General features: G+C 37.0%; 4 protein-coding genes and 1 long non-coding RNA gene across 7 annotated transcripts; 2 read left to right on the top strand and 3 right to left on the bottom strand.

Moving 5' to 3' along the window:
• Window positions 1–17,557: 17,557 nt before the first annotated feature.
• LOC125679626 (uncharacterized) lies at window positions 17,558–20,730 on the bottom strand. The gene is made up of 3 exons (XM_048918999.2): window positions 20,581–20,730; window positions 18,542–18,890; window positions 17,558–18,100 (listed from the first exon to the last, which is right to left on the bottom strand). Exons 1-3 carry the CDS (start codon window positions 20,648–20,650, stop codon window positions 17,671–17,673), a joined length of 849 nt encoding a protein of 282 aa, XP_048774956.2. The 5' UTR covers window positions 20,651–20,730; the 3' UTR covers window positions 17,558–17,670.
• Window positions 20,731–27,986: 7,256 nt separating this feature from the next.
• Window positions 27,987–29,311, top strand: LOC125660857 (uncharacterized). Its single transcript, XR_008800729.1, has 3 exons — window positions 27,987–28,358; window positions 28,468–28,572; window positions 29,230–29,311. It is a non-coding gene; the product is annotated as an uncharacterized LOC125660857 (long non-coding RNA).
• A 450-nt stretch (window positions 29,312–29,761) lies between these two features.
• Window positions 29,762–31,198, bottom strand: LOC125679625 (uncharacterized). The gene is made up of 3 exons (XM_048918998.2): window positions 31,063–31,198; window positions 30,510–30,858; window positions 29,762–30,353 (listed from the first exon to the last, which is right to left on the bottom strand). Exons 1-3 carry the CDS (start codon window positions 31,130–31,132, stop codon window positions 29,924–29,926), a joined length of 849 nt encoding a protein of 282 aa, XP_048774955.1. The 5' UTR covers window positions 31,133–31,198; the 3' UTR covers window positions 29,762–29,923.
• A 7,292-nt stretch (window positions 31,199–38,490) lies between these two features.
• Window positions 38,491–61,134, top strand: LOC125679631 (uncharacterized). Its single transcript, XM_048919011.2, has 10 exons — window positions 38,491–38,596; window positions 39,133–39,170; window positions 39,266–39,384; window positions 41,702–41,869; window positions 43,221–43,367; window positions 59,270–59,354; window positions 59,648–59,704; window positions 60,101–60,249; window positions 60,543–60,710; window positions 61,044–61,134. The coding sequence occupies exons 2-10, from the start codon at window positions 39,133–39,135 to the stop codon at window positions 61,100–61,102; spliced, it is 990 nt and encodes a 329-aa protein (XP_048774968.2). The 5' UTR covers window positions 38,491–38,596; the 3' UTR covers window positions 61,103–61,134.
• On the bottom strand, window positions 45,905–71,889 carry LOC125679630 (uncharacterized). 3 transcript variants are annotated; one of them, XM_056157210.1, is made up of 7 exons: window positions 71,741–71,889; window positions 55,660–55,692; window positions 55,375–55,451; window positions 48,784–48,904; window positions 48,659–48,701; window positions 46,973–47,050; window positions 45,905–46,152 (listed from the first exon to the last, which is right to left on the bottom strand). In XM_056157210.1, exons 4-7 carry the CDS (start codon window positions 48,896–48,898, stop codon window positions 45,933–45,935), a joined length of 456 nt encoding a protein of 151 aa, XP_056013185.1. In that variant the 5' UTR covers window positions 48,899–48,904; window positions 55,375–55,451; window positions 55,660–55,692; window positions 71,741–71,889; the 3' UTR covers window positions 45,905–45,932. The 3 variants fall into 3 exon arrangements, with proteins under 3 accessions (XP_056013185.1, XP_048774963.1, XP_056013183.1); XM_048919006.2 differs by lacking the exon at window positions 71,741–71,889 and adding an exon at window positions 57,464–57,655; XM_056157208.1 differs by lacking the exons at window positions 55,375–55,451; window positions 55,660–55,692; window positions 71,741–71,889 and adding an exon at window positions 50,230–50,248.
• Window positions 71,890–72,089: the final 200 nt, after the last annotated feature.

The raw sequence follows: 72,089 nt of genomic DNA, 5'->3' as shown, positions 1-72,089 counted from the left end.
TATGTTTCGAATTTCCTTGGGATGAGTTTTGTAAATGTAAAATGAATGAAAACAGAGATTTCATGACCATTTTGTACAGACAAGATCCCGTGTTGTTAATTCATACTAGGGTCACATTCATAATATTTCTAAACTCTGAACAGTGTATCCGAAAACGGAAGTGTATTGTGGAAAAATTCGAACTACAAGTCATCGTCTCTCTGAAGAGACTGGGAGATGGTCCGTTATCAATGATGCTGAGTAGAGACTGGGAGATGGTGTGTTATCATGATACTGAGTAGAGACTGGGAGATGGTCCGTTATCATGATACTGAGTAGAGACTGGGAGATGGTCCGTTATCATGATACTGAGTAGACACTGGGAGATGGTGTGTTATCAATGATACTGAGTAGAGACTGGGAGATGATGTGTTATCAATGATACTGAGTAGTGACTGGGAGATGGTGTGTTATCAATGATACTGAGTAGAGACTGGGAGATGGTGTGTTATCAATGATACTGAGTAGAGACTGGGAGATTATCCGTTATCAATGATACTGAGTAGTGACTGGGAGATGGTGTGTTATCATGATACTGAGTAGAGACTGGGAGATGGTGTGTTATCATGATACTGAGTAGAGACTGGGAGATGGTGTGTTATCATGATACTGAGTAGAGACTGGGAGATGGTGTGTTATCATGATACTGAGTAGTGACTGGGAGATGGTGTGTTATCATGATACTGAGTAGAGACTGGGAGATGGTGTGTTATCATGATACTGAGTAGAGACTGGGAGATGGTGTGTTATCATGATACTGAGTAGAGACTGGGAGATGGTGTGTTATCAATGATACTGAGTAGAGACTGGGAGATGGTGTGTTATCAATGATACTGAGTAGAGACTGGGAGATTATCCGTTATCAATGATACTGAGTAGTGACTGGGAGATGGTGTGTTATCATGATACTGAGTAGAGACTGGGAGATGGTCCGTTATCATGATACTGAGTAGTGACTGGGAGATGGTCCGTTATCAATGATACTGAGTAGAGACTGGGAGATGGTCCGTTATCAATGATACTGAGTAGAGACTGGGAGATGGTGTGTTATCATGATACTGAGTAGTGACTGGGAGATGGTCCGTTATCATGATACTGAGTAGTGACTGGGAGATGGTCCGTTATCAATGATACTGAGTAGAGACTGGGAGATGGTCCGTTATCAATGATACTGAGTAGAGACTGGGAGATGGTGTGTTATCATGATACTGAGTAGAGACTGGGAGATGGTGTGTTATCATGATACTGAGTAGACACTGGGAGATGGTGTGTTATCATGATACTGAGTAGAGACTGGGAGATTGTGTGTTCTCATGATACTGAGTAGACAATGGGAGATGGTGTGTTATCATGATACTGAGTAGAGACTGGGAGATGGTGTGTTATCATGATACTGAGTAGAGACTGGGAGATGGTGTGTTATCATGATACTGAGTAGAGACTGGGAGATGGTGTGTTATCATGATACTGAGTAGAGACTGAGAGATGGTGTGTTATCAATGATACTGAGTAGTGACTGGGAGATGTTCCGTTATCAATGATACTGAGTAGAGACTGGGAGATGGTGTGTTATCATGATACTGAGTAGACACTGGGAGATGGTGTGTTATCATGATACTGAGTAGAGACTGGGAGATGGTGTGTTATCATGATACTGAGTAGAGACTGGGAGATGGTCCGTTATCAATGATACTGAGTAGAGACTGGGAGATGTTCCGTTATCAATGATACTGAGTAGAGACTGGGAGATGGTGTGTTATCATGATACTGAGTAGAGACTGGGAGATGGTGTGTTATCATGATACTGAGTAGAGACTGGGAGATGGTGTGTTATCATGATACTGAGTAGACACTGGGAGATGGTGTGTTATCATGATACTGAGTAGAGACTGGGAGATGGTTCGTTATCAATGATACTGAGTAGAGACTGGGAGATGGTGTGTTATCATGATACTGAGTAGAGACTGGGAGATGGTCCGTTATCATGATACTGAGTAGAGACTGGGAGATGGTGTGTTATCATGATACTGAGTAGAGACTGGGAGATGGTGTGTTATCATGATACTGAGTAGAGACTGGGAGATGGTGTGTTATCAATGATACTGAGTAGAGACTGGGAGATGGTGTGTTATCATGATACTGAGTAGAGACTGGGAGATGGTGTGTTATCATGATACTGAGTAGAGACTGGGAGATGGTGTGTTATCAATGATATTGAGTGCAGACTGGGAGATGGTGTGTTATCATGATACTGAGTAGAGACTGGGAGATGGTGTGTTATCAATGATACTGAGTAGAGACTGGGAGATGGTGTGTTATCAATGATACTGAGTGCAGACTGGGAGATGGTGTGTTATCAATGATACTGAGTAGAGACTGGGAGATGGTGTGTTATCATGATACTGAGTAGAGACTGGGAGATGGTGTGTTATCAATGATACTGAGTAGAGACTGGGAGATGGTGTGTTATCAATGATACTGAGTGCAGACTGGGAGATGGTGTGTTATCATGATACTGAGTACAGACTGGGAGATGGTTTGTTATCATGATACTGAGTAGTGACTGGGAGATGATGTGTTATCAATGATACTGAGTAGAGACTGGGAGATGGTGTGTTATCATGATACTGAGTAGAGACTGGGAGATGGTATGTTATCATGATACTGAGTAGAGACTGGGAGATGGTGTGTTATCATGATACTGAGTAGAGACTGGGAGATGGTGTGTTATCATGATACTGAGTAGAGACTGGGAGATGGTGTGTTATCATGATACTGAGTAGTGACTGGGAGATGATGTGTTATCAATGATACTGAGTAGAGACTGGGAGATGGTGTGTTATCATGATACTGAGTAGAGACTGGGAGATGGTATGTTATCATGATACTGAGTAGAGACTGGGAGATGGTGTGTTATCATGATACTGAGTAGAGACTGGGAGATGGTGTGTTATCAATGATACTGAGTAGAGACTGGGAGATGGTCCGTTATCAATGATACTGAGTGCAGACTGGGAGATGGTGTGTTATCAATGATACTGAGTAGAGACTGGGAGATGGTGTGTTATCATGATACTGATTAGAGACTGGGAGATGGTGTGTTATCAATGATACTGAGTAGAGACTGGGAGATGGTGTGTTATCAATGATACTGAGTGCAGACTGGGAGATGGTGTGTTATCATGATACTGAGTACAGACTGGGAGATGGTTTGTTATCAATGATACTGAGTACAGACTGGGAGATGGTGTGTTATCATGATACTGAGTAGAGACTGGGAGATGGTGTGTTATCAATGATACTGAGTAGAGACTGGGAGATGCTGTGTTATCATGATACTGAGTAGAGACTGGGAGATGGTGTGTTATCATGATACTGAGTAGAGACTGGGAGATGGTCCGTTATCAATGATACTGAGTAGAGACTGGGAGATGGTGTGTTATCATGATACTGAGTAGAGACTGGGAGATGGTGTGTTATCATGATACTGAGTAGAGACTGGGAGATGGTGTGTTATCAATGATACTGAGTGCAGACTGGGAGATGGTGTGTTATCATGATACTGAGTACAGACTGGGAGATGGTTTGTTATCATGATACTGAGTAGTGACTGGGAGATGATGTGTTATCAATGATACTGAGTAGAGACTGGGAGATGGTGTGTTATCATGATACTGAGTAGAGACTGGGAGATGGTATGTTATCATGATACTGAGTAGAGACTGGGAGATGGTGTGTTATCATGATACTGAGTAGAGACTGGGAGATGGTGTGTTATCATGATACTGAGTAGAGACTGGGAGATGGTGTGTTATCATGATACTGAGTAGTGACTGGGAGATGATGTGTTATCAATGATACTGAGTAGAGACTGGGAGATGGTGTGTTATCATGATACTGAGTAGAGACTGGGAGATGGTATGTTATCATGATACTGAGTAGAGACTGGGAGATGGTGTGTTATCATGATACTGAGTAGAGACTGGGAGATGGTGTGTTATCAATGATACTGAGTAGAGACTGGGAGATGGTCCGTTATTAATGATACTGAGTGCAGACTGGGAGATGGTGTGTTATCATGATACTGAGTAGAGACTGGGAGATGGTGTGTTATCATGATACTGATTAGAGACTGGGAGATGGTGTGTTATCAATGATACTGAGTAGAGACTGGGAGATGGTGTGTTATCAATGATACTGAGTGCAGACTGGGAGATGGTGTGTTATCAATGATACTGAGTAGAGACTGGGAGATGGTGTGTTATCATGATACTGATTAGAGACTGGGAGATGGTGTGTTATCAATGATACTGAGTAGAGACTGGGAGATGGTGTGTTATCAATGATACTGAGTGCAGACTGGGAGATGGTGTGTTATCATGATACTGAGTACAGACTGGGAGATGGTTTGTTATCAATGATACTGAGTACAGACTGGGAGATGGTGTGTTATCATGATACTGAGTAGAGACTGGGAGATGGTGTGTTATCAATGATACTGAGTAGAGACTGGGAGATGCTGTGTTATCATGATACTGAGTAGAGACTGGGAGATGGTGTGTTATCATGATACTGAGTAGAGACTGGGAGATGGTGTGTTATCAATGATACTGAGTAGAGACTGGGAGATGGTCAGTTGTCAATGATACTGAGTAGTGACTCGGAGATGGTCCGTTATCATGATACTGAGTAGAGACTGGGAGATGGTGTGTTATCAATGATACTGAGTAGAGACTGGGAGATGGTCCGTTATCAATGATACTGAGTAGAGACTGGGAGATGGTGTGTTATCATGATACTGAGTAGAGACTGGGAGATGGTGTGTTATCATGATACTGAGTAGAGACTGGGAGATGGTCCGTTATCATGATACTGAGTAGATACTGGGAGATGGTGTGTTATCATGATACTGAGTAGAGACTGGGAGATGGTATGTTATCATGATACTGAGTAGAGACTGGGAGATGGTGTGTTATCATGATACTGAGTAGAGACTGGGAGATGGTGTGTTATCAATGATACTGAGTAGAGACTGGGAGATGGTATGTTATCATGATACTGAGTAGTGACTGGGAGATGGTATGTTATCATGATACTGAGTAGAGACTGGGAGATGGTGTGTTATGAATGATACTGAGTAGACACTGGGAGATGGTGTGTTATCATGATACTGAGTAGAGACTGGGAGATGGTGTGTTATCAATGATACTGAGTAGAGACTGGGAGATGGTGTGTTATCAATGATATTGAGTAGAGACTGGGAGATGGTGTGTTATCAATGATACTGAGTAGAGACTGGGAGATGGTCCGTTATCAATGATACTGAGTAGAGACTGGGAGATGGTGTGTTATCAATGATATTGAGTAGAGACTGGGAGATGGTCCGTTATCATGATACTGAGTAGAGACTGGGAGATGGTCCGTTATCAATGATACTGAGTGAAAGAATATGTAGTGTCTGTAATAGCAGACAAATTGTAGATGATTTTCCTTATATCAAGCATGTAGCATCGCGTTTTCTTCAAAGTGGAGGAAGCAGCCGGGGAAAATAGGGGGTGGGGGTGGGGGTGGGGGGGTCTACTTGCCTGTATATGAAAGGAAGCAAAATCGACACACTACCGGGTAGGTATCATATCAACTTTAGTACACCTTTAATTGTGTCTTTATTCTGAAAGTATGAATTAATAACAATAACCTTGAATGTGTATATTGCTGAACTTTTTGCGATTGAACTCTCGTGCATGTCACGCAATTAAATACATCTTATGGACATTTTTGAAAGGTGCCTACAAATACACAAACTCTGCTTTTAGATATCGCATTCATAACGAAGTGACAAAGATTACAATTAATGGTGTATATTTTGCTTCTACATACATGTACGCTTTAGAAGTCCATGTTTACAAATTGACATCGAATCTACATGGGGGTCTAACTATCTTTTACAAATATATGCTTTTGTGAGAATTCAAATAAAATCCTATGTTTAGATAGTATATGAGATGTCATGCAGAATTCTCATTACATATTAATCATGGTGATCAAATGATAAAATAAAGTAATCTGTTCGCAAATCTAATGATTAAATAAAACAAATTAGCAAGTTAATTTTTAAATTCAATGACAACATTTCCGACATTCAGAGACATATCTGTCTCTGGGACAATGTTTTCGTTCAAGATCTTGTATCAGGCGGTATTAATAAATACAGAGAGCCCCGAAGGAAATCCCGTTGTCAGCTATTCTATTTTTGGTAGTGACGTCTACTAGAGTATATAAACAAGCGCTCGTCGTCACAACATCGGGACCGATTCGAGAAGAGAACCTGCAACCGTCCACGTCCAACATGGGGGTGGATTGGAAGTGGGTTCTTTCACACAGGAAGAAATAATAATCACCATGATCAACGCTTACTTCGTAACCTCCCTGGATTTTCGCATCTAGGGTCAGTTCCCGGTTCTTGGGCCCTCGCCACAGCGACCCCGCTGTCACTTTTTTAGTGCTAGGGGTTGGCGTGGATTACCCAGGGACCACAGTACAGCCCCTAGTCGCGGACGTTTCTGTATCGTACGCCGTGGTTTGTGGTGTGTGCTTGTGGTCCTGGGTATATTTCAGCAGATTTCTATGGTAAGGTTTAAGGTAAGTATGTTTTTCTATTTCGCCGGAGGTTACGAAGGAAAGCCTTGAATTGGTGTTTATCAATTCTTCTCTGTGTGAAGACTAAAGATCGCTGTATTGTCAAACGTTTGTTCTAGTTTGTTCTCAAAGACTGTTGTCTCTAGACGCTTGTCGATTGATAATGTTGACCCATTAGAATCGGGTAACAATTAATCTGAAATGTCGCATTTAGCGAGAAGTGTCTGGTGTACAGCTCTTGTAATTGACATCAAACTCCGGAACATTTGGTTGACTTACAATGTATCTTTTAATAACTAGTGCCTAATGGAATTACGATTAAAAAGTATAACTATTTCATGGTGTTTGTGTTGGTTTTTGCATTTAGTTTCTTTTTGTTATACGAAAGCAATCTATGGCTATTTAAATGTATAAATAGAAAAGTTATTCATCGGAAATCGATATCGTACTAGTGTCTGTCTTACGGAGACCGAGATCGGCCAACAAAAAAAGCGAACTGAAGAAAATCAGATTTTTTATCCAACTTTTTACATATACGATTCTTAAGAAATGTACGTGTACAAAAACTTTTGAATATTGACCAGGATCTTAACCTGGCTACGCCTGAAGCTGCGAGTTCACACACAGGACTTTGTTTAAGAATGTTTTAAAGGGATTGATTTCCCCCCAATTTCACTTTTAATGATCAAAATCTACTCTCTAATGTGTTTAAAGGGTTTCACAAAAAGATTAAGGCTGTACATTAAGACGGAAGCTCGTTGTAGAGAGTTTAAGGCTATACATTAAGACGGAAGCTCGTTGTAGATAAATCAAGATGGGAATGTGTTATTGTTTACGACGTTTTCAAAATAAATGGATATCGATAAAAGCGTATTGAAAATATCACATTTCAGGTCTTCTTTAGGTAAAATATATCATTTAAAAGTTAAATTTGTGACTGTGAAATATTGGTATGAAATTCAACCTTTCACTGGTTTGTTTGTAAACATAAAAAGAATGGAGTCTTTGTTTACGTAACAGAGTTGGGGAACCGATCAATATTTAATGGGGAGGTGGGACCGTAGCTGTAATAATGTAGCCCTCTCCGATTTTTTTTTTGGACCGGTGCAAAATACAAAAGGACAAAATTTAACAACAAAATACTTTAGCTATATAATAAAAGGGTTATTGAACTTATATTGGTGAATATTAGCACTCGTTGTCTGTCAAAATGCACTCGTAAGCTCGTGCATTTTGACAGCCAATTCGTGCCAATATTCACCAATATAAGTTCAATAACCCTATAATATTTAATGGGGAGGTGGGACCGTAGCTGCAATGATGTAGCCTTCTCCGATTTTTTTTTTTTGGACCGGTGCAAATTACAAAAGGACAAACATTGTTTGGCTTACACACTGATAGGACTCCAACTTTTTCTTTTTTATTGCAATTGTATCAAGGAAAAAAAGTATATCAAACTTTTAATTCAAACCCTAGAACTTATATCTTTCTTACAAACAATAATACTGAATTGTATGTTTGCATTATTCCACGTCCAAACTAAAGACAGTTCACAATACAGGACCTTTGAATATTTTAAACATGCAGTTAAAAATCACAAAATAAGTATTCAGCTGTGAATAAAATTGCAAAAACTACATGTTCATTTTACATGGAGTATGGTTTCAATCAGAGAAAATAAAGATTGGTATTTATCATGTGGGTCATAACTTAAAGGAGCCTTTGAGCATCAGAGCCAATGACACTTTTGATCACAGTGATGGTATTGATAAAAATAGTGCTGATGACAGTGGTAGAAAAGAATATTTTTATACCATCTTCAAGGAGAAGAGTAAAGATTCCAGACAAATTCAAGAACTGTTATATGTGATCTGTAATAATGATAATGAAGTAAAATTGTTGTTTAATTAAGGTGTTCATAAGGGGTTGATCGGTAGGTCTATGGTACAATGTCTCCCAAGTTTTTCCGCATACATTTCTGCTAGTACATGTGTGTACCTTTACAAAAATTAATCTTCATGCAATTCTCTTTCTTGTCGACCATCGAACTTTCTCATAATATCGGAACATAGAGACTATGCTTTAGAATGCTAGAGAACTTTAATTTCTTTTTATATATCATTATTATTTCGACAAGACACTGGAGCCTTCCTGCCATTTTTTCTTTCCCTTGTGTCGGCCCGGTTTTTAGCATTGCTAGAAATGTTCAACCACCTAATCGTGTTGAACCCCTGTCCTGTCCTATAAAAATGCCTTTGCATATAGATGAAAAGTGAAGATAATGAACAGTGATCAATCTCATAACCCCTATAAGCAATACAAAACAGGGAGTTGGGCAAACACGGACCCCTGGATATACCAGAGGTGGGATCAGGTGCCTAGGAGGAGTAAGCATTCCCTATATCTTGATCAAGTAAACGGATTTATCCGTAGTCAATATCAATGTGCCAAGAACGGGCTAACAATCGGTATGAAAGACGTCAGAAAGCATTTGACCCAGTGATAGGTTGTATTGGCAAACTAGATCGTTATATAACGACCATAGAATTTGCGAAATGTTGACTTTAAACAAGACGGTGAAACCACTGCATCAACTTGTTTGTCAGTAGCCTGCCTCGATTTAAAAACTGACTATACGCAGAACAAGCTCTTGTGTATCGAATCAGTTGAGATATGTATACACCATATGCAGGTGATAATGGAATATTGCTACATGCCGATGGAGAAACACTTTCAGCAATGTTGGAAATTCACTAATACCGAAACATTTTGACGAATGTCCTTTCTTATCAAAAATGTCTAAGGAGTAAAACTAATACATGTAGTATCCTTTAATCTCTTTAGTTGAAATCCGCGTAAGTGAGGAAAATGTGGAGAAAATAGAAAACATCCTGAATAAACTCTGCGCCATACAACTGTATAAGCTAGAACACAAAATGAGAAAATTGATGAATACAGCGAAGTCTGACTCGATTAAGGACGTACTCTACATCGTCATAATGGCTGACTTCCTTTTAAAACATGGATGAAAATATAAATATCAGCAAAATTTGTCTATTCATTTAAAAGATCCTCGCCTAGCTGAGTAACTCAGTCGGTTAACACGTCGACTACTAATAAAGAGAAAAAAAAGCACTGAACTGTAGATCGTGGGTTCAAGTCCAGCATGGGTTTTAGATATTTTTTTTTCAGATTGCTTTCTACTAAAACTGCATGCATTTTTTGACTAGATAAAGTAAACTTGAAAGTTTCTAATTTCAAAATATTGTTGTACATATCCTCCACTTTTCATCCATATCAATTTTTTCTGGTGTAGCATACCTCCTTAAAGCATATTGGAATACGCTCTGGAGAGGCAGTTTCTTCCGATATCTGTTGTTGACGGTTCAGTTTCTAAGCTTTTATTCCAATATTCGAGAAAGAATGTCAATATTGTTTTTGATGATGTTTTGAGATGTTTATATGATTACCACATTTTGGAGGAAAAACTTACAGAACAAATATTTTACAAAACGAAATGATCTAAATGGAAATGTCTTTACAATTAATGATAACAGAATTTCTTCTTTTTTTAACAATAAGTACTAGACTATACATGTAATTGTCAAAATCACTTTCTTTAATCTGTATGAGAGTGTGAGTAAAAGGTGTACATGTATATGTATTTGCTGAAAATTATGAAAACAATAATAAAAAAAAGCTTTTAGGGCTTGCTTCCTGTATTAAGGTATAAATGTCCATCACTCAGCCGTCTACATTTGCAGAGTTCACCCCAGAAACTTGCTGAAACCGCCCAGTTTCAACACGCAGAAACTACTCCTATACATGGGTTTTCGCAATTTTTCTGTCAAGAATCGGTTTGCATATAACATAAATTATCACGTGGTTTAAACCAAGTTCTCGCACTGTGTAAACTGAATGAATGAAACTTTGAAAATAATTGCCTATATTCATTCATTGCTACTGTAATCTATGGTGATATAATGCTGATAATAATTATTATCAAATCTATATTAACTCAGAACAACTCATTTTAACAAAGTAATGTATTCAACAAACACGGATCACAATGTTACCAAAGGATTTATATCGAACAACGTTATCATCGCTTTCATTTCACGTAAAAACAAATGCATTCCTCACCATACGAATAAAATATACACACACACCATCGAAAATACTATGATACAGAATGTAGCATATGCAAGGTGAAGATAACGAACAGTGATCAATCTTATAACTCCTACAAGCAATACAAAATAGAGCATATTTCATCAAATGATTGAGAAATGTTACAAATATAAGTAGAATAATTTTCATATTCTAAACAATGAAGAGATATGCGTGGTTTGTAAGGACATCAGTGCTCCTAGTAAATATTAAATAAAACGGCGATGAAACAAGGTATGCTAATAAAATCTCTGCGCTAAAACATAGTGGGCTAGATCAAGAAGGATGGAAGGCAATTTAGTAACAATCAAATATAAATCGATTTTTATAAAGTACTTGTTTGGTTACAGATTTTTTCATAGCTATATCTGACAATTTTCTTCCAGGATTTATTGACGCTTAATAACCGTTTATAAATATTTCATGTTATTTAAGAGCCCTAAATCCTCAGAATACGAGATTATGTTTCGAATTTCCTTGGGGTGTATTTTGTAAATGTAAAATGAATGAAAACAGAGATTACAGGACCTGTTTTTACATGTTGATAATTCATACACAGGTCACATTCATAATATTTCTAAACTTTGAACAGTGTATCTGAAAAATATTAAAATATTTCACTGAAAAAGCAAATATTTAGGAAAAATTCCAACTACAAGTCATCGTCTCTCTGTGGAAACTGGCAGATGGGTCTATTATAAATAACACTGTTTGAAAGAATATCTAGTCACGACAATAACACAAACTGTACATGGATTTTTTTTTAAATATCAGGCACGTAACATCGTTTTCAGAATAGGGAGAAATCCCTCTTGATTCTACGTGCCTGTATATCAACCAAAATAAAATTTAAAATTCAGGTATTGTCAAAGTCCAAATAAAATTAATTTTTATCATATAATGTCAATTTAAATATACAAAACGCTTAAACTCACTTTTGAAAATACGAATTAATAACACTTTAATTTTGAATGTGCATAATACTTATACAGAGGTACTTTGAAAATATGTTATTGTAAATGTTTCAAAAGTGCCTACAAATACACAAGCTCTGTTTAGATATCGCATTTATAACAAAATGACAAAGATAACAATGGTTATATTTTGCTTCTACATACATGCACCCTTCAGAAATATATGTTTACGACTTGTCACCGATCTATATGGGAGTTTAAATATCTTTTACATATATTACAAGCTTTCTTGGGAATTCAAATAAAATACTGTCATTAGCTAGCAATGAAAAGGTATGTAGAATTTTGAAATCAATGCCTTCAAATGATAAATATGAAAATAATCTGCTACGCAAACTTATTGGTAAATATAAAAAAAACCCAACATAATTCATAAGTTAATAACTTCAAATGTCCACATTTTCGACGATGCTTTCGTTCAATATTTATTGATATGTAAGCTATGTATATATAATTATATCTGATACGTTACACCTCTTCTGATCCAATTGCATTGGCTTCCAGTCGAGTACAGTATTCAATACAAAATATTGTTGTATGTTTACAAGTGTCTTCACAACCTGGCTCCTAGATATTTGTCAGAACTGATAACACCTTACACACCGGCTAGATCGCTAAGATCGGAATCAGCCTGTCTAGTTACAGTCCCTGTCACCAACACAAAGAATTATGGAGAGAGGAGGATTGACATCGCGGCAGTGACACTCTGGAAGGGTCTGCCATGTGGACTTAGAAATGTAAAGAAACTCGACTGTTTTAAAAGAAATTTAAAGACCCACTCGTCTTGCTTTTAATGTGTGATCTGTGATTCTGTTTATACGTGCATTTATTACTCTTTCCCTAAAACATTTGTGCCAATAGTGTTTTAGCTTTTGACTTCACTTTTTAGAGTACTTTTTAGATATTCTACCAACAAATAAATACAAACAAACAAAACAGCTCATCGATCTTAATGATAATGTTTTATTTTGTTAATTTTATAAATGTAAGATTTCATGTCATACTGTCAATTACTTTCATTTAATTGTTTGGTTTTTTAAAATTATTATTAATAATATCATCGTTGATGCATTCCTCACCACTACCCTTGTAAAGCGCCCTAGAGTAATTTGTTTTATACAAGGCGCTATATAAATTTTATTTGTTTATTTATTTATACTGTACTTTTGTACTTGATCTCTCGACATCTCGTGCATTTTATCAACACTCATGTGACTGCATATCTATTATGAGATATGATACTTAGTGGATAAAAGACGGTATGGATAAATACAGAGAGCCTCGAAGGAAATCCCGTTGTCAGCTATTCTATTTTTGGTAGTGACGTCTACTAGAGTATATAAACAAGCGCTCGTCGTCACAACATCGGGACCGATTCGAGAAGAGAACCTGCAACCGTCCACGTCCAATATGGGGGTGGATTGGAAGTGGGTTCTTTCACGCAAGAAGCAATAATAACCACCATGATCAACGCTTACTTCGTAACCTCCCTGGATTTTCGCATCTAGGGTCAGTTCCCGGTTCTTGGGCCCTCGCCGCAGCGACCCCACTGTCACTTTTTTAGTGCTAGGGGTTGGCGTGGATTACCCAGGGACCACAGTACAGCCCCTAGTCGCGGACGTTTCTGTATCGTACGCCGTGGTTTGTGGTGTGTGTCTGTGGTCCTGGGTATATTTCAGCAGATTTCTATGGTAAGGCTTAAAGTATAATTGCATAGTTATGATCAGTTTAAGATGACGAAGTATAGCAGGTTAATGAAAATAAAAATGATTGGGTAAGTTGATTACGATGCTATAGCTGTGGACAAGAACTGCTGTTACCTTATGTTACACAGTAAGTATGTTTTTCTATTTCGCCGGAGGTTACGAAGGAAAGCCTTGGATTGGTGGTTATCACTACTTCTGTGCGTGAAGACTAAAGATCGCTGTGTTGTCAAACGTTTGTTCTAGTTTCTTGTCAAATACTACTGTTTCTAGACGCTTGTCGATTAAATGTTGGCCCATTAAAGTTGGGCATCAATTAAATTTAGCGAGAAGTGTATAGAGTACGGGTCTAGAGTGTAATTGACAACAAATTCTTAACACCTGGTTGACTCGCAATGCATCGCTTATTAATGCCTAATGAGAGAACAATAAAAATTTCCTTTATTTCATGGTGTTTGTGTTGGTTTTTTAATCGTAGTTTGTACTATTTAAGAGAACAAAGGTAATTTATTTCATAGAGGTGGTAAAAAAAATGACGAAAAGGTTGTTGTAGTTGTCTTTCTTTGCACAATCACCAGGAATTACAAGTCGTGTCCGTTGACGTCAAGGAAAACTGAAATGTTCGGCGTCTTTTTATAATTTGAGACGTGCTCGTATAAGTGGTCGAGTTTAACCAAGAAAAATAAAAATGCAGCGAGTCAGAGTTTTTTTTGTGGGTTTTTTTTTGTGTTACCGGTAAAACGACTGGACACACTGTACAGACACCCACCTTGTGTACACACTGTACAGACACCCATTGTATGTACATCATGTACAGGGACCCACCGTATGTATACACTGTACAGAGACCCACCTTGTGTACACACTGTACAGAGACCCAACGTATGTACATCATGTACAGGGACCCATTGTATGTACACACTGTACAGATACCCACCGTATGTACACACTATAGAGATACCCACTGTATGTACATCATGTACAGGGACCCTTTGTATGTACACACTGTACAGACACCCACCATGTGTACACACTGTACAGACACCCAACGTATGTACATCATGTACAGGGACCCATTGTATGTACACACTGTACAGACACCCGCCGTATGTATACACTGTACAGACACCCACCGTGTGTACACACTGTACAGACACCCACCGTGTGTACACACTGTACAGACACCCACCGTATGTACACACTGTACAGAGACCCACCATGTGTACACCCTGTACAGAGACCCACCATGTGTACACACTGTACAGACACCCACCTTATGTACATTATGAACAGACACCCACCTTGTGTACACACTGTACAGACACCCACCATGTGTACACACTGTACAGACACCCACCATGTGTACACACTGTACAGACACCCACCATGTGTACACACTGTACAGACACCCACCATGTGTACACACTGTTCAGACACCCATCGCGTGTACACACTGTACAGACACCATCGCATGTACACACTGTACAGACACCCACCGTGTGTACACACTGTACAGACACCCACCAGGTGTACACACTGTACAGACACCCACCAGGTGTACACACTGTACAGACACCCACCAGGTGTACACACTGTACAAACACCCACCAGGTGTACACACTGTACAGACACTCACCATGTGTACACACTGTACAGACAACCACCGTGTGTACACACTGTACAGACACCCACCGTGTGTACACACTGTATAGACACTCACCGTATGTACACACTGTACACACACTCACCGTGTGTACACACTGTAAAGACTACACATTATAGAGATACCCACCATATACATTATCTACAGGGACCCATTGTATGTACACTGTACAGACAACCACCGTGTGTACACACTGTACAGACACCATCGCATGTACACACTGTACAGACACCCACCGTATGTACACACTGTACAGACACCCACCGTGTGTACACACTGTAAAGACTACACACTATAGAGATACCCACCATGTACATTATCTACAGGGACCCATTGTTTGTACACTGTACAGACACCCACCGTATGTACACACTGTACAGACACCCACCGTGTGTACACACTGTACAGACACCCACCATGTGTACACACTGTACAGACACCCACCATGTGTACACACTGTACAGATACTATCGCATCTACACACTGTACAGACACCCACTGTATGTACACACTGTACAGACACCCACCGTGTGTACACATTGTACAGAGACCCACCATGTGTACACACTGTACAAAGACCCACCTTGTGTACACACTGTACAGACACCCACCGTGTGTACACACTGTACAGACACCCACCATGTGTACACACTATACAGACACCCAGCATGTGTAAACACTATACAGACACCCACCATGTGTACACACTGTACAGACACCCACCATGTGTACACACTGTACAGACACCCACCATGTGTACTCACTGTACAGACACCCACCGTGTGTACACACTGTACAGACACCCACCGTATGTACACACTGTACAGACACCCACCGTGTGTACACACTGTACAGACACCCACCGTATGTACACACTGTACAGACACCATCGCATGTACACACTGTACATACACCCACCGCGTGTACACACTGTACAGACACCCACCGTGTGTACACACTGTACAGACACCCACCTTGTGTACACACACCCACCATATGTACACACTGTACAGACACCAACCATGTGTACACACTGTACAGACACCCACCGTGTGTATACACTGTACAGACACCCACCGTATGTACACACTGTACAGACACCCACCGTGTGTATACACTGTACAGACACCCACCGTGTGTACACACTGTATAGACACCCACCGTATGTACACACTGTACAGACACCCACCGTGTGTACACACTGTACAGACACCCACCGTGTGTACACACTGTACAGACACCATCGCATGTACACACTGTACAGACACCACCGTGTGTACACACTGTACAGAGACCCACCATGTGTACACACTGTACAGAGACCCACCTTGTGTACACACACCCACCATATGTACACACTGTACAGACACCCACCATGTGTACACCTTGTACAGACACCCACCGTGTGTATACACTGTACAGACACCCACTGTATGTACACACTGTACAGACACCCACCGTGTGTATACACTGTACAGACACCCACCGTGTGTACACACTGTACAGACACCATCGCATGTACACACTGTACAGACACCCACCGTATGTACACACTGTACAGACATCCACCGTGTGTACACACTGTAAAGACTACACACTATAGAGATACCCACCATGTACATCATCTACAGGGACCCATTGTATGTACACTGTACAGACACCCACCGTATGTACACACTGTACAGACACCCACCATATCTACACACTGTATAGAAACCCACCATATGTACACACTGTACAGATACCCACCATATGTACACACGGTACAGACACCCACCGTGTGTACACACTGTACAGACACCCACCATATGTACACACTATACAGACACCCACCATGTGTACACACTGTACAGACACCCACCATATGTACACACTGTACAGACACCCACCGTGTGTACACACTGTACAGACACCCACCATATGTACACACTGTACAGACACCAACCATATGTACACACTGTACAGACACCCACCATGTGTACACACTGTACAGACACCCACCATATGTACACACTGTACAGAGACCCACAGAAGAGCACCCTTCTCTCTCTGTCGGTCTGTCGGTCTGACTCTCTCTCTCTCTTTCTCTCCCTCACACACACACACACACACACACACACACACACACACACACACACACACACATATATATATATATATATATATATACACAAATGCATCCATGTATTCGATACAAAAAAGGAAGAACACATTTTAAAGGAAAAACCTCCAAACCGTCTTTAAGACGAGTATTACCAACTCTCCAAAAATCACCACGAGTTTGTTCATCGGATTCACGCTTTTTTCTATTTGAAAGATCACGTCCATATTGTTACATTTAATTAATGTCAAAAAATTTGAATAACATAAAATCGTATCTTCTGTGTATTAGAATCAATGTCACATTGTGTGTCACAGCTATTCAATCCACTGATTGAATAAAATGATAATATTTACATTACGAAATTTTCAAATTTAAGCATCTTCAAACACGATTGAAAATATACAGTGGGGGTGTGTCGTGGTGGTTTTCAGCTATTTCGTAGTAATTGTGTCCCTCCGAGTCCCAACAAATCCCTTCAATCGTCCCAGAGGTTTGAGTAGGAAGCCTAATGGGTGTGTGTTGTAGTGTTGTCAATACATCATCGTGTTGGACTTCCCAAAAGTAGACGTGTTCATGTGTTGAAATCAAAATCTGAGAGCCATCTGGTGAGATATCGCCCCCGGATGAATCACGAGAATGTAGGTTAGATAAATGGTGTAAATGAAAGTGTGTTGATAACTCTACTGTTGTATTACTGTCCCACATGTCTTTGGCTATGCGAGCAATTTTTCTATCGTGATCATGATGGCTTGATATAATGTACGCGTTGCCATGCCTATCTATCATCAAAGTATCAGAGGTGTAATCCCACCTGTAAGAAAAATAGAGAGGAAATGGGGTTTTCTTTTCTCAAATACTTGCGTACCTGCCTCTTTTGCTGTTGTTGTTTTTAAACTTCATTCAACCATAAAAGGTGAAGATAACGAACAGTGTTCAATCCCATAACTTGTATAAGCAAAACAAAACAGAGAGTTAGGCAACCACCAACCCCTGGACACACCAGAGGTGGGATCAGATGTCACACTCAGTTTGACTACGGGTGACTCCATTTACCTCATCAAGATGTAGGGCTCAAGGCGGGTGTGACCGGTCGATAGGGGATGCTTACTCCTCCTAGGCACCCAATCCCATCTCTGGTGTGCCCAGGGGTCTGTGTTTACCCAACTCTATTTTGTATTGCTTGTATGAGTTATGAAATTGATTACTGTTCGTTATTTTCGCCTTTTTATGTATATATAAGCGTCACACTCACTGATAATGGAAAACAGATACATTGGGCAGAATCTGATCGGAATAGATGAAATCAGGCTCTTCAACTCGATAAATCGTACCGTGGTCTCCAACATAAATACAAGTTGTGTCACCACAAGGACCAACAGCAATGTCCTCCCAGTCGTGGTTTTGGGCAGGAAATAACCTCAGAGTGGAAATGATGTCTGCGTTGGAGGCGTTGATGGCATAAACATTATGGTCTCGTTTCTGACTGTCGTTGTGTGTATACAGTACGCCACGGTGTTTCCGACTTGCTGCTATCCCAGAAGCATCAGAAACTCGTGAATTCTCCATATGTTTCACAAGCTTCGCATCTCTAAATCTCGGACCTAAAATGGAGGAAAAATAGAATTACTCGTTTTGTTTGGAAAGAAACCAAAAAAATTTCGCAAGTTGTTAACAGTCGTTATGATTTGTAAAGTTTTGATTTTTTTCCATGAAAGGTGAAGATAACGAATAATGATCAATCTCATAACTGCTATAAGCAATACAAAATAGAGAGTTGGGCAAACACGGACCCCTGGATATACCAGAGGTGGGATCAGGTGCCTAGGAGGAGTAAGCATCCCCTGTCAACCGGTCACACCCGCCGTGAGCCCTCTGTCTTGATCAGGTAAACGGAGTTATCCATAATCAAAATCAGTGTGCCAAGAACGGCATAATAATCAGTATGAAAGACGTCAGACAGCATTGACCCAATGTTAGGTTGTATTGGCAAACTAGATCGTTATAACGACCATGAAATTTGCGAAATACTGACTTTAAACAAGACTGTTGGAACCTCTGTACCACCAACTTGTTTGCCAGTAGCCTACTTGGATTAAAAAACTGACCATAAACAGAACAAGCTCTTGCGTATCGAATCAGTTGAGAGATATAAACACCATATGCAGGTGATAATGGAATATTGCTACATAAATATGGAAAATTGACGATTGAGAAGCTTAAATCATCCCGTTTGTTATAAAGTCAGGGGTGTGATTTTTCCTCTTTTCAGAGGAAACCTCTGATTTGCTCTATTTTCGAAAAAATGAAACACTAGCTGGATTTGATCTAGTTGCAGAAAATGATATTTTTCCAGGTAGAGTGAGGTGATTTCCTCCCTTTTTGACCAGTTTTCCTCTGATTTCTGAGGAATTCAGTCACATCCCTGTAAAGTTGAGTTGTCAGTTTGCCGTTAATATTTCCTGTTAATAAAATATTTAAGTATGAAGCAGAAGTGGACGACTCTGTTTTTGCTGTTTTTTATTTCGAGTTCACGGGGATATATCGAATCGACATATGAATGAAAATTATTATTGTTAATAAATAATACGTCGTCGATATATCTAAATGTCGAATTAAAGGCCACAGCAAGAGATTTTTTTCTTCTCACGTAGAAGTTTTTGAATAAATTCTGCGTTTCCATGTGAAAGCATATATGAACTAGAGATTGTTTTTATGAGAGAGAAAATGTCTCCCCAGCTTCCCAAATTTGAAATGCTCCAAATGAAACCTCCTCCCTATAATGGAGGAGAAAGCATGAGCAGGAACATAGACATTATGAACTCCGATAAGCCACATAGGAGAAGTGTTCACAAACTATTTTACACCCTCCACCTCTCAGATCGTCCTGTCCCTACAATATGCACATCTGCAAATGGCATTGAAGTATTGTACAAAATTTCAAATATATCCGACATGCATATAGGAGAAGTGTTGCCAAACTATTTTACATCCTCCACATCGCTTAGATCCACTGTAACCTTTAGGAAAATAATTGGATCCTCTTGTCTCGACAATATGCACATCTATAAATGGCAATGAAGTATTGTACAAAGTTTCAAATCTATCAGATAAAACATATAGGAGGAGAAGCATTCACAAGATTTTGTGACAGACAGACGGACAGAAAGTACAAAAAAATAATATGTAACCCCCCCCCCCCCCGAAAGAGGGGAGAGCTAACAATTACCAGTGATATTCACTTCTGTATGTGCAAGCAGTAAAGGATTCCAACAAAGAACACATCTTATTTACCTTCTCCCAAAATCCCATTAATTACACTAAATATCACAAGTATCCACGCAAGGAACAAGAATCTGTACATTTTCAATAACGTTTTGACAACCCATGAACCTAGAGATCTCAAGTGATAAAAGTGTATACTCGTAAAAGGTCATGCAATTGTGACAAAGGTTATCATGCCACTGTCTGTCTTATTCTCTTATTATTACGAAATTTGTGGAATATGTCTGCCGAAAATCTTAAACCTTTGTAGTCGTTCGACCAGATGCTTGGCTGTCTCCAGAAATCTCCGACGAGCAGAGAGTCTGGTAAAGACTCACGATAACAAGTGTTACCGTTAGGGATCATTAATTTAGTTTCAATTTCATTCTCTTCGACAGAAATGATCGATTTCGAATCTAATATTAATGAGTTGATTTTTCATTATCTTAAACAGCAAATTCAGTCTATCACAAATTTCTTTGGAAGTCGTTATTTTGGAGGAATGTTGAATCAACCAAATAAATTAAATACCGATATTTTGGTAAGCCTCGTTCTCACGTTATAAATCTTATCCTGAGTCTTTACCAGACTCTCTGCTCGTTGGAGATTTACGGAGACAGTCGAGCGTCTGATTACACTAAAACCTTTGTAAACAAGTTCCAGGTTCTTATCTTACTTCCATTTATTCGAGGGAAATTTCTCAATATAATCTGGATGTCTCAAGCAGTTGCATTGTTTTCATAAATCAATGTTGAATGTAACTTATAATAGAAAACAGAACAGGTTTCGAAAATATGAATTTTTCATTGAGGTTGGTTAGTTGTATATTGTTTAACGTCCCGCTCGAGAATCTTTTACCCATATGGAAAATTCCCCATTTCCGGTGAAGGGCTGCAAAATTTAGACCTATTATCGGCGCTTAAGGCCTTTGAGCAGGGGATAATCTTTATCGTGCCACACCTGCTGTGACACGGGACCTTGGTGTTTGTGGTCTCATCGGAAGGACTGTCCCATTTAGTTGCCTCATACGACAAGCAAATGGTACTGAGGACCTATTCTAACCCGGATCCACACGATTATCAACTCTGCATAACAATGAATTACGATGGAAGATGTAAGTAAAATAACAATCAAATCATAGTGAAACAGCGCTTTGCCATGAAGGTTGTCAATACTGAAAGTAAGAGTTATCGTTCTTGACAAATCAACTGAAAGAAAAACTATGATCTATTATAAAAACCATGATACATATGAAATTGTGTATTTCTCTCGTAACAACTTGATACAGATGAGAAAACTCGTATTCAAAGATCTAAAATTGCCATAGAGGGGATGATTTTTTTCTGCTTTAAGTAGTTAACTACATGTACCTTTCCAATAAAAAGGTTACCTGATTGATGATACATGTGTAACTCTATATCATGAACTGAAAAGCCTACGTTTGAAAGTTTCTTTACAATATTATCAGACATAACATTACTTACAATTAGATACACTGTATAATTCAATAAGAAATAATCAGGATTCATTTTTATGACATTGCTGTTACAAAATAGCAAATGTACAATTCATATCGGAAAGGATCAATTCAGAGTTACAGAAGAAGACTATTGTGCCGGACTTGGTTTTAGTCTTACGGAAAGCTCATCTTTATTCGTTCTATTTTACTAAACAAATGGAATAAGTTATTTTTCACACACTACAATGCCCTTATATGTGGATGTAGGAGGCAAGACACATTTATCCCCAGCAAGGGAATACACCTGTTATTTGTGGATATAGGAGGATAGACACATTTATCCTCAGCAAGGGAGTACACCTGTTATTTATGGATATAGGAGGATAGACACATTTATCCCCAGCAAGGGAATACATCTGTTATATGTGGATATAGGAGGATAGACACATTTATCCTCAGCAAGGGAATACATCTGTTATATGTGGATATAGGGGATAGACACATTTATCCCCAGCAAGGGAATACACCTGTTATTTGTGGATATAGGAGGATAGACACATTTATCCTCAGCAAGGGAATACACGTTATATGCGGATATAGGATTATAGACACATTTATCCTCAGCAAGGGAATACACCTGTTATATGTGGATATAGGAGGATAGACACATTTATCCTCAGCAAGGGAATACACCTGTTATTTATGGATATAGGAGGATAGACACATTTATCCCCAGCAAGGGAATACATCTGTTATATGTGGATATAGGAGGATAGACACATTTATCCTCAGCAAGGGAATACATCTGTTATATGTGGATATAGGGGGATAGACACATTTATCCCCAGCAAGGGAATACACCTGTTATTTGTGGATATAGGAGGATAGACACATTTATCCTCAGCAAGGGAATACACGTTATATGCGGATATAGGATTATAGACACATTTATCCTCAGCAAGGGAATACACCTGTTACATGTGGATATAGGAGGATAGACACATTTATCCTCAGCAAGGGAATACACCTGTTCTTCAGTATTCAACAAATCTTTCCCGAAAAAATCCTGATTGGCAACTACAGCAATTTTGCAACTACAGCAATTTTTTTATACACATGCACTTAAGTCGAGTAACACACAATAAATGATTATTGTCCTCGGAACAAAGTCCGATACCTCAAGATATAGTTGCAATTAATTGCTTTTACTTAATGCTTTTTATATGAATAATGAACATGCATTTAACTTGATTATTGAAGGAAATATGCATTTAATATCCCAGTCAATGGGTTGGATGAATATGACTTACCGTACCTATACTGGATTCCTAAACTTCATAAAAACCCCTATAAACAAAGATGCATTGTTGGATCCAGTAAATGCTCTAACAAGCCCCTATCTTTGCTCCTCACGAAAATATTAACAGCTCTGAAGGAGAAACGTACAGTGCGACTACATATACAAGGTGAAGATAACGAACAGTGATCAATCTCTTAACTCCTATAAGCAATACAAACTAGATATGTCAGAAGTGGAGATAACAACATCAAAACGTATGACTTTTCAACACTTTATACGATCATTACTCACGATAAATTGAAGACTAGACATTTTGACATCATAGACAGTTTCTTCAACAAAAATGGAAAACGCAAATATTCATATCTACTGATCAGTCGTCTAAATTATTATTTTGTTACACGCCACACGGATTCCACATACAGGTACTCTGAAGTTGAGGAGTTCCTCATTGACAATATCGTCGTGGTCTTTGGTGATCAGGTCTTCCAACAGTCGGTTGGAATCCTCATGAGTACGAATTGTGCTCCTTTCTTAGCTGACCTGTTTTTATATTCCCATGAATCAGAATTTATTCAAAAACTTGTACGTGAGAAGACAAAAAATCTCTTCCTGTGGCCTTCAATTCGACAATTAGATACATTGACGACGTTTTATCTATTAACAATAACAATTTTCATTCATTTGTCGATTCGGTATATACTAGTGAACTCGAAATAAACGACAACACAGAGTCGTCCATTCTGCTTCATACTTAGATATTTTATTGAAAGTAGATATTAACGTCAAACTAACAACTCAACTTTATGACAAACGGGATGATTTAAGCTTTTCCATCGTCAACTTCCCATATTTATGTAGCAATATTCCATTATGACCTTCATATGGTGTTTATATCTCTCACCTGATTCGATACGCAAGAGCTGAGATTGTTCTGCTTATGGTCAGTTTTTTTAATCGAAGCAGGCTACTGTACATTGTGTAGACACCCACCGGATGTATACTATATATAAACATCCACCGAAGGTGCATTGTTCAGACACCCACTGAGTGCACACTGTACAAAATCCGCGAAACAATGTGACGTCATAATTGAAATAAGTATATCACTAAGTATATATTAAATTCCGATTTTATTTTTGATTTAAGTTTAATTTATGCATAAAATAAACCATGCAGCTACTAAGATCCAACGAAATGCTATACTGCTGTTGTGTAATTTTTGTCTGATCGATATCATTTAATAACTTTTAAAGTGATGACTTATAAACGATGCTGATTGGTTGAAAAATTCGTTTGATTTCTCTGTCAAAATTTCGTTCGGAGTTCATCTGCACTAAGCACGCGGGACTATTTTTCTCTGGAATGCGTCTTCCCCGTTCTAATTTTAGCGCTATTTATAGAACGGGATTTTCCACACAAGCATTGTATATAACGAAATGCATTTGTTTGATTTTTGTTTTTCATTGCTATCAAAAATTAGCACAACTAAAGATATGAATAAAATACAAATTAATTTAAAGAAACAACATACATAGGCGATGACGTGGCAGAATAGTCAATTTGATGACGTAGACCACTTACTGGTAGAAGTGGACAGATTACACGAGTTCCCGGTATGAATCATCTGCTTTACGAAATCGATAACATGCCGGAGCAAGTGGCGACTTCTGATCTGGTAAATATCAATGAAATTGAACTGCGTTATATGGGGCTCAGTCAACGAGTGCGTTTTGAACGTTTTCCTCGATATTGAAATGGAGCCGAATTCGAGATCGATAACATGACGGAGCAAGTGGCGACTTCTGATCTGGTAAATATCAATGAAATTGAACTGCTTTATATGGGGTTCGGTCAATGAGTGCGTTTTGAACGTTTTCCTCGATATTGAAATGGAGCCGAATTCCATTCCACCGTTCCAACGACACAACCAGTGTTCAACGTCTCCTCCAACACGATGCAGCATAAATCCAGTCACCACTTGTTATCTTCCTTTATATTTAATTCAACTTTTAACCATTGCACCTTTAATTTGGCGTATAATCCATTTAAATCTGCACAGTAACTGTTCCTGACCTGAACGCACAGCTTTCATTCTAGCCTATATGTATTCCTACGCGCAATTTCAGAAACGTTAATTCAAGCTATTTGATGAGAGAAACTATTTGTTTTTCTATCTTAAAAACATAATTAAATGATAAGAAATAAAACTTATAATTCTTTGTTTGATGCATGTATCAAACGAAACATTGGACGGAAAACTTTTTCCGTCCAATGTTTCGTTTGATACATGCATCAAACAAAGAATTATAAGTTTCATTTCTTAAATGAACGTAAACTGATGACGTCATGACTATACATCGAGTGACGTTGACACATGCAAGGAATTTGTTTATGTGTGCCATGCAAATATCGACAAAATGTGGAGTATTTGAAATATATGACATGGGATATATGGAATATATATGTGAAACGCTGAGAATTTATTGATATTAAGAAGGTATGTTGATATCATTCATTGACAATTAACGGAGAAAACATTCCATTTAGCATGTCGATCCGATTTTTCTCTGTCACACACTGAAATAAAACTGCAAAAGTAGCACATTAGGCCGCATACTTTTAGAGACTTTTTATACACCGTGTGAAAGGTCATAAACTAATGTACACGGCAATTACTGATAGAATCGTCTGTTAAGAAAACTTTTAAAGAAAACTGCATAGTATCAGTGTAAAATGTAAAACATGGGCTAGATGGTTTCGTGTTTAAATGTTCAATAATTATTTCTTATTGAAAGTGGTAGGGTTCTATCAGTAATTCTGATATACTATGGGTATTTTACCGTCATTATCGCCAGTTAGACCAATATTTAAATCTTGGGATAATGTGCTACTTTTACATTTTCTATTAAAGTACCTCCATGATCTATTTATAAGTCATGCAATGACGTCATACGGAAGCGCATGTTTGTCATGTTGTTATGATACAAAATGTTCTCATGTAAACAACCAAATTAGTTTTAAGAGTTAGTAGCTCCCTCTCTGTGTAAGACAGATTTTAAAAATTATGCAGTATACGTGCATAAATGAAGCATGACCTGCCTTAACATACCCGCGACAGAATTCCACCCAATGTATCCTGTATATTCACCCACCAAATGTACATTGCACAGACGGCCAACAAATGTGTACTGTAAATACATTACCTAAAATACACGGTATGGACAGCCATCTAATCTACATTGTATATTCACTCACTAAATATACAGACACCTATAAGCTGTCGCAACACTCACCGAATGTACACTCTAGGAACACCTACCACATGTCTACTGTTCAGACATCCAATGGATATACAATGTACACTCACCGAATGTACACTCTAGCAACACCTACCACATGTCTACTGTTCAGACATCCAATGGATATACAATGTACACTCAACGAATGTACACAGGCAAATGTGCCTCACGTGAATTTCACGTGAAATGCTGTTCACGTGAAATTCACATGAACCTTTCACGTGAAATTCACGTAAATTTCATGTGAATTTCACGTGAAAAGTGATTCACGTGAAATTCACGTTAATATGTCCACATGAATTTCACGTGAATCACTTTTCACGTGAAATTCACGTTAAAATATTCACATGAATTTCACGTGAAAAGCATTATATCACTTTTCACATTAGTTCCTTGCGAAAATTTAAATGTGATTTGATTTTCGCAAGGAAATAATGTGAACGTTGATTCACGTGAATTTCACGTGAAAAGATTCACACGAATTTCACGTGAAATTTCTTCATGTGAAATTCACACGAACAATTTCACACGAATTTCACATGAAAAGCTATTCACGTTAAAAATTTCACAAGAAAAGCGATTAAAGTGAAATATTCACACTTTTTAATATATTCAAGCGAAAAAATAAATAAAATTAAGGTAAAATATAAAACGATATGGAGATTAGGCAATTCAAAAGTTAGAGTACATTTATAAAATGTAGGCAAACGACCAATAAAGTAGATCTCACGCCTCCCTGTCCTCGTTTATTTGCGAAATTATAAACTTGCATTGTAGTTCTGTACGCAGTATGATTACATGTACTTTCCACACATGATTTCTCTCATTTCCCATCATTTTTTCTCTTAAGAATTAAAATATAAATTAAATCTCCCATCATCATAGATATTAATGAAAGCACATTTTCCAACTACTTGAAGAATCACTATATTGATAGAGTTAGAATATGCAACTTCAAAACCACGAATTTTTTTACACATGGAAATTACTATTTTACAGCAAAATCAGAAAGAGCTATGAATTAAAACTAATAAGACCATTTGAAATTTCCATTTGTGAGAGTAGTACGTTTTAAATAGCTAAGAATATTTGCCCACCCTTTAGAAATTGAAACTGGTGGATATTCAAAACCATGCATTCCAAAAGATTGTTGTTTTTGTCAGTTTTGTAAAACTACTGAAAATGATTTAAAGTTTTTATCTCGCTGCTTTATGATGTTAGTAATAGGCTACTTGTCGGAGTGCACTTGGGCTGTTTACATACATGTGATTTGAGGGTACTTATTGTGCAGGTGGGAAAAATGTCATGATATTGTTTTCCGCTGTCGGTAGTTTGGCATCAATTTTAATTACCCCCCCCCCCCTTATTAGATACATCGAGAATAATTACCGGTGTGATACCTTGGAAGCTGGTGTATGCATAAAGTTAGACTTATTGGAAATTGCTGATACACGCATGTACAAATGAAAATTTTCTATCAGCCGTATTCACCATCCCGAATTTGTAGATCGTCAATCAAAAGGAAAACACAGATTTCTAGCACTCGGAAGAAAGCGAAAAACATGAACAATCCTTAACAATACTGTCCATGTATATTTAGATAACTTTTAAAAATATCTATAAAGCTTTACACTACAGTCAGATTCCGGTAATAGTTACAAGACTGTGACGTCACACTCGAGTAAGCCGTCTGACGCGTCTGACGTATGCAAGACAGCGAATGTGAAAGTACATAGAAACTCTACAGGTAAGATGAGATTGAGCATTGTAATATATAAATGTTCAGTGTAAATTCAAGCCATTAGGCTTATTACATTTATGTGATCTAACGTTCCTAATGCAACCGTTTATTTCAGACTGATGAGAATTACTTTAGACGGGGTACGTCAACGAATAGGCACGACAGCGAAAATACGGAAGTCACTTCGGGGACGTGTCGCAGAATCGCATAACTCTACACGGTTTGTTAATCTTTCCTTATTCATCAGAGAACATGGTAATCGTAATTCAGAACATAATTTTTATAATTTAATCGATCTACATATATATATATTGATTAGGGGTGCTAAGTAACGTTCTATTACATTCATAGAGACATCATCGAGATCAGGCACGTTGAAGGGGGGTGGGGGGGGGTGATGTGTAACAATGTCCATCGATTGTTATATATATCGTAATGCCAATAAAATGTATATATATTGGTTGCTCCCCCCTTTAACAATAGTTTTAAATGAGAAGAATGTAAGCTTGAAAGCTCTATCAATGTCAATCGTTTCATTTTAAGCAATGCATTTATATAGATTTCATCTAGATAATGAGGAATGCAAAGTCATTTTCAAATCGCCTCTGGACTAGAACATGACAATTTGAAAACATATTCCATGACTTCCTTCTGTATCTTGTATAATAATTATATTCTATTCTGTATGATGATATATAAAAGGTTATGTTTCTTTCAAACACAAATTATTGATAATTTTTCAACTTTTTTTTCTTCGTTTCTGCTACATCTACATGCAATTCCATTCATAGTACAGTATGTGTACATAAGCCAGGCTTAAGATGACTCCTTTTGTATATTGAACAGTCCTTTTAATACATAAATATTTCTTTTTCAGAGATTAAAAGAAAGAAAGAAAAGACAATGAAGACAACCATGTAAAAATAAATTCAATCAATTAAATTATCAGCAGATTGAAAGCAGATTTGTACTCCTTTTTGTGTTCATCTGAACCCGAGATTCAGGGTATCAAAATATCCATGTATGATTTAACGTTATAAAGTTTACGTGAAATTCACGTGAATTTTATGTGAAATTCATGTTAAAGATTTCACGTGAAATTCACGTGAATTTCACGTGAAATTCATGTGAATTTCACGTGATTTTTTTTCGTGTGAATTCACATTTGATGCTCTTTTAACGTGAATTTCACATAGAAATTTTCACGTGAAATTCATGTGAATTTCACGTGAAATTCACGTGAGGCACATTTGCCTGTGTACACTCTACAAATACTCATATGTTTACACAGATCCATCCATTTACATATATTGGATACAAATGAGAGAGAACAAATGTCAAGGGGAAACTTTACGAGAATCACCACAAGTTTCTTAATCGGATTCGTGAATTCAATTTGAAAGATCACGTCCGTATTGTTACATTTAATGTCTAAAGGTTTAGATAGCATGAAATTGTGTCTGCTGTATATTAGAATCAATATTATCCACATTGTGTGTCACGGCTATTCAATCCACTGATTGAATAAAATGATAATATTTACATTACGAATTTTTCATATTTAAGCATCCTCAAACACGATTAAAAATATACAGTGGGGGTGTGTCGTGGTGGTTTTCAGCTATTTCGTAGTAATTGTGTCCCTCCGAGTCCCAACAAATCCCTTCAATCGTCCCAGAGGTTTGAGTAGGAAGCCTAATGGGTGTGTGTTGTAGTGTTGTCAATACATCATCGTGTTGGACTTCCCAATAGTAGACGTGTTCATGTGTTGAAATCAAAATCTGAGAGCCATCTGGTGAGATATCGCCCCCGGAGGGTTCGTGGGATTGTAGATTAGATAAATGGGGTAAGCGAAAGTGTGTTGGTAACTCTACTGTTGTATTACTGTCCCACATGTCTTTGGTTATGCGAGCAATTTTTCTATCGTGATCATGATGGCTTGATATAATGTACGCGTTGCCATGCCTATCTACCATCAAAGTATCAGAGGTGTAATCCCACCTGTAAGAAAAATAGAGAGGAAATGGGGTTTTTTTTTTTTTTCCTTCTCTTTTTTCAAATACTTGTGTACATGGCTTTGGTGGAAAAAAGACTTGTAATTTTTGGTAACTTCATTCAAGTACATATATAAGCTTACAAAAGTTGAATCACACTCACTGATAATGGAAGGCAAATACATTGGGTAGAATCTGATCGGAATAGATGAAATCAGGCTCTTCAACTCGATAAATCGTACCGTGGTCTCCAACATAAATACAAGTTGTGTCACCACAAGGACCCACAGCAATGTCCTCCCAATCGTGGTTTTGGGCAGGAAATAACCTCAGAGTGGAAATGATAATTGCGTTGGAGGCGTTGATGGCATAAACATTATGGTCTCGTTTCTGACTGTCGTTGTGTGTATACAGTACGCCACGGTGTTTCCGACTTGCTGCTATCCCAGAAGCATCAGAAACTCGTGAATTCTCCATATGTTTTACAAGCTTCGCATCTCTAAATCTCGGAACTAGAATGGGGGAAATTGAATTACTCGTTTTATTTGGAAAGGAACCAAGATTTTGGCAAGATGTTTACAGTCGTGATTTGTAAAGTTTTGATTTTTTTTCCATATTAAAGCATATATCAATAATTTCAAGTAATATTCACTTCTGTTTATAGATTGATATGTGCAAGCATTAAAGGACTTCAACAAAGAACACGTCTTATTTACCTTCTCCCAAAATCCCATTCATTACACAAAAAATCACAAGTATCCACGGAAAGGCCAAGAATCCGTACATTTTCAATAACGCTGGAGATCTCAAGTGATAAAAGTGTATACTCGTAAAAGGTCATTCAAAGGTGACAAAGGTTATCATGCCACTGTCTGTCTTATTGCTGTGTACTGCAATATGTGAATTATGTTTCCCAAAAATTTGAAACCTTTGTAAATGAGTTTTTTTTATTTACATTTATTCGAGGGAAATTATCTTTACTCAATATAATCTGGATGTCCCTAGCAGGTGCAATGTTTTTATAAATCAGTGTTGAATTTAACATATAATAGAAAAAAGGCTCTGAATCATTGAGGTTGGTTGGTTGTATATTGTTTAACGTCCAGCTCGAGAATCTTTAACTCAACCGCTGCAAAATGTACACCTATGCTCGGCGCTTTCGGCCTTTGAGCAGGGAATATTTATCGTGCCACACTTGCTGCAACACGGGACCTCGGATTTGGCGATCTCAACCAAAGGACTGCCCCATTTAGTTGCCTCATACGACAAGCAAGGTGTACTGAGGACCTATTCTAACCCGGATCCACAAGATTATCAACTCTGCATATTAATGAATTACGATGGGAGGGGTATGTAAAACAAATCATAATGAAACAGCGCCTTGTCATAAAGAATATCAATCTGTAAGTAAGAGTTATTGTTCTTGACATGTCAACTGAAAGATAAAAATATGTTCTATTATAAAAACCATGATACATATGAAATTATGTATTTCTCTCATACCAAATCAATTTGGTATGAGATAAGAAAATTCGTATTCAAAGATCTTGCCATAGAGACGATGTTTTTTCTGCTTTAAGTAGTTAACTACTTTTCCAATAAAAAGGTTACCTGATTGATGATACGCCTATAGGATGAACTGAAAAGCCTACGTTTGAAAGTTTCTTTACAATATTGTCTGACATATATCACATTACTTTCAATTAGATACACTATAATTCGATAAGAAATATCCAGGATTCATTTTATGGTATTCCTGTTACAAAATAGTAAAATTAATGTACAATCCATATCGAAAAAGATCATTCAACGTAGCAAGAGAAACAGGAGTACCGCAAACGGTATACGCCCGTAGGACAGTGAAATTCAACCTGGAAGCATATTGTGCACTCTGGATTGATACAACACACATTCTGAATAGAAAAGCCTTAAAGTGGGTCATGGTGCACCAATCCATCTGACATGTGAACTGATTATTTATTAAATTTTCACTGAGATTGAGGTTGTGACAAAATGTTGGTGCAATATCTATTTATGATGATAAAAAGTCCAGGAAACCATTTGATCTACTTTTAGCCCTAAAGTAGGCCATGGTGAACCAATTAAGTTGAAATGTGAACTGATTATGTATTTCTCTGAAAGGGAGGTTGAGACTAAATTTCAGAGCAATACCTGTGACCATACACCAAAAAAAAATCTGGAAAACTGTTTGACCTACTTTTACCCCTAAAGTACTGTAGGTCGTAGTGCGCCAATCCAGCTGAAATGTCAACTGCACTTGTCTTCCTCCGAGAGGAAGCCTTTGACTAAATATCAGGGCAATATCTGTATCCGTAATGAAAAAAGCTCAGAAAACTGTCTGACCTATTTGTAGTCCAAAAGTAGGTCAAGGATGGACCAATCCTGCTGAAATGCAAACTGAACTTGTATTCCTCTGAGAGGAAGCATTTGACTAAATATTAGGGCAATATCTGTATCCGTAATGAAAAAAGCTTGGAAAACCCTTTGACCTATTTTTTCCAAAAAAGTAGGTCAAGGATGGACCAATCCAGCTGAAATGCAAACTCATTTTTACAGTTCTTGAGGAAATATTGTGACCAAATTTCAAAGTTGTACATGCATCCGTTACGGAAAAAAGTCCGGAAAACATGACCCGGGACGGACGGACGACCAGCCAGCCGGACAGACGCATAATACGTCCCGTCTAATGACGCGCGTATAAAAAAAACCCAATTGCATCGGAATTAGTTTTAATCTTTCAAAAAGCTCATCCATATTCGTTCTATTTTACTAAAGGAATGGAATAAATTATTTTTCACACACTACAATGCCCTAATATATGTGGATATAGGAGGATAGACACATTTATCCCCAGCAAGGGAATACACCTGCTATATGTGGATATAGGAGGATAGACACATTTATATGTGGATATAGGAGGATAGACACATTTATCCTCAGTAAGGGAATATATCTGCTATATGTGGATATAGGAGGATAGACATATTTATCCCCAGCAAGGGAATACACCTGTTATATGCGGATATAGGAAGATAGGCACATTTATCCTCAGCAAGGGAATACATCTGTTATATGTGGATATAGGAGGATAGACACATTTATCCTCAGCAAGGGAATACATCTGTTATATGTGGATATAGGAGGATAGACACATTTATCCTCAGCAAGGGAATACACCTGTTATATGTGGATATAGGAGGATATACACATTTATCCTCAGCAAGGGAATACACCTGTTATATGCGGATATAGAAGGATAGACCCATTTATCCTCAGCAAGGGAATACACCTGTTATATGCGGATATAGGAGGATAGACACATTTATCCTCAGCAAGGGAATACATCTGTTATATGTGGATATAGGAGGATAGACACATTTATATGTGGATATAGGTGGATAGACACATTTATCCCCAGCAAGGGAATACACCTGTTTTTCAGTATTTCTTCAACAGCAGAATGAATTCCCGAAAAGGTTCTTGATTGGCAAGTGCAGCAATTATTTGGTTGGCATGCTTTTATACGTGACACATATACTTAAGTCGAGTAACACAGAATGAATTACCATTGTCCTCGGAACAAAGTCTGCTACCTTGAGATACTTGATTGGGTTTGGGTACAAGGAATTTACAATTTGCATTCACTTAATACTTTTATATGAAAAATGAACATGCGTTTTAACTAGATTATTGAAGGAAACAAGTATAGCTTTTTAACAAAGCTTTCCGTCTTTAGGAACAACCTTATACAGTAAACTGTTATAAATGAATGATATTCTATAAGTATTTATATTTTTATTAAATGACCACACAATCAAACTTTTCTAAAATGGTAAATCTGATATAAAATCAAGTTTTAAAACAACGCCTACTAGAAACTGTTGTACAATAATTTTTCTAGTATGACTCAAAGGTATGCAGATAATTTTAGCGGAATAAATTCTAGCGGAGAAGGAAGAGGTATTTCCTTGCAATTACTGAAGTCGCAATTAGGTGCATATTTGGCGAGTGAAATTTTGGCGGAAAGCTATCAAAGCGCTAAAATAAGCTATATTTATCACCCCGCGGGGAAAAAAACTGCTATACGATATCTGGAGAAATGATTAACCACAACTAATACTTTAGAATCATCATAAACAAGATTTTGTCATACACACTGACAGATTCAGGGATGAAAATTCTCTATTTTTCTCTCTTCGCAAAATGAAGTATAACGATAAAACTATAAATCTGCACATACTAAAGTGTCCTAGCCGGTGTTGGTATCTGCACATACTAAAGTGTCCTAGCCGGTGTTAGTATCTGCACATACTAAAGTGTCCTAACCGGTGTTGGTATCACATACTAAAGTGTCCTAGCCGGTGTTGGTATCACATACTAAAGTGTCCTAGCCGGTGTTGGTATCACATACTAAAGTGTCCTAGCCGGTGTTGGTATCACATACTAAAGTGTCCTAGCCGGTGTTGGTATCACATACTAAAGTGTCCTAGCCGGTGTTGGTATCTGCACATACTAAAGTGTTCTAGCCGGTGTTAGTATCTGCACATACTAAAGTGTTCTAGCCGGTGTTAGTATCTGCACATACTAAAGTGTTCTAGCCGGTGTTAGTATCTGCACATACTAAAGTGTCCTAGCCAGTGTTGGTATCTTCACATACTAAAGTGTCCTAGCCGGTGTTGGTATCTGCACATACTAAAGTGTCCTAGCCGGTGTTGGTATCTGCACATACTAAAGTGTCCTAGCCGGTGTTGGTATCACATACTAAAGTGTTCTAGCCGGTGTTGGTATCACATACTAAAGTGTTCTAACCGGTGTTGGTATCACATACTAAAGTGTTCTAGCCGGTGTTGGTATCACATACTAAAGTGTTCTAACCGGTGTTGGTATCACATACTAAAGTGTTCTAGCCGGTGTTGGTATCACATACTAAAGTGTCCTAGCCGGTGTTGGTATCACATACTAAAGTGTCCTAGCCGGTGTTGGTATCACATACTAAAGTGTCCTAGCCAGTGTTGGTATCTGCACATACTAAAGTGTTCTAGCCGGTGTTAGTACCTGCACATACTAAAGTGTTCTAGCCGGTGTTAGTATCTGCACATACTAAAGTGTCCTAGCCGGTGTTGGTATCTGCACATACTAAAGTGTCCTAGCCGGTGTTGGTATCACATACTAAAGTGTCCTAGCCGGTGTTGGTATCACATACTAAAGTGTTCTAGCCGGTGTTGGTATCACATACTAAAGTGTCCTAGCCGGTATTGGTATCACATACTAAAGTGTCCTAGCCGGTGTTGGTATCTGCACATACTAAAGTGTCCTAGCCGGTGTTGGTATCATTTAGGATATTGTTTTGGGTACATGTAACTACGTAACCGAGACCTTTATATTACCAACATCCATCTCCATCAGTTTATCATATTGACAGTAAAAGACAAAAAGCGGATAATAATGGGATATAAACTCTTCTCATATCAGGGGAATATCATGTCTATTATGGCGTTTATCAAAACAAACAAATCACATTCAATTTAATGACACGAATAGTTGAAGAAATAACAATAATTTTTCTTTTCAAAAGACACAAATGCATCCATGCAAAATTACTTTGGCTGCAAGAGGATACAAATTCAAAAGGTATTATCAAAGCACGTCATTGTCGCGTGTTTGTAGTCGCTGCACCCAAAGACAGTTATGGCGCTCCATGTGACAGCCAGACTGACGCTGTCCTTGGGCATGTCACAGAGAGCTGGTTTTATCAGCGTATTGCAAGTGAACAAGACATAAACCATGTGTTTGTGCAATATTCCTCAATGCTAGAGATAGCCATAAGCGACTTAAGAAGTATTAGAAGCACGTTTTAGGATTCCACGTCATATTGGGTGGATTTTCTACATGTTATAATTTCCAGCCTTCTGCAACATGTCAGTAGGATGTTTGTTTTTACTTCAATAGTCAATTGGCTCGTCATCAATGCTTTAGCTTCTAATCCATGAAAAGTATGTCCAAAGAATGTTCAATGTTTTATACGCCCGTCTAGGTGGTATGTATTTAATACAGTACAGCGATGTCTGTACGTCCGTCCATTCGGGGATTTCCGTTTCTATTTTCAATTCCCTGTCGCATATCAAGCTGACACATTTTGTAAATTTGATTTTTTGACATCTCTTGCAGATAGGAGGATTTCCCCTTTATTTGATATATGGAGGTATATGATTTGTCCCTCTATTACCCCCCCCCCTCCCCCGCGCAGTTTTCACGTGAGGACCTTCTTATTTTTTTTATAGTTTGTGTATGGGTATTGAAGATATGTATGTGGTAAGGATTTTAATTTTCTTCTATTTTGGGGGAAATTACAAGTTGTTGATTAATCAATTTGGGGGGAACATTACAATGTATATAGTGCATGGTTAATCCATTTGTTTTCAAGTTAAAACCTTTGTAAACAACTTGAAGATGTGCGTGCAAGGACTTTGATTCCCAATAATTTTGTAATTCCCTTTAAAGTTTGAAATAATTACAGGTTGTTGAGCTCAGTAAATTTGGTGACATATTTGACACACGGCACTCTTGTTTTGTCTATCTACATGTACCTCCTATTACAGCTTTTAAGCTACAGTGTAGCAGGGGCGGATCCAGGAATTGCGATTAGGGGGGAGCGCACAACATTTTGAGGCAGGGATCTGGAAACTCCTGGATTTTACAGATTTTATAGGGCTAGAAATATCTCTCCTATGCTGTCATTTTTACTATTGTCTGTCATTTTCAGGGCCGTAAATTAACCTTCAATTTGGAGGAGGCAGGAAATTAGGCGGGGGTCTGGGGGCCGCCCAGGCCCCCAGACGCTGAGCACATTTTGTGCACACTGAACACGTTTCGTGCAAAATCCTTGATTCTAGGGCCTTCTAAGATGTTACTTGACTAACTCATTCTAAAAGAAAGATTTGGAATGCTTTTTAAGGGAGGTATCATGTTCTTAGTTATTGGAAACAACATAAATTCTAATGAACTTTAAATTTTAATTTTTTTTGGCTCAAAAGTTGGAGGAGGCAGCTGCCTCCTCCGCCTCCATGTAATTTACGGCCCTGATTTTTGATAAGGTGAAATAAATAAAATGACGCAAATGTTAAGGGTTTTTAGAAAAAATGTAAGTTTTCCCAATAAAAGTAATTAAATAAATAAAAAGATTTTGTCATTTATTTCTCCGAGAGTGGAAGAAATTATTGCTTTTTCTATCGTTTACATTCTTCTAATTAAGAGACCACGATTTAGCTTAAATTTGAAAATTTTTGGGGGCACGCGCCGGCTGCGCCCCCCTCCCCCTTAAATCCGCCACTGGCTATAGCCTTTTATTCATACAACGCAAAAGAAAGTACCGGTATATCGGAAGGCTGATACTACCGTCAGTAAAGTTCTACAATGCTTCATAAAAATTCCCTACATAAGCTTGGGACGGGCGTAATATGTATGGTTTTCGGTACTCTTATTTACCAATACACATGTAGAACGATTTTACAAAGTGCAGTCTTTCTTAATGTAACGTAAATTGAAAGTAGTTATCATTATTATTTTGCTTTCATTTTCAATCAATGTAACAATATCGAAAATGACAGTTAACAAATCATCTCACTTTTAAAGTTTAACACAAAATTCAGGTTGCAGACCTTAACTTAGAAAATTTGTCTTCCAAACTGGGGTGTGTGTTTTTTTTTTTTTTTTTTTGTTTTTTTTTTAGTTTCCATGTAATTGTTGAAAAGAAAATAAGTTTCAACGGACATCAGGGCACAGACTGTTTCAGCACCTAGCCAAGTTCATCCTAAATTTTTAACCATATAGACAACGTTTTTAAAGGATTCCGACGCTGATCTAAAAGTTCACATCATCCCATCCTACCCCTTTCAAACTTGTGAATATTCTATCTTAAATAATTAAAGTCTAAAATCAGATGAAGATCAAACTTTGCTTCTTTTATGACTAGACAATTCGCTGCTAATTCAGTATTATGAATGTAATAAATTCTGTTGACCCTCCAATGACCTCATTCTGGATCGGTACACTTTTGAAGCCACGACTCTCCAGCATTTTTTCGTCAGTTCCTTGTCTCCTAACTACGGCTGACCAGAAGCAAACGTGCATACAAATACATTTAATCTGGGTTGAAGACGTCACTTGTAGATTATTTTACAGATAAGTAGGGTTTTCCTCTCCAAACGGGCACACAGATAGTAAAGTAAGGTCAGTTACTACCATGTACTATTTATTTCTAAAATAGTTGCGGTACTTATAAAACTGCTATTCTTAATCATAATACCTTTTTGAGAGACAATTTTGGAAAATTTGTACGCTCTTCGTTAATGTATTCGTCAGTTGGTTAGAACTTTTGTCAGTTGTGGAGGACAGTTTTTTTTTAACGCACTTCCATTAATGTTGAGAAGATTTCATTCCCTCGGTTATTCGTATGCTTGGTCGGTATTTGAGCTTAGAAAAATAGTGGTCATTTATTTTCTCTATACTAGTTGGTCAGCATACTCAGATGAAGTGTCAAAATCAAATGCAAAAAAGATTCCGAAATGGTCCGGTTTCAGACAAAATTATGTTACAATTCAATTCAAACTTCCTTGACAAAAAAGAAGAAAAAAATAGAAAATGACTAAAATTTCAGATAGGAAACTAAATGCAAAAGTTATAATGATTGATCAGAGCCTTATCTCGGTCGTTGACTTGTAAATGTCAATGACTTACAAATGATGACTAGAATTGTTGTCTTTCAGATGAAGCTTCTAGTGATTGTATGCTGTCTGGGCCTCGTGTAAGTCTAACCGTCGTAATAATAACATGGTGATGACGTTGTATTTATCTCATTAATCAGACACCCATGATGGATTTTCAATTTATCTTAATTAGGTTTGCTGACTCAGAGCCACAGAGAGAGTACGTTTTGTTTGAGAAAGTTGACGGTGATCTGAATGGCTGTCTTAACCAAAATGAAGTTGACCATATTTTCCTTGCTTTTGATGTGGATCGTGAGTTGCATATATTATCTTTATTATTGCATTGACATTATGATATTCTTACACATGTAAAGTCTGTATGCATATCTCGATCGTCCCTGTAATTACGATCGAGGTACTTTTAGTACACTTAGCTGAAAGAAAAGTCCTTATCTAAACTTGTCTATCTGTCTCTGTGGATATTTTTACATTTTGTATTTCATGTTTTCTCCAGCACCACTCTTCCACAATAAAGGGTCAGGATCTCTTCCCAAATTAGGGACAAATAAGTAAAATTAAAAATATGGTGCGTTTTCAATAAAAAATCTTAACTTGATCAGAAAGGTAAAAAATTACGTGAAAACATTCTTACGGTGTAGTTTCAAGTTTGCTTAGGGCTTTAGGGCTAACAGATCAAAAGTCTGCGATTTCTGAACGCAGTCTGCAAGCATCATGATTATAGTATAGGTTCAATGTTTCAACCATGGTGTGCGGGGTCATGTTGGTTCACAATACATGTACAAATGTAGCGTTGTAATGCTCTATCTAAAAGATTCAGTTTGTTAAAGGCTAGGTTAGGATTACAATAAAATCCCCAAGCTTTACACAAGGATATATCAGACGAAAATTATTCTCAATCATCAACAAAAGTAATACGCTTAGTCTAACATGAACTTGGCATTAATTCCAAATTTGGTAATCGTATTTATATTCCAACTGCCCTTTCAAAAGAGGACAATCTTCAAGATAATGCTTCAGTTTTAGACACATTTTAAAATACGTGTATGAAAGGTGAATATAACGAACAGTGACCAATCTCATGCCTCCTATAAGCAATGCAAAATACACGGACCCCTGGATATACCAGAGGTGGCATCAGGTGCCCAGGAGGAGTAAGCATCCCTTGTTGACCAGTCACACCCGCTGTGAGCCCTATATTTTGATCAGGTAAACGGAGTCAATGGAGTGGATGAATATGAGTTACCGTACCTATACTGGATTCCTAAACTTAAAAAAAATCTTACAAAGAGAGATACATTGCTGGAGCGAGTAAATGTTCTAACAAGCCCCTATCTTTGCTCCTCACGAAAATATTAACAACTTTGAAGGAGAAACTTTAAACGTACTGTGCCACAATAATGCCAGAAGTGGTGTAAATCAAATGTTGATTCTAAAAATTTCTGAAGAACTTTTAGTAATTTGAAATCGCAATATGTTTCTCAAATCAACAACATCAAAACGGACGACTTTTCAACACTTTACACGACCAATCCTCACGATAAATCAAAGACTAGACTTTTTGACATCATTGACAGTTGCTTCTTCAACAAAAACGGAAAAACGAAATATTCATATCTAGTGATCAGTCATCCAAAAAGATTACTTTGTTAAACACCACTCTGATTCCATGCACAAGTACTCTGAAGTTGAATAAAAAGTATGCTGGAGTTCCTCATTGACAATATCCTCGTAGTCTTTGGAAGTTCTAAGGGCACGAACTCTGCTCCTTTGTTAGCTGGTCTGTTTTTATATTCCTATGAAGCAGAATTTATTCAGAAATTTCCACGTGAGAAGAAAAAATATCTTGCTGTGGCCTTCAATTCGACATTAAGATTTATTGTCGACGTTTTATCTATTAACAATAATAATTTTCATTCATATGTCGATTGGATATATCCCTGTGAACTCGAGATAAAAGACACCACACAGTCCTTCACATCTGTTTTGTACTTAGATATTTTATTAAAAATAAATATTAAACAACTCAACTTTATGACACGGAATGATTTCAGCTTCTCCATCGTCAACTTCTCATATTTATGTAGCGGTATTCCATCATCACGTGCATATAGTATTTATGTTTCTCAACTGACTTGATACGCAAAAGCTTGTTCTGCGTATGATCAGTTCTCCGAATAAAAAAGAAGCTAAGTAATATTTTAGAATAGAATGCGAGCCCATAGTGGAGCTAAGTTGATCATTTGTGGAAAATGCGTAAAACCTTTAAATATTCTATATTTAAGCCCCAGCCACTTTACAGGTGAACTATATATGGGTATCTATTATCTACGATATCATAGCCCTTTGTCAAAATAGGCATGTGTCTCCTGAGAATAGACTAGTATATAATTCATATTAAAGTTGTTATATGCTAAACCCTATCATATTCACTTGAAAACTAATAAACTTAATTTTGAAAGGTAACAAACTTGGAGTATTTTTTAAACCGTTATTGTGCGAGTTTCATGCCCCCTGGAACGTGGAAAAGAGTATAGGCTTTGTGGAGGTGGGTATGTCGTTGTTAACCTTTTTCTACGTTGACTCCATCAAAAGCTTGTTCCATTTGCAGACAACCAGGAAGTGACGAGAATTGAGTTTGAAAACGACTGGATTAACGTGTACCAGTTAGGCAACGCTCGAGAGGCCAATCTGCTCTTCAACAAGGCGGACGTTAATGGAGACGGGCATCTCACCCACGCAGATATGCCACTTATCTACACCTACTTTGACATGAACAGTAGGTTCTAAAAGCCTAATTTATCATAACTTCTTGCCTGTCCCAGAAGATGCGGATTCCATCTAAAGCTTTCTCCGAAAGTAATAATTTCTGAGATGTAAATGTGTTCTATCCAAGTTTTCACAATTCAGCACAAATATGTTAAGCATTAAATGTGGAATCCGGATAGGGCCACGTAGTTCACTATCACACCATCGCATCATCGAGGTTTGGGTCGATGGCGCGATAATGCGATGACGATGGAGCGATGGTGCGATGACGATGACGCGATGGTGCGATAGCGCGATGACGATGGTATGATGGCGCGATAATGCGATAACGATGGTGCGATGGAGCGATACTGCGATGACGCGATGGTACGATGGCGATGATGCGATAACGCGATACCGTTATTGTGCCATCGCGCCATCGGTATCGCGTTATCGCATCATCGCCATCGTACCATCGCGTCATCGCAGTATCGCTCCATCGCACCATCGTTATCGCATTATCGCGCCATCTTACCATCGTCATCGCGCTATCGCACCATCGCGTCATCGTCATCGCTCCATCGTCATCGCATTATCGCGCCATCGCACCATCGACCCAAACCTCGATGGTGCGATGGTGCGATAGTGAACTACGTGGCCCTATCCGGATTCCATAATTAAAACAAAATAAAAAAATATTGATATCACAAGAAAAATTGCCTGTATCAGGCAAATGAATTTATTATACTATATTTACAGTGTAAGTGCAAACTCGTGCAAACATACATCTCAGCACCATATTCTTAATGTTGTAACACATGAAATTGTGCATCGATAATACATTGCACCATCATATTGTCGTTGTGTAACATTGGTCCCAGGAAGCCACCTGGTGTGAAAAATAAGCAGATTTCCAGGACCTGAGAATATGTGACTTGGTAATCGAGTTCCGGTGCCTATTTTGTAAAAATTACTTTATTTGTATTCAGTTAATTTAAAAGCTATAGTAGGTCACACACTGTAGCTTCAGAGTTCGAAGTCAAGGTCCAGTATTTTTCAAAGAGGAGAGGCAACCAGGGACAGTCCGAGTATTAAAGGCATGATCTCTTTATAGATGGTCCGGGAATTGCCTCGCCGGATTTTTAAAAAAATAAACTATATCAATGAATTCTGAGCTGTAATTTGCATACAATACATCATAATGCCTCAGACTAGAGAGAAAGAGTGACCTTTCCCTAAATCGACGGAACAGTGTAAAACTTAGCATATGTTCTTAAATGCAAGTATGAACTTTTAGAATCTCAATATATTATGCATTTCTGTTGTTCACCAGTGACCTTATTTGCTATATTTTATCAAAACTGTGCGTACTATTTGCCTAGGTGACGGTTGTGTGGACAGGAATGAGTTCCTCACTCAGTGGGGAGATCTGCAGCTAGCACCTGTCGATATTTCTATCATTGACGCCGGCGACACGACAACAGCACCTCCCTCTACTACAACGCATGCCAACCACGGACATCATGGACGCTGAAGTTCACTGTTACTATCACGTGACATAAAATGAATGTCAAGTATTGTTCAATACGTGTTGCTTTTTATGGCGATTTGATCAGGCCACTCGCTCATTCGCGAATATGGCAATGATCCGAAGGAGCAAAACTGCGCGGGAGATGTCGCGAAAATATTATGTTGCGAGGGTGAAGGAGCAAGAACGCGAAGACAACGGTATCGCTGTTTGTCTTCGCACCCTCGACCTTACAAATGCACTCTCGACCTTACAATTGCAATCTCCACCTAACAATTGCACTCTCGACCTTACAATTGCACTCTCCATCTTACAATTGCACTCTCCACCTAACAATTGCACTCTCCACCTTACAATTGCATTCTCCATCTTACAATTGCACTCTCCATCTTACAATTGCACTCTCCACCTTGCAATTGCACTCTCCACCTTACAATTGCACTCTCCACCTTATAAGTTTGCTATATCGCGCCATAGCACTCGTACTTTTACCCCTTTGTCTTTACTTCTACGCAATCGGTATTAGTCAGTACGCATGCGTGAAATGAGAAAAAAAATGGAGTCTGATGATTACTATAACCATACATATTCAATGTATCTATACATTTGTATACGGGTCTGCAAATCTCTAGTTTCAAATTCATTTCTTTTAAAATAATAAACCTATCACAACATGCACAAACCCAATGCATTGCCATATGTACATGTACAATGGATATATGGCAAGTACATTAAATCATGCAAACAGCTATGAATTTCATTCCAAAATTGTTTTGGATAGATGAACGAATTTGATCATCAAGTAATCCCTCTTAGGGATGCGTATATCGAAACTTCCTCGCGCTAGGAAGCGAAGGGGTGAAAATACGAGGATGAAGGCGCGAGAAAGCCGAACTTCAATGGCGAGCGTACTTATGAACATTTCTTAAGATGCGCAATGTCTCTTAGAAAGTGTGACTAAGGACAAATCTTAAGCCTATCCTAAGACCTTCTTGAAATCGTCTTAACAATACATTACATCAAGATATCCTGAGAGACATCTGCAATGTGGAAATTTAATCGTTTCATTTTTGTAAAAGTTTTACGTCAATTACTATATACAATAAATATGCACGTTTTGTGTCTAATAAAGTTTGGAATTATCCCGCAGTTGCAAACCTGAATAGGAATTTGTAAGAAAGAAAAAGAAATAGTATAAGGTATATTCATTGTTGGAGAACACAATAAATACAATGACGACAATGCGTGTGTCAGCGGCTGTAAACAACAGCACATGGTTGAATTCGAGGGAGCTTGGATATTCATGTTTATTTTACCTTTCACGATCTTTAGGACAGTCTACTAAGACAAACTGCAAACACGTTAACCCAGTTATCGTGTATGATAATCACAGACAAAAACAATATAGAAACGAATTACAGCCCAGTGAAACTATATTGCAAGTTTGGTATAATTTAAACGCAATAGAAACTATGACAAACTCACGAGTCTTTCAATTATTTTGAAACCCCCCAATATTCACGTTGATACCTTTATTTTCAAATACTAACACGTAACTTTTACGAAGGTGTGTCTACATGCTCCAACGTGCAATAGTCAGAGCTCGAAAAAACTAAACGGGGAGTGACATTCAAAATTGAGAAGTACTTTTTTCACTGCTGAGTTTAAACCGATATACCCTATTTCAACATGTCCTCGAATGATTTATGGATTATATAGCTGACAGTACGATTTGATACAATGTTACGTTATCTGTAACCAAACATTAAAAATAATCACTTATAGTTTTCATATTATACCTAGAATGGGTTTTTTGTTTTTGTTTTTTTTTTTACTAAAAAGGCATTATTCTCAAATATAAGTTAATTGTTTTAAATTGGAGACGTTTATATGTGTCAACATTCGATACAAATGTGACAAACACAATTTTTCTATCAGATTCTGTGCTTTCAATTGGTAGCATTCGTTCTTACCTTCTCATTCGTTCTTACCTTGTTGGGCTCTCTGTTTTCTGTTGCCCTTGCTTTAATGTCATGTAGAAGGGTACATTTAATGTCTTTTTAAAAGTTGATCGATGTAAATTCTTTTTTTTTAATAAAAAAAAATTCAGACTATTAACTAGTTTAGCCTATTAGTGTTAATTATCTGTGGAAGAAATACCAGGAAAAGAAGCATATACTTTCACTTTCAATGCAGAAAAAATCGAACAAAATTCTTAAAAATCGACAAATTGTTTTGATAAGACTCGTTTTATAAAAATGTATTTAGGAGTTCAAGGTAAACGAAACGCTATCGATGAAGAGTACTTGCATTTTTAAGATAATAGTTCTCTTTTGATCTTGTGCTGATTGATCCAAGTTGGAAATGCCATTGCATTCATTATAACATTAGCAATACATTTTCTCAAGTCTTTGAAAAAAATATGAGATTTTTCATGCATTTTTTATGTAATACACCGGAAAATTCAAATTAAGTCAATACATGTTAGACACCATTAATTGCATGGTAATCATCGAACAACAGTTAACGACTACACTCTTCAAAATTACGATCTTTATTGCAGAAGTTAGTTGTAGCAAATTTTTTTCCGTGGGTGGCAATAGGGGTATCTTTGACAGCAATCACTGGAGGACTGACAATTGTAACCATACCAACAGTCGTAACAGACCTTCACGTGAGGATCACACACGTTATATCGTCTGCAACAGTCAGAGGAAGTGGAGCAACGCTTCCGGTAGCATTTAGAGTCCGGAAGTTGTTCCCAGGGACGCCTGTAACTAGAAACCCTAAAAGACGAAAAATATTATTTATCATACTTTAAAAATCGAAACTTTAGGCTTTTAAAATATTTTCGCTCACTTTTGCGGAAATGAGTCTAATGTAAGAAAAAAAATTACATCAATAAGCAAACTCTATCGGATCTTACACCATTTTCACACTGAAGTGCAATGACCTGCGTTGAAACTAATGATATTGATCTAATGACCATTAATTGGTTATGACAGAGCGCAGCAAAAATTGATAATAGCCTTATTCAAAAGCATCATTTCAATACAGTGCATCAGTAATATGAGTTTCATTACTTTTAACGAGCTCATAACCTAAATCATGGGCTAATTATTGAAACAATATGCATTAAACGCCAATAAATTGATGAACATGCATTAGCTGAAGACAACAATGCCATCAAAACAAATACTATGCACTATATCTCCCATGAATTATATTAGCGTTTTGTATTCTATCCTGTAACTGATGAACTTAATACCATACCTTTCCAGGACACGAGTTATAATGACAATAAATCAAATTCTAGGAAACTTTATATGATTTTTGCAATAAATACTTGGGGAACACGTTCAGTTTAGCTACTCTACAAGTATGAAGGCATGCCAGACGGGGTGTACATTGACCTGGTAATTTAAAATCCCGGACAAATTACTAACAAGGGTTTTGAAGATAATGACATTTCTCTTTTCACAGATAATCGTAAACAGAATTGACCAAAATTACTTGTTCCAGTACTACAACAAAATTTTGTTCCTTCAAGGTTTGAAAATATGCATAGCAGATCTGAAATTTACATGTTTTGTATTATGAACAAACCTTTGTCTATTTCCGGAATAGCGATAGGTTTGGCGAGGTCTACCACGTGACCCATAACCGTACGACATCATGGCATACCTGAAAATAGCATGTTCCATTTGAATAGTTCGTGGCACTTGCTTTGGACTGCTGTCGAATACATGTATCATAGTGTATGCACACAGCAAATAGAATCCAATATTTTATCTACCGTCTCTCCATATTATATATGTAGATGTTTTAAAGCACAATGCAAGTTTGGGAATAGTGCGCTCCTTGTGGAATTGCACTTAAATTTCGATTGATATTTTTTTCCAGTATGACCCTTAGTTTTATCAACATAATTAATTTACTAAAAATGACAATTGGAAGTAGCATCCTGAATATCGTTAGATTTTTGAAAATATCGTTTTGGTATAAAATCGATTTTCAGACGTTAATGTAATGTAATCCAAGGACATGTTTTAAAGTCTGGGAAAGAGGTGCATTGAATTTAACACAAAAATTTAATGTAAAACTGAAAAAAAATCTTCAGTAACTTTGTTTTAGATTTATGACAAATTGATAGTCAGACAATCACTGTTTTCATTATATGATACAGTGTTTTACTTTTCTACATGTATCTGCATGTAAATCAAATAAAGGCCTTTGTCCTCGACATACTATGGGCCTATAGGGGGCCCCAGAGCCCTTGCCTCTGAGGATTGGTCCACCCCCATCCCCTACACTGAAACTCTGCATCCGCCCTTGAAGGTAACACTACATATGATATAAGATATAAACCCATTTCGGAAATCATTCAAGAACTCTCCAGATCTAGGAGGTGAAAAAATAAATTAAGAGAAAATGTCAAAAACGTTGCGTATGTCCTTAAAATTGTTTAACATTTTTCTTATTTGAAGTGACAATGAACCATGAAATCATTTGTTTCTACATAATTTCGCCATCATTTCATAAGAAAATTATCATAATGCCGCAGACATCCATGTATTATAGAAACAGTGGATGGTAAATCAGTATTCTTGAAAACAAACCGTGGGGATCCGGGTTAGAATACACATGTAAGTCCTCAGTGTCCCTTGCTTGTCGTAAGAGGTGACTAAATGGGGCGGTCCTTCGGATGAGACCGCAACAACCGAGGTCCCGTATCACAGCAGGTGTGGCACGATAAAGATCCCTCCCTGCTCAAAGTCCGTAAGCGCCTAGCATAGCCCTAAATTTTGAAGCCCTTCACCGGCAATGGTGACGTCTCCATATGAGTGAAATATTCTCGAGAGGGATATTAAACATTATTCAATCAATCGAAAAAAAAAATGCATCCACCTAATGATAATTATATGTATCATATGATTGAATTACTCCTAGTTTTTTTTATTGGATGAGATCCTAGAAGTTAGACAAAAGAACGTTATATTCACCTTCATGTACCTTCGAGTTGAATATAACATTTAATTTTCCCAAAATCAGACCAAAAATAAATTGTGAATTTCCAGATTGATACGATTGGTAATTTGGTCGCCTAATAAAATCACATTCTACTAGGTCTTACAATCTAGCTGCAAACAAAGATGGCTTTGGAGCTGGTTTAATGTTTTAAATTATTCAATCATATAATAAAACAATCATTGCCATTTTGTTTTCAAGTAGCTAATGAATCGTATTAACCTTGAAATGTCAAATAAGTGTATAGTGTTAAGTATAATATACCTTTTGTCTGGTAAGAGGTCTGTGTCTATTTCATCTTCATTTTCTGAAGAAGAGACAAAGCATATCAACAATATAACCAAGTAATACACCAATCAATGAAACCACTATCGTGATATTTTTCTTACTTAAAGATGACGTTGACGATGAAGTTTCTAGAATCACGATGATGGTTAAGGCAAAGATAGCAAGATGAGACCAACACATTCTCTTGGGTAGGTTGAGTCGACTCATTTTCATCATCTCTCCCTGATAAAAAAAAAAAAAGAGTAAAATTCTGTTAATCACAGATACGTTCAAGAATTACAAGAATGAAATAAATCAATGTGGATCTTCCAGACAGATTTCTGTGCTCTTTCATAATTTATTTGATTCAAATTTGATATAGTCCGTCAAAATATCGTGAAAAGCAAACCAGGTGCGGGCGGAGAATGCGTCACGGAAATGGACTGACCTTTTAGGGCCGTCGCTTACTGAAAGTACTAGATGAAACTAATATAGTAATCTGTTTTCGAAATATCGTCCTCTATCACGTTATCTGTCAGAGAAATCCCATTAGGTACAATCATACTTCGCCACTTTTCGTGAAATAAGCTATATATAATTAATCAAAGAGAGCTGTGAAAAGATTGCTTCTTCAATGTTATTGATTCCACTGGTATTGGAGGCTACTGTACTGTCTGTATATACAGGATATTTTTTTGTGGTGCACACATTACAAAGATGTCATGTTTATACCTTTGTAGTGTAGGTTACATCAATCTGTAGTATGTAGTATCTGTTCAACATTGTATAAAAACCTGTGCTCGGATTTCATTCAAAATATTTGATGCCTGGTAACGGTATGAGAGAGGGAGAGAATGTTTGCTATTTTCTTTTTTTTGGAGGTGGGGGTGATGGTGGTCTTGTTGTAGTCAAAGAGAGAGTCTTAACAGAAATATGAGGTGACTTTGTTACAGACTAAGAGAGGGTCTCTTGCTATTTTATCAGAATCCAAGGTCACATTTTTGCAAGTATAAAGATTTTGAATTTTATGTTTACACTTTACATACAACAGTAATAGAAGGGAAGGAAAATATCTGTTGCAAACGTTTTCCAGATTATACGGGTCTTTAACGTTACTTGGTGTCAAATGCCAAACATGGAGCAAACAAGTTTCCTCTGTCAAGTTACAACCTTGCACTACACAATGTTCCGCATTGTGAAATAAATGGGGGTCAGAAAACTACTTTTGTCTATTCTATCATGCCATTTATTGAGCTACGCAAGCTCAGAGCAAATTTATTGAAAACTTGACAGTCACTTAGCAAATAAAAGAATCCGGCGGAAATAATCTGTAGCTCTGTGATGGAGGTATTGATATACTGCTCTTATTGATAATCAGGAGTGTCGTTACTTATAATCAGGTTTTCGTTCTCGATATCATTAATGGGGAGACATCACACAGGTCTGGAACTTCAAGAACTTTTGTGTTGAATGCTTGGTTTTCCTTCAGGACAAAAATGAGCAAAACTGATCCCCTTTTCTGTACTTTTTGATCGATTTTCTCTCCCCGAATCAAATGGAGTAATTACTTTTTCCAGTCAGCCAATCCAGTGGTATATGCCCGGCTGGCATTTTCTTTTCAAAAAATCCAGTGAAGATCCTTGCTTTTGCGAGACAAATATTTCTAATCAGAATAAAGAAAGAAACGACATATGAAGTGAAAACGTTTCCTAACAAATTATGATAAGAATGGTGCACCATCCAATTAGTTTTAACTTCAATTTTCCCTCTCCATGATTAAGAACCCCTATTGAATGCAATGTCATACAGGTCAAAAGATTTAGCTTTTCTCCCCTTCCTCTCCCACCAAATGCTCAACTCGGATAGGGACACATCCCCCCAAACGGACACTGTGTTACCATTATGACGTCATAAATCATCACAAGTTGATGTTCCACGGGTTTCAATAGTATCGTTTAAAGTCAGCATTTCGCAAATTCTATGGTTGTTATAATAATTTAGTTTGCCAATACAACCTATCATTGTGTCAAATGCTGTCTTGTGTGTTTCATACCGATTGTATGGCCGTTCTTTGTACATTAATTTTGACTGCGGATTACTCCGTTTACCTTATCGAGACATAGGGCTCACGACGGGTGTGACCGGTCGAAAGGGGATGCTTACTCCTACTATATACTTGATCCCACCTCTGGTATATCAAGGGGTCCGTGTTTGCCCAACTTTTTATTTTATAATCCTTTTTAGAGTTATGAGATTGATCACTGTTCGTTATCTTCACCTTTTATAGGAGTTATGCGATTGATCACTGTTCGTTATCTTCACCTTTCCTTATAGGAGTCATGGGATTGATCACTGTTCGTTATCTGAACATTTTATAGGAGTTATGAGATTGATCACTGTTCGTTATCTTCACCTTTCCTTATAGGAGTCATGGGATTGATCACTGTTCGTTATCTGAACATTTTATAGGAGTTATGAGATTGATCACTGTTCGTTATCTTCACCTTTCCTTATAGGAGTCATGCGATTGATCACTGTTCGTTATCTTCACCTTTCCTTATAGGAGTTACGAGATTGATCACTGTTCGTTATCTTCACCTTTCATATTATATTTCCATTCCTTGTTACAGTGTAATTAATGAAGTAATCAATCAAATGGGATAAAAACATTGGTTTTCATGATTTTACTGTTTCCACCTCAACACTGCGATTTCACTATACTTTAGAAGAACCGAATACAAAGAACACAATGAACATCGTTGAAGAGAGAGAGATAGAAGACGTTTATTTTTGTTCATTTGATGGCGAGTGAACACGGAATCGTTCAACGTGTGTCAATAGGCTTTCTTCGCAGTGCCATGCCCATTCCAAAGCTGAACGTGGAAAAGAGGGTTATTTAAACACCCTTCAAAAAGCATCAGCGTGAGATAGCAAACCTACATCTATTATTCAACTGCCATTAAGGTTTAGCTGCTTAAATATTGACAGAGCTTTCAAGCTTTTAATCACCACGCTGGGTTCTAATTGCTCAGAGATGTATCGTCAGGTTATGTGGGGATGTTCATCCATTGTTTATATCCAAAACTTATTTATAGATGAAATCTGTCAGATATTGATGAAAAAAGTATTGTACTGAAGCGCTGCGGGTAATGTCGTATTGTTTGGCGAGATTTGATACTTTTTTTACTGTTTCTGTCTCTGAATTGATGAGTTGTTTACCTAATAATTCCTGGTCCATCAATTATGGAACACAGTATAGATTGCATTACTGGTACTGAATATCAAATTAATATTCCAACTATACCGTGACAGAGACCCAAAAACTGTCATCATCGAAGCGGGAACATTTCCTGACTAAACACGTCGATATCTATTAATTGTGACAGTTACAATTTCATACAAATTAATGAACATTGTCTGTGTCAGCGCGTAAAAAACGGTATATAACAGTGTTCTTTATCCATCATCAATGTAATAAATTGAAGTCGGTTTTATATATTGCAAAAGCCTGCCCGTTAGAAGTGACATGAAATTCAAAGGCGTTAATCCGCATTTGTTGCAACTCTGTAAAATGGCCCTTAACGTAAATTCTTCACGTTTGGGTGAGATGAACTGGAATATAAAAATACTATCACCCATATATATATATATATATATATATATATATATATAGATATATATATATATATCTTTATCCGTAAAAGACAGCTATGCTTTATAACATTAGCGAATGCTTGTATATTTACACAGTGTGAAAATAAATTAAAAATCCATTCCACTGGGAAATCAAACGTTGCCGATGGTCTCCCTCTATATCAACATTAAAAGAAGAACTTGTTTGCTGTTGGTTACCAATAAGTTGGCATCTTGTTTTGCAAGGTCAGATGCATGCTGAACTGTTTTAGATACTGTATTTTTCATTTCAAAGCTACCATCTTATTTTAGATAAAAAGAGGAAGATTCACTAACATTTTGATGTGCCCTAATTCTGACCATAACCACATAACTATTGGAAGTATTCAGTTTTTGTTATATAGGTAGGATGTATAATTTTCTGTGGGGTTTGCAATACGAATTGAAATGTTTGTTTGGAATCATGAAATACAAAGTCTCAAATACCGGTATTTCCCGCTATTTTCTCTCAAATTATTATTCTATGATGTTTGGCTTCAAAAGATATGGATCGCACCTGTCAACAACGATTTAACTAAGTGTCGCATTGGTTGGTTTTTTTTATTATATTGAATATGTGGGCCATGATTTAAGAAAAAAATGTATGAAAAGTTTACTTTTGGTTAGAAATTTCGATGGAAATTTAAAATGTCACGAAGTTTGTGATGCCACATTCGAAAACAGGAAACACTCTCCAATTTTTCTGTTGGGATCATCTCAATGCCAACCATCTAGCGTTTTGCTAATGACGCTTACCTGATAGAAGGAATGAAAACGTGCGATTTATATAATCACAAATCTTAAGACAGAACGTCCCTTGCATGATGAGATGCCCCGCCGAAAAGTCAGATAGACCAAAATGATCCTTACTCTGTAATATTCTATTTGAAATGAGAATAGGTCAGTTTTTAATAGAAATGGGAAATAATTTGTCGTCGAAACATCGTAATACTCCATATAACGTTTCAAAACCCGCAACATTTAGATTTTTAATTTATTCTCCAATGTTGCTGTATCTCTTTTCGTCCATTTTAGACGTGTAATCTCAGCCTTTAGAGATGTATAGTTATTAAAATTATCTGCACATTAATCGTCACAAGAACCAAATATGGGCCGGATGAATGATTAGTGGTATCAAAACCAAAATAATTATTCTTGAAGTACCTTTTGTTACGCGATACTTAAACCACTTTGAACATTATTTTGAATATTATATATTGCCTTATCATCAAGAAATTGTCTGAAAATATATTTCAAAATTTGGTAACAACAGCATTTTTTTCATTTCTTCTGGTCGATTTTTCAATGAAAATATGAGCGATAATTTTCATTGATTATTTACCGATATCCACCATTCTCTCTTCAGAGGGTTTGCGTAATGCGCCCTCTGGTGAGAGAATGGATATTCAGAGGGTTTGCGTAATGCGCCCTCTGGTGAGAGAATGGATATTCAGAGGGTTTGCGTAATGCGCCCTCTGGTGAGAGAATGGATATTCACGTGCTTGAATTTACAGCAATGTAGGCGATCAAGAATTTTTGCCGAATAAATGCCGTCGTACAAATGTCCAAGTAGATTTTACACCTCTGGGAAAAGAACAATGCCATTATAGCTCTATTACAAGTAAACTTTTTAAAATCATTCATATGAAAACCGACACAGAGGGGAGAGGGCAGCTCGCAGTAAAAAAAAAAATCATGGCTCTAAACAAATATTATACCTGATTAAGATATAGGGCTCACGGCGGGTGTGACCGGTCGACAGGGGATCCTTACTCCTAGGCACCTGACCCCACCTGAGGTATATTCAGGGGTCTGCGTTTGCCCAACTATCTATTTTATATTTCCTAAAGGAGTTGTGAGATAGATCACTGTTCGTTATCTTCACCTTTCATCCATAAAATGGGCCACCTAGTGCCGGACCATAATAAAGAAGAGATATTACTCTGATTAAATACAAACAAAGAAATATATCCAATCCTGAAACTAAGTCTTGAGATGTACTACAGAACATTAAAGTATGTCTAGAGATGACTCCTACAAGTAAGAGCCTGGGTTAACGCCCCCACGCTCCTTTTACATGTATATCTCGAACTCTTCCATCCGAACGCCATTTTTCAACGAGGTCGTTCCGACTGAATTTTGGTCGGACAGATTTCTAAGCAAATTATAAAATATATCAATCTCTTGGTACTTAGTCTTTCATTATCGTTAAATAACTTTATCTAATCGCTTGAATCCTAATATCCCTCGGAAATGTTAATAATCCCATTCAAATCGGAACAGAACACATTTTCGGATGGACTTTCCAGAAAACGAAAATGTTTCTTATAGTGTTGCAAAAAGATTTGTTTATTAAATCAGAGATCTTTTTTTTTTTAAATCTGTCAAACGTCCAAGTAATTTAGCAATACCTTTATCATCGCTATTTTCCTGAAAATTATCTTGTCTTTGTTGGGTTCCATTTTCGTTTTGTAGCTTGTTTTACATTCCATTCTGTATTGTTAACTTAATTAATTACACGTGTGAATTGCGTTAGATTGATTAACTTGTTTTACATTCCATTCTGTATTGTTAACTTAATTAATTACACGTGTGAATTGCGTTAGATTGATTAACTTGTTTTACATTCCATTCTGTATTGTTAACTTAATTAATTACACGTGTGAATTGCGTTAGATTGATTAACTTGTTTTACATTCCATTCTGTATTGTTAACTTAATTAATTACACATGTGAATTGCGTTAGATTGATTAACTTGGAATAGACGAAACGTGAAGTAGTGAATCTCAGATGGAAGTGGAATTAGTCGGAAGTTTCATAAAACAACATGCGGGCTATTTTTGTTGATATGTTAGTTACTCTTTGGAAGTAATCAAGTGACCGCACATTTTGCGTATTTCAATGTAAAAGATAATCTATGAATGGCAAGACTAGCATTGGCAAATGATGATGTGAAAATAGCATTGTATATTTCTACGCTAATTTATTCGGGAGGATTGTGTTTTTCATAAACGCAAAAACAGAAATGAATAATATTTACCTTGTTCTCTGGTGAGCTCAGTGGAGCAAGGCCCTGTTTGTAGGCAGGGACTTCGAATTCAACAGGGAATTTTCAATCTATCGATAAAGAAGGATTTTTGCAACTTTCTCTCATCATAGATATCTTATATTTTTCAACCTTTGATTCGCTACACGTTATTTTATGCATTTCTTTTACAATAATGTGAAACAAAATGTTAAAAACCTACAAGTAGACCTCCCGAAGGAAATCGCACGGACTTTAGAAATCGATCTGTGATCGTATTTACTTAAAACAGACACTCACCTCTCTCGGTTATTCCAATAATCTGCTTAAAATCTGAAACGAAAAAAAAAGCTAGTGCAGTATGAGGAAATCCTGCTCCTGGATTTTCTGTCGAGATGTCGTCATTATATAGCGGGAGACCTTCATATTTAAACACGTGATGCCTTGATGTTACAATCATTGATTGAATTCGCACCACCAATGCAGTAAATCACATCCATGCACACCAATGATTAACAAAGAAGTCTGATTGACACCCAAGGTAACCTGTAATAACCTAAGCTAGATTTTTTTTTTTACATCTCATTTGTGTCCTTACTTTATCATCACTGGGATAACTTTTACTGTTGATGAGTTTCGTTTCTTCTTTTTTTTATTATTTTTTTTTCACCAAGACCTGAATCAATATCAGGGAGTTAGCGTTTTAGTCTCAAGTGTCAAGTCCGTGACGTTTGATAATTGTTTTAGAATCATTTGCATAAATTGGGTGCCGATGAGACACCTCGCATATGACTAGAGACTAGAGAATCTAATAAAATCTCACTTTTACAAATTGAAAACTTTAAACGTTTGCAGCAATCATAGCTCAACAGACTATAGGTTGTGACAAAGTCATGTTTGCACCAGTCTGAATAAAACACCCCCCTTTTCTTTACACTCGACAGTAAGGAAAAGAGGATAGTTTTGATCAGACTGAATGTCTATCTCTTCTGAACACAATGCATTCTAAATACATTATACATGTCGTGTTCTTGTATTGGGGGTATACGATATGCATCATTGTAATCCATCGAATTTTCCCTCTGTAGCTCACGTTTGTCCTGCCTGTATCAATCGACTTTGTTCTACTTTCCTGCTATAGTTTGGTATCGTTTCTTCCGACCAAATTTTTGGAGTTTTACGGAAATGGTTTTTTATCCTTTTAATGCCCATTCAAATCCCCATTCATGATATGATCGACTTTACAGCTGGAATTTCAAACTTCCATATTAGAATTTTCATCATGAAAATCAAAAGTTGGAAGCAATAACTTTCAAATTTATAATAGAATTTACATTTACATCTTACAGTTTTTCGTCTTTATCCAAAAATACAATTGATTAGAATACAGATTTATTGTGAGGAATTATAGAGTCGACCTTTTTGAAAGGAAACGTATAAAATGTGACCATAATACTTATTTTGATTTACTTTATCATCCTCCTCTGTTTATACCCAAAGCAGTGAGTTAACATTTGTTTACCCTAATTCATATACCACCAGTATACATGTATTTCTATATTTTCGCGTTGGAGCAAGACAAAAAGAATATCTCAGGATGTCTATTAGCGAGCGTCTGAAAAATGAATTAAGTAAGTCAGCAAAGCTGGAGAGTTTATAAATCAGCTACCAGTAATTTTTTGAAAAAAATCTCTGGGAACTTAACCTTAAATTGGCTAGGTTCTCTCGGGGATCATGGGAACATTTTACGCGGGTGATATATTGATTCATGAAACCGAATTTCATTTTCTTTTTAGTCTAAGTTTATGATGCCATTTCTGGAACGATTCCCTTTTTTTTCTCTCTCTCTCTCTTTCTGTCTCTTTATTATTTTTTTTACAAGGTTTATCAGCCATTCTAAAACATAGATTGTTTGAGAACGAATTCAAAGATAGGACATTTTTATTGTTTTATCAGTTTTCTATTTGGAATTCTGCTTAACAAATAAGGAACAAAAGCAAAAGCGACATTGCTATGATAGAAAAAAAATAAAATCCGGGAAAAGTCTATTCCGGTTTTGGCATTTACAACGAATTTTCCTTCAACGTTTTTTTTTTTTTTTTACCTGTTTCTGGTATCTTCTTTAACACCAAGTTTAAAGATAATATGGAATGAACAATCACAATAAAGATTCACCAGGATATAGTTTCCTTAGAATTAATGAAACAACTGTGTTCTCGCTAGCTTTATATGGTCAGCATGATGCGTGATTTACTTTCGATAAATCCAGAAGTAACGACTTTACGTCGTGCAGGCCTGCGATAAAAAAGAGTCACATTTTTACTGCATCGATATACTGTTTCCAGTCTGCAAAGGGATGCGTGCTTTTACTGAGCCGCGCCATTTATTTACAGTCTACCCACGAACTGATAGATTTACAATGTTGACGCGGTTTTACAAGAAAATGTAGACAAATTTTGAAAAATCGGCCGCCAAATTGACCTACACTAGCATTTGGGAGGGGGGGGGGGTAAATCATAGGGCGATACAACGTGTAACCCCTGTAATCCTCTTTAGATCCGCCACTGAGACTTAACAAGAGCGTCCAGTGGAGGTGAACATTTGCAATAAGACTGCGTACAGCTTGATATGTAAGAGGATTATATTCTCCGAATGGACCAGTCATGTAAACAATTAATGAATGTCCACATATGGATAGAATTACACTCATGTTTCATGATCAGAAAATGGGATTGGAAGATACTGTCCATGATTTCATGATATTAAAGTCAGCATTTCGCAAATTCTATGGTCGTTCAGTGGCTTCGCCCCCCAAACCCCCTGCCTCGGTAATATTCGAACCCAAGCTACGCCTATGTCGTTATAACGATCTAGTTTGCAAATACAACCTATCATTAGGTCAAATGCTGTCTGACGTGTTTCATACCGATTGTTAGACCGTTCTTGACCCACTGATTTTGACTACGCACAACTCCGTTTACCTGATCAGGATATAGGGCTTACGGCGGATGTGACAGGTCGACAGGAGATGCTTACTCCTTCTTGACACCTGATCCCACCTCTGGTGTGTCCAGGGGTCCGTGTTTGCCCAACTATCTATTTTGTATTGCTTATAGGAGTTATGAGATTGATCACTGATCGTTATCTTCACCTTTCATTGAGAATAGCGCTATTTTGGTTACCAAGGAACTAACTTCCTAAATTAAAAGAATGGATATAATTGATATGAATGAAACGTAGAGTTTTCTGTTTCTTGATATAAATACATGGTTATGGGTCCATGATGCAGGGACGCCATCATACGCAACAACAGCATATCATACATGTAATGCTGGTAAAACAGAATATGACGAAAGAACACTCGCTACCATTTTTAAAAATGAGTTTCAGGACAGGTCAGACCTAGCTGAGAATTCTTGCTCACGATTTTCCGACCATGAGAGAGACAGACAGACAGACTTACATCATATAAAGCCAGATTCGGTCCCAAGAGCTTGACGTCACTAGGAGATGGACCTGTAGTTGACACTGCATCCCCATTTTATCAATGGCGTTTCAATCCTAAAATCACAGACCTTTCCGTATATTGTGTTGATAAAAAAGGTGATCAATGATAACTGCATTGTAGAAATGGATCAAACAATGTTAGTATCCTTGTTACAGAGGGCTCCTCGTATGTAATTTTGTACAAATGATACCTTGACAATATTTTATGTACATGTAGATTTCCAAGCTTTATACGTTACAAATCACAAAAAAGCTACCTATTCCATAGTGATACCCCTTCCCCTCTCCCCGAGGCCACACATTAAGAAAATGAAGGGTCATTCCATTATCTGTTAACTTTCCGACTTATCTTCAGCTGTCCAGAACAATTATAAACCAATCTTAACCAAACTTGGTACACAATGACCTTGGATTAGGAAATTGGGAGAGCTCTTTACAAAATGTTCTTCAAGAACCACCATCGTCGCTGATTGCGAGATTCTGGTGAAGTACTCGTGAATTTTTTCATCTTTCAATAAATATTGACATTGTCAATAACACCATCACTGTATGTGATATTTCATCTAGTTTGACTTCCAATTTGTGAATTATACGTCTTATTCTTACATACATTCTAGTATCGAACTTTGGCCAATCTTAACGTAACACAGGAGATAAGGGTTTGTGGTCTCTCTGGAGTTGAAGGTGTGTTCCTGAACTGTTGAACGGGGGTAGTTATTACCAACATATATAATGATTTGATTTTGTTAGAATATGCAGAAATATAATTTCTTTGTTTCAGATCAATGGACAAAAATCTCTTGTTGTGGTGTTTTGGTGCTGTCCTGGGGGTCATCGTGTGAGTACACCTGTACATGTTTATCTCTTCAAATATCAGAACACGTCATGGTTAAATAGGAGTGCAGACGACAAATGTTTATTGCTGTAAAATGATTTCTGAACATGTAATGTTTGATAAAAAAAAATATCGAGATGAACGTACATGTACATGTATTTCATAGCTTGATAAATTTTTGCTGTATCAACTTGGGGGTGGGGTAGGGGGCAGAAGTTCGACACAGCCGTAGTCTCGGTATGTGATGTTAACAGGATTCAGCAGAACAGCGAATATCTAACATTAATTGATATACGTTTTACATACACATGTTCGAAAGTTTTGAGTTTGTCGTCCATATCGGTCAAAGTTCTGTCCTTTACTTTAATGAGATTCTCCTTCACTTGTGACAATTTTTAGGGTAAGTGGACAGTTTCATTTGGGACGCCCCGTTGTCGACAGTCCAGAGGCCCACACCATTTTTGCTGCGGCTGAAAGAAATAGAACTCCAGATGGTTTCCTTACAAAATTAGAATTGGACGACATTTTTCAGACGTTTGACCAAAATCGTAAGAATTCCAACACAAATAAAATAAATGCATACATATGTATTAAAGCAAGGACTGTTTAGCTTACACGGTGTAAATAAACATTCTTCTTCATCTGCTTTTCGAATGAAAAACACACGACTACAAGTACTCTATAAATTGTTTTAATGAAGATTTCAAAATGTTGATTAACTAGATCAATTGGACAATGATACATGTAAAATTATAATGCTATATCGACGCCTGGCTCAGTTTCTACTGCCAAATCAAGCTTTCATGTTTTCTGACATTTCCTTGTATTGCTTTGACATTAGTGGATGGCATTGTTGACGAACAAGAATTCATATACATTTGGAGATCTCGACATTTGGGTGATATCTCCCACGCCATTACCCTTTTTCATCATGCCGATACAGATCGCGATGACGTCATTTCGAAGGTTCCGGATCTCACACGCGTTTTCTACTATTTCGACCGGGATCGTAAGTATTCAATCTATCAGCGTAGATTCCCAGAGAAGAGTGTCAAAATATAACAAACGTATTCCAGTTTTCTTTCTCATTTTAAATCAGTAATTTGAATAATTATTTCTGTGAGCAGTTGCCTCTGGGTTTGCCAGTATCTGCTGGTGATATTTTCCTTATGGTCATTCGTCTGCGATAACTAAATCAAACAAGTGAAGGTTTTTCATTAATATTTATCAAATGGACATTAAACCTATTAGCTTGGGAATTGATAGGACTTTGAATTGAATTGCTGTCAGTTACAACGGACAAAATTTATACGCCGTGTTATTGTTTCTTTTCTTCTTGTAGAAGACGGTAAAGTCAGCGAAGAGGAATTCGTACAAGTATGGATGTCCTTGTCTATGTGAATAACGAAATGAATAAAAGAGCGCGCATTCCATTTCTCTTCTCTTAATCCATTCTTACATCTAATGTCACGAACACAAACAAAATGGAATGACAGTCACAAATAATGTGGAAAGGGAAATTATCTCAAACCACCTGACCCGCGCTGCACTTTGATAAGATTCTCGATATCTGGGAACGTTGAATGCTACCTAATGACAAAACACCTTGCCGCAGCCGAGGATCCAAATTACCAACTGATCAAATTAATTTCTAGCTCCCGCTGTTTTCAATAGCTGGTTCTTAATGTGAGCATCATTTCCCCCAACATATGGAAGCAGCCCGGTCTATGACACATGATTTTTTTTTATTTCTGGCGTGTCTCTAGAGAACAGATATAAACGCTTATAGCATGTTGAATAACCAGTATGTAAAATTTGACTGAGCAAATGTCAAATGCATCCATGAAGAAATTTGCATTATCATTTTTTATCATACGACTGTTTTGCCATTTTTGATAATACATGTATTGACACACAGAATAAAGTGAATACGGTAATGAGCAATCAAATTAAGAAATATATATATATATATGTGTGTGTGTGTGTGTGTGTGTGTGTGTGTGTGTGTGTGTGTGTGTGTGTGTTTATTAAAATTATCATGTAGAATTAACTCCCTTTGATCGTATTACCACATGATCAGATGTTGTCTTTACCGCATATGATGATAATGCAGTGACCATAACAGTTCCGTCAAATATTTTATTCAAAGAAAACGTTACTTGATTATCAGAAATCAATCCAGTTCATTTTATTCTTTACAATTGATTTTTAAACTGAATTAGGTAAGTGATATAGCAAACTAGCTGTGTGCTTGCAAATACGGGCCTATCAATAGCAAACGCTAATCATTGTGGGAATAAACCAAAGTTATTTATGGGAGGGGGGGGGGGGGTTCGTCGCAAACAACATATATATAATATTCAAGAAATAAATTTAATTTTTGAAAACATTTAGCTGATGAAAATGTAAGTTAAAGTTTTACGTTACAATGTGCATGTGCTTGTAACCTTTAACTCCTTTGAACATTGTAGGTGAAAAGAATTCACAGTCTAATAAAGGGTGTGAATTTTTATAATTTACAAAAGATTGGGAATTACAAAACACAAACTCCTCTCTAATTAGGGAGTCATCGTAGCTTGTGTTTATCCATCTGAAACAGTCAAGATTCAATGATTTCATCGGAGTCATCGTAGCTTGTGTTTTTCCATCTGAAACAGTCAAGATTCAATGATTTCATCGAAAAAGTTGTTATAACACAGGTATGCACAAAGTTTTATATTGAAGACCAATTTGTATATGTGATTTCCGTTGGTGAATATATGTGTATTAACCTCACGGAAATGTGACGTGCATTCGGTATCGTTCCTCAAGCACGTTATGTAATTCTATGAATTATAGATCGCGTGATTTTCTGGGTTTGTTATTATAGTTCTGAAAAGTTCTACGACTGACGATGTCGCGAAATTGAACTATAATATTAGACCCAGAAAATCTAAGTGAATGGGGAAAAATGACGCAATTGCTCGTAATCATTGAAATCGCATTTATAATTCATACATATATCACACACCACGGCTGAGAAACGATACGGATATCCCTGTTCCTCAGTTCCCGCGTTCTTTAGCGGGCATCTTTCCCAATATAGCATGTCACAACGTGATTTCCGTAGGGTTAATTCAAATGCATTCACTAACGGAAATTACAGATAGAAATGGACTTGAACATAAAACTTTGTGCATGTCTGTTTTAAGTACTTTTTAAAAGCGTTTCCGATAAAATCCTTAAATCTCGGCAGTTTCAGAATGGATAAACCATTATCAAGATTCACAAGTTACGAATCCCTAGTTATAAAGAATTTCGTGTTTTATAAATTGTGAAAATTCATACTTTGTTTTTTAGACTGCCAATTCTTTTCACCTACAATGTTCAAAGGAGTTAAAAGTTACAAGTACATGCACATTGTAACGTAAAACTTTAACGTGCACTTTCATCAGCTAAACATTTTAGATCAAAGTTATTTTGATTCAGTTGTTCAACCAACTGATATTTGAATTATGTGCATGATGTTCGAACAAAACTGTTAAAAATGAAAATAATGGTAGATTCGTATTTTTTTTTTTAAATTACTTTCATGTTGTGCATTAAATACGTGCTAATTGACAATATTATTTACAACATATGGAAATCAGTCGTGATGGGAAAATGAAGCATCCTTGGAGCAAAATGAAATTCACTAAGGAGCATTAAAACTGTCCAAATAACATTACACAAACTATCAACATTTCACAATAAACCCACGCGAGATACAGATTTCTGTAAAATCGCCCTCTAATTCGTTTCATGTCAGGAATTTATGTTAAGCGATAAAAGAATATAATGGATAGCTGATACATAGAAGAACCTAGCCATTCTTGGACATAGAAGGACAATAAAAAGAAATGCAGCCGAGGAAACCGATTACCACTGAGTAAACATGGCCGTTGAGGACAGAATAAGAAATCGATGATATTCTGTATGCAAGATAATAATGGGATTATTTTTGTTTACAACATATTGACAAATAAACAGTTCTCTGCACGGATAGAGTCTTGTTATAGAATACGTGCACTTTGTGTGTATCTATTCTCTTTAGTCTTTCGCGCTAACAGTTGTAACATAACATATCAGTACATCCCCTCAATTCAAAAAATGTACGGTTGATCGCTACACCATAATTTTACTTCATGGCTCATTAAAGCATGTCATTTAAGAGAAACTTTAATATTTGAAAGTACATAAGAGTATGAACTGCAGCACTTCTGGATGTTCCGGAGTTTGGAAGGGAACTGACGGATGTAAACAAGTTTGTTTCAGTGAGATGTGTTTGAAAATAATTCAACTCGACATCAATACTTTGTATAACTTTTCCGCTAATCGGCATTATAAATTGGCGATCTTGAAATGTGTATTCGGATAAAAAAAAAAAAAAAAAGTATGTGTCTAGGTTTTGGTTTAGTTTTTTGTTTTTGTTTTTTTTTTTTTAAAAAAAACAGCTAAACATACCACAACAAATTTGATATACAGAGATGCAGTCATTTCATCAGTCTTTTACGAAAAACGGAGAAAAACAACTTATGAGGATTTAACTAACGGGAAGAGGAATCATCGACTAGTTTACACCTTTCTTATTTTGTTACATGGGTATTTCATCATAATGAATCATTTCTGATTGTCAAACTTACTACAGAAATGTGTGAGATTTCTGAAAGTATAGCATCAATGCACCTATATACAGTGGTACACCTACATGTATCGCGAATTAAAAGCAAGTACATGTATTTTATTCCAATATTTCTTGAAAAAATCCAGTGAGAAAGGTTTTCTTGAAATACTTGTATTTACAACTACTTTCGTGATCATGTCACCATGTGTTTTACGACAGTAAGCCTTAAACGAAACTTGTACATTTTCATAAGAAAGACGTGAAGTTAATCATATCTATATTCATCCTTGCTAAACGAAACACTGGCGATGGCCGCAGTAAATTGAATATGGTAGTGTTAGAATATAGAAAATGTAAGCAAAGAATCGGTTTCAAACTACATTTCTTTTTGTACAGGCTAGGATACCGTTATCAATATTACATCATTTCAAGATTTCAGAGAAACATGTAATATTCAAAAAGTGTTTCAATTTTTAAAAACACATGAAGTCATAAACTGCGCCGCTTCACGCCAGGATACTTATGAAGCCCGATGGCGTTCAAGAGGAGAGGGCGATCTTTACAGTTGGTAGAGATATCGAAAAATAAAATTTGTACAGCAGAAATGAATGGAAAATCACACCAGTTTCAAACAGGAATTAAAATGATGTAATATGTAGAGTTTTAAAACTGGGGAAATACCATATATCGGGTGTTTGTACATGTAGCGTGGGGAATGTGTGACAGTTTTTTCTCATAAAAGTAGTTTGCAATCGTGATGCTTTTTTTGTTTGGTGAAATCTTATTTGACAGTATATTGGTTGTATATGAGTGGAAACTATGGCACGTTTGCTTTTGGCGACTTTTCCTCATTCGCCAAAACCGCCAAAGTGTCCAGTGTGCCAAATTTACCTGCATATTGACACATGGAATATGAGTCTTACGCAATTTAGATTCTAAAAAATACCTCATTGTGGTCGCATAGTCATCCAAAGCCTATGATTGGACATGAGGGTGTTCTCTTTTTATTTTGATAAAGTGTTAATAAATAAAATAAGTAGTTACATGTAAGTTGCAATGTGTCCTTGAAAAGAAGGATTTAATAAAGATCTCTCGATCTCGATCTCGATCTCTCTCTCTCTCAGAGGCCTATTTTGCTTCTGGAGCCAAAAATTCGAGCGTAGATCTCCCTCCACGTAAAACAATCGTGTAACACAATCCTGCATGAAGTGACATCGGAAGCCATATACACTTATGTATACGTATAGTGCTCACCCCAAAGCTAGATAAAATTCTTGGTTCAACGTTATCTGTAATTATCAGTGTTCATTTTAGTCCTGTATCCTTTCCGACATATTTCATTTTTTACAAATAAAATCTTGACTACTTTTGACATGTTTGTATTTCTTTAGACTTCATTATCTCCGCTAGGGTCTATCTTTTATCTCAGAAATGACATCACAATATTTTGCAAGAAGAACTCAAAAAAACAAATTTGTAGTATTAATCACAAGTTACCTATAGCTGCAGTGCTTTGAAATTGAAGTCATTTTAACATTTTAGCCCTTTATAAAATGTTTGTCTGGAGGACAATATATTAAACTGGTACCCCGCTGATTGGTGGCTACACACAAACATAAGAGATGCGAAGTCAACAGGATACCAGTTTAGGCAAATGAGAACAGGGAATTATTTTGTAATTACTATCATATCCAATGTGTTTGTAAACATTCTGAGGAACCTTTTGTGATTTTCTAGTTATGATCTTTAATTTCGCCACCTTTTTGGAACATGCAAAATTTTACCAATATCTTAGACCCTATGCCTTTAAGTTTAACTTCAAAAATTAGTGTTTGTTTGGGGATTATCCTATTTAGTATCTGGTCAGTGACAGGAAATATCAAATAGATACATGTAGGTCACGTTATTAACTAATTAATAGGATTATTGTGGACAGAATTAGGTTTTAGCACAAGGTTCAGAATTTGATTGGATAAAATTATCGCAGGGACGTGCGGGTCTCCGAATTAATGATATTACGTCCCCTATCGGGGCCGCTTTCATTGTAGAGCAGAATAAATTCCATTGGCACTTCCCAGTCTTGCTTTTTTCAGGTAATATTTTGTTTTGGTTTATCTAATTTTAGGTTCAGCTATGTTAGATGCTTTTGACATGAAAGTTGTTTAAGTTAAATTGTTTCCAGAATGAAATAAATCAATATTGGATCATTTGAAGTAAGTCAAAAGTATATAAAGCTTTTATAAATACTTCTGTAAGGTTAACACGGTGAAGTTGATTAATCATATTACTTTTACTTGTCACATTATTTAACTTTCTTTGTATCGAGGTTAGCTCCAAGCAGGAATGTTGATAGTTTCTTTCTATGATACTATCATAGGACATTGGTTTAAGTAGTACAGATAAGTTTGATCAAATATGATTTTATATATGTTTAAACTTTTATGATTTTCATATTGTTTGAATGAAATTATTTCATATTTTCTAATATTTTACTTTACATTGTACCTGGTGGCTGTCATTTGTAAAAACACTTTCAATAGAAACCCGAATAAAGCAACACCATTTAATTTCATTTGCACTTAATTCCCTGTCTTGTATTTTTACAGCACTCCCAAATCTTTCTGGACTAGAGGCCGCACCAAAATTAAGGTTATTCACATGGAAGCGAGAGTTCTCAAGTTCCCCAATATAATCGACAGACTGATAGTGCTAGCTAGTCACGACACTAGAACCTTTAAGAACAGACATTTATAGGACCATATTCACTGATAGAGAGCTCACTGTTTACATCAGGCTACAATGACCTTATATGCTTTATCAACTGGAATCGATTTGAGATTATATCAATTTGATTTATCTCTGCGCCAGGACTTTCATTTTCAGTAGTACAATGACAATATGGTCATTTTGCAGACGACACGGAAGTCTCACGTAAGCAACAGGCTTTCCTATTCCCATCGAACGTGGTGATTTCTCATCCCTGATTACTTAAACATGTACTATACATGTATTTAAGCTGTTTTGACTCCTTATCTTTAAACTGTAAATAATATAGACAGTGTAATGTGATACTGCAAATACATGTCTTTGCATTCTACACATTTCCTTTACTTTACAATTGTAAGCTGTCTTGGTTACTGGGAGTACAAGATCAACGGTCTGGTACAATAAATTTATTACCAGACTGTTAACAGGCACTGTCCCTTGGTACTCCCTGTAATCAGGGTAACATTTTTTTTTATAATGCTATTATTCTCTTTTATATAAGTATTCACACGACACTATCATTATCTGCTATCCCAGAAACTGATGTGTGAGGCGGTTGGGTTATTTTATTTATCATGTTGTTAATTTAAATCTTGTCTGTAATCAGTATTTCATATATAATTATATAGATATGTGCAGTGCAGAAGTGTGAACTCTGTCAGTATTACCGGTAGTACTTCTAAATGATTGTTATTTATTTTCATTGTTATAATTAATTGCCTGTTAACATGTACATGCCCCCCGAGGGCCCTTGATTGGTGAATAAACTATATATATATATATATATATATATGTGTGTGTGTGTGTGTATATATATAATAATATATATACCAAATAAATGTCAGCTAAGTCAGTTGATTATATGTTTCTGATGTTTAACAAGACTGCTATTGTCAGCAACTTTTATTTGAATAATTTCATGAAGCTTAACTTGAAAAACTGTTTGCAAAATATGCATGAATGCGGAGAATTATTAAGTCTTCCAAAAGCTTGGGAAGATGGAGTCTTTTCAACTAAAACCAAAGTTATGAAAGAGAAGTGAAAAAATAAGCCTTTATCAACCCGAAAAATTTACACTATCTCAATCGATCAAAAGCAGTGTTGAAGACACATTAGAATTCATATCGAAACTGGAAGTATCAAGGGATCCACAGAGGAATATAATGACGCGATATGCAGTCATAGTGACTGGGTTTACATTCATGGTGACTGGGTAAACAGCCATGGTTACTGCGTATATATATATGATAACTAGGAGCACAGTCATTGTTACTGGACGTAGATCTATGGTGACTGGATGTATAGCCATGGTAACTGGGTATACAGCCATGGTAATTATGTAAAGTCATGGTAACTGGGTATACAGCCATGGTAACTGGGTACACAGCCATGGTAACTGGGTATACAGCAATGGTAACTGGATATACAGCAATGGTAACTGGATATACAGCCATGGTTACTGGGTATACAACCATGGTAACTGGGTATACAGCCATGGTAACTGGATATACAGCCATGGTTACCGGGTGTTCAGCCATCGTGATTGGGTGTTAAGCCATGGTTACTGGGTGTATATCTATGCTGCCTGGGTGCACAGTCATGATGACTGTATGTACAGTCATGGTGACTGGGTATATAGCCATGGTAATTGCGTGTATATTTATGGTAACTACATGTAGGTTACAGTTATGGCTACTGGGATTACAGCCATGGTTACTGCGTGTACATGTATATCTATGGTAACTAGATGTGCAGCCATGGTTACTGGGTATACAATAATGATAACTGCATGTACAGCCAAGCCATGGAAGTTGAACAATACGACTATGATGAATGGGTGCTCGAGCAGCCATGGTCTACAGCCATGTTGACTGGGTATATATGTACATACATTCACAAGAAGATTCAAGTGCAATTGCTTACAGACGCCGACATTGATTCCGATAGACAAAAGTACATGTAGATGAACGAGCGATGATCCACAATGAGTGTCACTGTGGCATTATCAGTGTAGTACAGTCAGAGTTTGTTTTCTAGAGATAAACGTTCTACGTCCGCCGGATGTACGTACGTCCCCCATCTTGGATTGGTACAAGTGGCATGTCGTCATATTAAGTCCGGTTTTTCCACTGCATTAAGATTGTCTACAGTTTGTTTATGTATTCTTGAAATCATTCAAAACACAGCGCAAACTCAAATCGTAAAAACAATTATGTTTAATGACATCTAGGTATTTGCACAACCGAGAGGACGCGAAGACGCTATCATTGTGAAGTTCCAGTGAGTGCTCGGGGCCTTATAATCAAGTTCTCTCAGGTCATGGTCGGAACTTTAATTTGAAATATGATTTTTTTTAAAACAAAAACGCCCTTAGGCCTAGTAACGTGGCTTTATACAACTTATTCTCAACATTTCCGCATCACTGTCACTGCTTGTACCTATAGCTGAGTACTTCGTGAATCTAATTTGCACGTACTACTTACTAAAATGTTGACTAATGTCATATGCATTTACACATCACATTATAAAATGAATAATTGGCAGCAACATCTTTTGTCTATCTGAAACACTTTCATTTGTCTTATAAGCTGTGGATTTAGCCACCTAGGGCCACTTGTGTGAATATAGTCATACGAAATCAATACTCTACAACAAATTCAAATTGAAATAAATCGTAATGTGAAGAATTGATATTGATAATTACCATACGATGTTGAAAAGACAAATTATCATTTACTAAGCGTGTGAGTGTGACTGACCAGCATGGGATGCTTACTCCTCCTAAGCACCCGATCCCACTTCTGGTATGTCAAAGGGGTCCGTGTTTGCCCTACTCTTAATTTTGCATTTTTATGGGATTTATAAGACTGATCACTGTTCATTATCTGTATTTCTATTGACTTGGTGTTTTCTGTAATTCTATATATATACATCCACTTAGTAAATTCAAAGTTATAAATGGTCTAAATCTAAAATCACTTTGAAATGACCAGGTGAGTTCTGCATGTTTAGCTTAAAAAGCTAACACATACATAGAACACTCTTCGAAATGAATATCTATAAAATTATAGATAAGTATAAAGAAGCATATTTCTAGTATACTATGCTGACAAGCCAACATGTAGCTCTGAAAAGTCGACATGATATTCTTACAAGTCGACATAATGATCTGACAAGCCTAACCCTAACCAAGATCATCATGTTGACTTGTTAGATCTTTTTATCGACTTGTCAGATGATTATATTGACAGATAATTATATCGAGTTATGTTTTAAATAGAAAATAGCAATGTTTGTACCTGTTTTCTATTACCTCTAATGAAAACAGAACATCGGTGTCTCGGAAAACTATCAAACGTTGATTTAAAGAAAGTTAGTTCTCTAGAGATGTGTTCAAGAAAAAGGTCAATTGATAATTACGGTGTAGAGAGAAAAGGTGGTCTTACGTACGAAATCAGTGATCTAAAGTGATTTTAACGACGAATCTCGGATATGTGTGGAAGAAAGTCGGAGAGGGTTGAAGACCCGACTTAGTACCGCGACAAAATGACCGCAAGTTTAGCATTATTGTTTGGGGGTGCTTGAATTTTAATGGAGTTGGAACATTATGTCGAGTTGAAGAGAATATAAATTCAGCAAAACACATTGATATCTTGGGTACAAACCTTTGTCCAATTTTTGCACGTCATTTTCCAAAAGGACATCCCCACAGTACATCGATCTCCTTTAATGGAGGAGTTCATCGAAAGATATCGAATAAAAATATTATGTATTGTTGAAAAGGTATTCCGACGACGAACTTGGTCAACGTATGCTCAGGATATGACAGGACATTAACTTAAGTCAGAAACCCTAATAATGTTCTTCCCAGGAGAATCCAGCAAGTCGTTCGATTGAAGGATGAGTTGGTTTTTCGTACGAGTTATTTCTCTTGTGTTGGAAACACGACGCCATTTTTGTCTCCCAACTGTATTATGAAAATTTCTTAGCATGCATGTCCAACTAGTGCAATTATAATGTACATTTATCATTTATAGTTTATATCATTGCCGTCCAAAATCTTATGACTATTTATCATGACGGTACAAATTTATACGGCCCTTTTTCATATGATGATTTTAAAAAATATATATAACTGAGTCTGTTCCTCAGTACGTCACATCTTCAGTCATCCCAAATACATTATTATAGCAATCCATTATAGCAATGGAGCTTCTCTATGATTTAAATGAGACCCTTAGTACATGTTTCATACCTCGAACAAAAGATGTTCTGTCTTTACTAAATCACTTGGTACACCCCCTAAATCCAAGTTTCGTGGTTGGGTAACCCTATCACTGTATCTATAATTATTAAATCCATAATCATCAATGATTGGTAGTAATCAAGGACAGGCTGACGTGCTCTCTGAACACGGTGTTTCCATTTATTTAGTAAACACTGAATTAAAAAAATCAAAAAACACTAGTATAAGGAAATGTTATAGGCTGGCCTGGGCAAACAACAGAAACAGGAGGTCAATTATGTTGATTGAGTAATATATAAATCCGGAGTTAGGATCGATCGAAGTCACCGTTATGCCCATCACTACATGTAACACGCCATTAAAATAGTAAAAAATGAGTACTCACTATCTCGTTTTCGGGTTTCGTTCACAAAGCAACACACTCAGAAATCTAACTCGTCATTTGAAATAAATTGAAAAGAGACAGGGACAGCTTTATATTGCTCTATCAGCATGTTTCTGTTGGTTGCTAAGGTTACTCAAACAGATCATATTCAGAAATGATATCTAGAAAACACACGCCTTTTTCTGTCATGTCCGAAAATAAATCCTCGCTAATGTCCAAAAGTATTAGGAAGTTTTGACTTAAATCCAGACATGACACATGGTTTTGAAACATGAATGGCCGGTTTAGAACCTTGGATTTAAACCGATGATCCATGGATTAGCCGCTGAACCTTTCTTACCTGATCCAG

Source organism: Ostrea edulis, chromosome 2 (assembly GCF_947568905.1).
Source record: "Ostrea edulis chromosome 2, xbOstEdul1.1, whole genome shotgun sequence".
Taxonomy (NCBI): domain Eukaryota; kingdom Metazoa; phylum Mollusca; class Bivalvia; order Ostreida; family Ostreidae; genus Ostrea; species Ostrea edulis.
The sequence above is the reverse complement of the archived record's forward strand: the minus strand, read 5'-3'. Positions and strand labels throughout refer to the sequence as shown.

What these genes read in the sequence shown, in the direction of transcription:
- LOC125679626 (XM_048918999.2), bottom strand. Translation starts at nt 20,650, where the DNA reads ATGTACAGATTCTTGTTCCTTGCGTGGATACTTGTGATATTTAGTGTA. An exon ending in TAATGGGATTTTGGGAGAAG is followed by an intron (nt 18,891 to 20,580) that starts GTAAATAAGATG and finishes CCTCCATTTTAG; the next exon opens with GTCCGAGATTTAGAGATGCG. An exon ending in GTATCTGTTTTCCATTATCA is followed by an intron (nt 18,101 to 18,541) that starts GTGAGTGTGACG and finishes TTTTTCTTACAG; the next exon opens with GTGGGATTACACCTCTGATA.
- LOC125679625 (XM_048918998.2), bottom strand. Translation starts at nt 31,132, where the DNA reads ATGTACGGATTCTTGGCCTTTCCGTGGATACTTGTGATTTTTTGTGTA. An exon ending in GAATGGGATTTTGGGAGAAG is followed by an intron (nt 30,859 to 31,062) that starts GTAAATAAGACG and finishes CCCCCATTCTAG; the next exon opens with TTCCGAGATTTAGAGATGCG. An exon ending in GTATTTGCCTTCCATTATCA is followed by an intron (nt 30,354 to 30,509) that starts GTGAGTGTGATT and finishes TTTTTCTTACAG; the next exon opens with GTGGGATTACACCTCTGATA.
- LOC125679631 (XM_048919011.2), top strand. Translation starts at nt 39,133, where the DNA reads ATGAAGCTTCTAGTGATTGTATGCTGTCTGGGCCTCGT. An exon ending in GTATGCTGTCTGGGCCTCGT is followed by an intron (nt 39,171 to 39,265) that starts GTAAGTCTAACC and finishes TATCTTAATTAG; the next exon opens with GTTTGCTGACTCAGAGCCAC. An exon ending in CTACTATTTCGACCGGGATC is followed by an intron (nt 60,711 to 61,043) that starts GTAAGTATTCAA and finishes TTCTTCTTGTAG; the next exon opens with AAGACGGTAAAGTCAGCGAA.
- LOC125679630 (XM_056157210.1), bottom strand. Translation starts at nt 48,898, where the DNA reads ATGATGAAAATGAGTCGACTCAACCTACCCAAGAGAATGTGTTGGTCT. An exon ending in ATCGTCAACGTCATCTTTAA is followed by an intron (nt 48,702 to 48,783) that starts GTAAGAAAAATA and finishes TCTCTTCTTCAG; the next exon opens with AAAATGAAGATGAAATAGAC. An exon ending in TATTCCGGAAATAGACAAAG is followed by an intron (nt 46,153 to 46,972) that starts GTTTGTTCATAA and finishes TTCGTCTTTTAG; the next exon opens with GGTTTCTAGTTACAGGCGTC.